A 72089-nucleotide genomic window follows, 5' to 3' on the forward strand; every position below is an offset into this window, starting at 1 on the left:
TCTACATGGTTAAATTAGCTTATCTCCACTGACTAGTCCAGCTTATGGAAAGGGGGGAAAAGGTTTAGAGCAAAGAGCTTGAACTTTAAGATGATCTGGAAATTGTACAGATTATGTTTCCTTCTAAGCCCATTGGACCAAACTTCAATGTCAAAAGCTAGCTGTAAGAAAGGCTAGGAAATCTGAATAATCATATACCCAACTAAAACATAGAGGTTGTGCTTTCAAAAGGTTGGAGAGAGAGAGAGAGACAATTGGTTGTCTCTATCATAACTACTCTGCTTCAAATCTTCTAATTTTTTTTATTATAATTACAATAAAATATAAACTCCTAACCATGACCTAGCAGGCTTTATATTTCTTCACCTCTCTCCCCTACCTCTCTGTCCTCTTTGCTACTTAGACCAATCCAAACTAACTTTCTTTCTATTCCCTCTGTCCCTATACCAATACCCTATATTGTTTTTAACTTAGGACCTTTACATGTTGTCATTTGCTATTCCTTGTACTGGTAACACTTGTGTTCATATACTCTCATGGTTGGGTCTTTCTCCTCACCCAGTTTTTAGCTCTTTAGAAACATTTTCCCTGACCACCCAAACTAAATTATACTAATTATTATTGTTGTCATTGCTCTGTTTTTTTCCCCTCCTATAGTATAACCATCAACTGTATAATTAGTGCTTTCAATACAGTCTTATTTATTTTGTTTACTTAATATTAATATTTTACCCACAAAAAGTAATCTCAGTAAGAATAGAGATCTTATATTTTTCAATAGTCCTGACGTGACGCAAACAGTACCTGGTTATTTGTTGAATGAGTAAATAAAAATGATAATGAATGTGATGGTAAAGTTTACTTGGAATCACAAAAGCACAGAGAAGGAATACTTTATTTAGGGTTGGGAGTGGGGAGGAAAGGTTTCTAGGAAGAAAAGCCCAGAGACCTACAGTAGGATTTTAAATGTGGCTAGCTGAAGGAAAGGTAAAAGAAACAACTGAAAAGTCTAAATGATGAAAAAAAAAAAAAATCATTCGAGGACCTTAAAGGAGTGTAATGGGGCTATATGATATACTGCAAGGAAGGGAATGTTAAGAAAAGTCAAGACTGGAGAGGTAAATCAGGGACAGATCATAACAAAATTATTTATAGAGTGGTTGTCACAGTGTAGAATAAATCCACCCTCATCACATGTCACATTCTTTAATTTTACTCAGACTATTAAAGGAATTGACATAGCTGCTTTTTTTTAGAAGAAGTATCTATGACAAATGTAAAAAGATAGCCTATCACAATTTTAAACTTTCAGATAACATTGCTTCACAGTGTTTTGGTACTTTGTCTTATTTTATCAACCAGTGGTCTCCTCCGGGTGTTTACAGCACAGAATTCTAGAACATTCCATATCAAACATTATGAAAGAAACAGTTTTAGCACTTTCTGCCCAAGTACAGCCATATAGGACCTAAGTATAAAATGCTCATTGCAGTAGGCGAGAAAAAAAATGTCTCTGAAAATATTACACACGGAGAAAACAGAATCCCCGTAATCCCAAAATTCCCATGGCAGACATTTAATTTGCTTTTTCAACACTAGCTTAATCTTTTAATACCTATGTTCCTTTAACAATGCATAAAGCTGCTCGAAAGTCTGGGCTGAATAGTGCCCTTGTAAAGCATCCTACAGAGAACTACTCCTAATAGCCCAGTAGTGGTGGAGGGTTTTTTTGTTTTTGTTTTCTGTTTTTTTTTCCCCCCAGGTATTCAGAGCCAAAGGCTTGAATCTGGGCAAATGGAGCTCACCTTTTATCCTTCTGATGGGAGAGCACCAAGGACTGGCTTTGCACTGGTCTTCTGAATTAGATGAAAGAACTTCATCTCTATCATGCATCCACATTTTAACTCACTTTTTTAATGCTATAGGACATTACATTAGAGAGCATATTTCCACACACATCAGGATAGGACTAAGTTCCAAAATGAAAATGTGCACCTGCCTCACTGGTCAAACTTAAATTATTTACCTTCTTTATTTCATTATTTATGATTAAAATACAGCTTAAACTTCTGATTTCAAATACAAATTTCCATCCTTTTTATATTTTTCAATTTTTTTTTTTTCAGGAATAGCGCTCCTCAGAGAGTTTATTAGTCAGTTCTGAGACAATCACATGGTGGCATGCACAGAAAGTGAGGAACGGGTTTCTCTGTTGGTATCGCTATGGCCTGCTTGTCACCTGCCATCTTGACCCACAGGAAGTCTCTGTTCTCCTTGGCAGGGACAGTTCTGCCCCCAGGAATCCCTCACAGCAGCATCTGGAGCAGGGATAAAGGAACTTCCTCTGTCTCTGAGCCAGGTGTGAGATAGGCCCTTTCCTTTAATCTCCCACAGTACAGCAGTGATACCACAGTAATTACTAATGAGTGTTACTGAAAGTTCAGGAATAATGAAAGCGAACTATAACATGGGGAATGACTTAAAACTACCCCATGGACACTTGGGGTCCACTCAGGCTTGATACTTTTCTAAATCCCAGACTCATAGACTCCTCATGTACAGTGACAGATATGATTCAGTCTCCCGCACTTTCCAAGGCAGGGCAAACTGTCTCCAAATTCATAGTTAAGAAAATATTTTTCTTATGTTGAGTTTAAAACCTTAGTTTTCTTATCCCATTATTGGTGGCTTTCCAGGGTAATTAAGAAGAGGAGGGTAATTTCCCTTCCAGAAAATCTGTTCTTCCACACGTAGGAATATTCTGTAGACTTCTGGCTCCAGCTGAATGTAGTCCAACATTAATTTTTTCTCAAAGTCTTAGTGAAGCAGGTTTAAATAAAAAGCTGCATGTAGGACATTAGCAGCTCTGTTCAGCTGCAGCTGCATCAAAACTCTAATTTTTTCACCATTTCTGCTTATTAAAAACTCTAAAAATCTTAGGGTCCAGAACCACTTGATTATGGTTAATTATTCTATTTTATACCTAATAATAATTAACAACATGACCAGTAAAACTTTTCAACAAGTCAGGTATATTGAACATGCAATGATTTAATTAATTCTCAGACTTCAATGATTTGTGTACCTTCACTAAAATTTTAAAAACAATTTCCACTTAGAGATTTACCTTTCAGTCAGCCCATTTCACCTTTTATATTTCACGTTCCTGTGATGGGGCTTTTGAATAAACATTATGATGAATACTCTGTTCTAAATAGTGTGCAAATAGAAGAATCCTTTCACTTCACATGCCCACAGACAGATAAAGACAACTTGCAGAATGCTGTATCAATGTCCATGAGGCCTTCTTTTTGCCCTCAGTCCCCTTGAAAAGAGTCAGCTAAAATGATAATTTATAAAATATTTTAAATATATAGAACGATCATTTTCACATAAAACTTTAGACCACATCACCTTTTACAAAAAGAGTAATCTCTTTCATCTTTTCCTTTAAACCTTGCAAATGAAGTTTAGGGACACAAGATCAGTATTCTCACTTAAAATAAACAGCTTATGGACCTAGTATTTCACTTGAAAAATAGAGAAAGAAGTTTTATAAAAGAAAACATACACACACACACACACACACACACACACACACACAAAGAGAGAGATTTAGATAATTATATAAAATATGAAGAAGCTTTTCTCTTTTTTGGAAATAAATTTATAGCATCACATACAGAGTGTTGTTTTTAAATCCTAATATTTAGCAATTAAATGACCCATCCAAAAAATGCTCAAAATTAAGTAAGTAAAAGTTTATGGTTTTACAAAGATTCTCAGGATTTTCACACATGAACTAGAGTATTGGCTTACATAGGTTCATGTAGGTCAAATACACATGGGTCTAGTACTGTCTCATCCTTTAAAAGTGGAACCTTCTGGTACAAAGAGTGTCACTGTGGCTTGTGGATTCTGGGGTGCTGCTTAAATAGACTGACCATAAATTATCATTGCAAACCAGGACATTTTTGAGTTACAGGATTGCTGTTTGTAATTACCGAGACAAACCAAAAATCCTATGCAGATCCCCTACCACTAACCTACACTCTTCCTTGCAAACAAGTCAGCTGTTACCATTTTTTTACTATCTCCTATCAGCCATCACTTCAGCGTAATGTTCTCTGAATGTCTCACATTTTCACAAGTCACTACACTTCTACCTCGCCCGAATATTAAACAAAATCCCACATGAAACACATGCTATTCATTATAAAGTTAACTCTTTCCTCATTCATTCAACATATAATTATTGCTGGCTCTTCCTTAAGGCTTTGAAGCAACTACCTTTCGTTGGTAAAGAAGAAAGTGTAGGATTCCTTAAGCTTCCTTATTTTTTTTTCTTTTTCCTTCCACCTTTTTATTTAAATTCCAGTTAGTTAACATATAGTGTAATATCAGTTTCAGGAATAGAATTCAGTGATTCATCACTTATATGTAACACCCTCCCTTAAGTTCTCAACTCGAAATATATGAAGGTCAACATGCTATTGTGCTCCATTGTTACAACAGTAACTTGAATACAGTCATGTAATAATTTTCAGCTAAGATTCTTCACTGTTAAACAAAAGTATTAGAGAAACTTTAAATTAATAAAATATTATAACTAAGTGTTTGAAAAAATATTACAGTAAGTGTTATGAACAATTAAAAAATAAAGCCAAAATTTCAAAAGGAACTTTCATTATAGAAGAAAACAAAAATGTGTATTATATACCAAAATGGCAGTAGAATGGGATGCATTACCTGGGTGAATGCAGTCCTAAGAGATATAAAGAAATTATTTCTCCTGAATGATACAAAAAGTCACCTATAATGAAATCTGCCTCTTGCCTATGTATATTCTTCTTTCTAGTAATAGCACTCTGATTCTCTTTTAAGAAATCATCCCTAATCCACTTTTAGGTCATGCAGTCTTAATAGGATTTACTCTCTTCCTTCCTGGTCCCATTTTCTGGCTCCAGGAATAAACCCATGACCAAGGCCAAACCAATCAACGGTGTGTATTTCCTTAGGCACATTCATTGTTTTAAGATGAGCACATGGCTCAATTCAAGCCAATGAGACCCCATCCTGGCTCCAGAAAATACAAGCACCCTCTCACTGATAAGACCATCAGTCTGCAATTTCAAAAATCCATCACAAGGATAAATCTCCTCCGAAAGTAAAATCAGTTTAGAAAAGAAGAAGGAGGAGGAGTAGAAGAATAAAAAGAAGAAGAGGAGGAAGACCAATGAGGTTTGATCTGCTAATATTGTTTCTGTAACTGTAGGCAGATGTGGCTAAAGAAACTGCTATATTTTTTAGTTGCATGAAATAATAAATTGTTATTGTTTGATTTCTTCCTCCCCATTTTTTATTTCAGATTTTTTTTCCCTAAAGCCAACAATTTTTGGTTCCAGACGAGGCTAATGCTTCATAAGAAAGGAGGTAAGATTAACTTTCAACATACACAGAAAGTTAATGATATTCCAGCCAGAGGGGAAAAATAAACAAGGGAAATGATCCAGGAAAACATGCTTAAGGTGGGGGTTTATCTGGAACACAGGAGAGGGAAAAAGGGGTTAGCATAGTGGAAAATATGCTGCAGAGTCAGTGGCAAGATTGTGCACATTCTTCAATGTCAGAACCAGAAGCTGGAATTTTATTTTGCAGGAAAAAAAATGTGTCATAGGCTATTTTAGATAGAGTAGGAGAATGACATGATCAGCTCTGAAACTTTGGAAGATTATGCTGACAGCATTATATAGAACGGTTTTAGAAGAGGAAATTCTAGAGAAAGAGTTGCAAACTCGTGTGGCTGACACAGAGGAATAAAGCACTTTGGTGAAGGAGCTGTACACAGAGGAGATAAAATAGAATGAGATGATAAAGTCTGCTTAACTTAGAACTTCCTCACTTACAAGGTCCTGCCATTCCTTTTTACTTAATGTGACATATTAAAGCATATTAAAAATGATGGTAGGTTTGAGGTCAGTGAAAACTGATATGTAAAAGCACAAAGTAGAGTATTAGAGTTTCTCTGCTCAGTTACTAGTAAACAGAAACAAAAGGCATCAGGGACCCCTCACATTTAAAATAGAGTTAATAATGGGGAGGGCTGGGTGGCTAATTGGTTAGGTGTCCAAATCCTGACTTCAGCTCAGGTCTTGATAAAAATTTTTTTAAAAACTGGAATTAGTCATGTACTAAAAATAAGTTTATCCACAGGAAAAAAAATGTGTCTGTGTGACTTGAATTTTATGGATGATAGTACTATTATAAACTTTTAAAACTCATGTATTATAGTTTGAAATGTCATTTGAAATAACACTTACCTTTCAGAAATCTCTGTTAAATCTTTGATTAGGTTTAAAAAACAAAACAAACAAAAAATCATTATGTGAAGAGTCCACTTAATTCATTTTGTTTTATTGAAATCATAACTCTCAGTACGTGATGGTAAGCACATTTAGAGAGTTATAATTGTACAAAATTCCAGGTCAAAATTAAAGTTTAAACTTGGACACTGGTAAAGGAATTAAACTTATGTGTAGGTGGATATGAGGACCATAATAGAGGTAGCATAGTCAAAATTTCAAATAATTTGCTTACATTTGAAAAATGATCATGATAACGAATTTCTGAAAGGAGATATATATTCAATTGGGTATAATGACCTTACATGTTTATGGTGCCTGGAATGACAAAGGCTCAAAGGATGAAAGGTTAGACTAATTAATATTCCATGCTATCCAGAAATGTGAACAGAAGGAAATATGATTATTTGGAAAGATTGATTAAAACTGGGGGAAGAGAAAGAAGGAATTGGGAAGAATAAAGAAGTTTTTGTAACATACATAGAATGCACCAAATTCATGTTTTGAACCAATACAACTACTAAAATAAATAAATACATAATAAAAAATATATAAAGAAATAGATACATAGAAAGTAAATCTAATAAAGTTATAAAGGAGATGAATTTGAATTCTAAAACATTTCTCAAATAGTACAAATGAGGTTAGGAAAGATGGGGTACTGGTCAAGTTTTGGGGAGTCATATGTTATACATAGATTTTCTACCACACAGAAGTTGGGGCTCCTAACCCCCATGTTGTTCAAGGGTCAACTGTGTACATATATATAGATGGACTAAACACTTCAATTAAAAGAGAATTAAAAGGGAAAAATCAAAATAAAATTATGTGTCATTAAGAGGAGATATACATTTAAAATAAAATCAAATCATATATATAATATAAATACAGGTTTTTGTATATAAATATATAGAGAGAGACAAGACAAAGACAGAGACAAAGATTTATTATAATGATTGGCTCATGGAATTATGGAGATTGACAAATCCCAAGATCTTCAGGGCCAAAGGTGGAGTTGCAGTCTGAAAGCTGGCACCCATAGCACACACGTATCATTTTGAGTCCAAAGGCAGGAAAAAATATAAATGTCTCATTTTACTTAGGGGAGTAAAGCTTCTTGTTGGGGGAGGGTCAACTTTTTGTTCTATTCAGGACTTCAAATGATGGGATGAGGCCCACGCATGCTGGGAATCTTCTTTGCACATTTAAATTTTAGTCTCATCTAAAAACTTCCCCACAGAAACAGCCAGAATAATGTTTGACTAAATATCTAAGCATCCCATGGCCCAGGTGACACATAAAATTAACCATCAAAGTAAATAAAGGAAAAACAAAACTGATGCAAATAGAAAACACATAGCAAGATGGAACACTTAATTTCAATCATATAAAAATGGTATTAAATATAGATGGACTAAATCCTTCAATTAAAGACACAAAAAACCAAAATAAAGCCATGTGACATTAAGAAGAGATAAACATTTAAAATATGATATATATATATGTATGTATATATATATATAAATTAAAAGTAAAAACATTGAAAAGAAGATGTCTATGAAAATACAAATCATAAGAAATCTGGACAATTATATTAACAGCGGACACTGTAGCCTTCAGTGTGTGTGATATTACCAGAGATAAAGAAAGGTATTTCATAGTAAGCATCATAGTAAAATCAAGTCAATAACAACAAAAAAGATGTTATTAACCCAAATATAGATGAACCTAATATCAAAACTTAAAATAATATATGAAATATAAACTAACGACTGAAAGAACCAAGAGATATACAATGACAGGAGAGTCTAATATCTCATAGACTAAATAGAAAACTGAGTAAATACATAGAAAATTTCAAGAAGACCAACAACTAACTCAAACTAAAAGAGACCAGTACAAGCAACAATTGTAGAATATAATTCTTTCTAAAGAAAGAGGAGTGGTCAGCAAGATAAACTATAAACTGAGCCATAAAACGAGTCTTAATAAATTTAAAATAATTGAAATCACACAGACTATGTTCTCTTATGTTGATAAAAGTAGTATTTGGTATTTATTTTAGATGTTAAGATTCTCCAATATACACTTTTAACCAATCTAAATTCATCTTCAAATAATATATGCCATTTCATGCATAGTACAGGTGTCCTCTAAGAGTATTCACATTTCCTCCCTCCTGTAGATTATTTCTGTCACTCATTTAATTTAGTCATACACAATAATCACCCACTCCGTTGGTAATATTGTTACTTTAAGCAAAACTGCTATCTCTAAGCTTCACAGAGTTCAGTAACCTCCCCAAGGAAACAATCGAAAAAGCTGTTGTAGAAGCAAGACACACATCCTCTTCAAGGGATTGAGTTTATCAGTGCTCAATAGCCTTCCCAAACTCCTTGCAGTGTCCAAGAGGCCATGCTTTGCTGATTAATGTTTCTGTATGCAAGACCAACATGAAGATACTTGATTTTTCATTGCCAACTTCTTGATAGTAAGAACTTCCTGATCATGAATGTTTCCTGATTATAGCACCTGCTCATGGATCTGAAACTAGCAGTTGTAGTAACAATTTTTCAATACACAGGTAATTTTATGATTGTAGAAAAGGCGGTAATGTTCTGGTGGCCCAATTCTGCAGTATCATTCTCAAAGTCCATCCTGAAAACTGAATCAATAGTGTATTTATTCAGAGTTCTTTTTGTTTTTTCTGACCATTTACATTCATTTTTTTTCTTTTTTTTTTTTTAAGATTTTATTTATTTATTTGACAGAGATAGAGACAGCCAGTGAGAGAGGGAACACAAGCAGGGGGAGTGGGAGAGAAAGAAGCAGGCTCATAGCGGAGGAGCCTGATGTGGGGCTCGATCCCGTAATGCCGGGATCACGCCCTGAGCCAAAGGCAGATGCTTAACCGCTGTGCCACCCAGGCTCCCCTCATTTTTTTTTTCTTGAACCAGTCTATTACTTAAGGTATAGCCTAAGCTACTTACAAAATGAAAGAAAAATTCCAATGGCTCAGCCATGATAGATATTTTCCTCTTTCTCTCTCACTGAACAGTCCAGAAGTAGGTAAATAGCATAAATTGCCCAGGAAAATCTGCTCTAAGTGTTCATCCAGAGAACCTGTTTCCTTCTTTCTATCGCTCTGTCCTCCCCGAAGGTATTGACCTCATTTGTATGGTTACAGGGGTTCATAAGGGCCCTATCAGCATTCCAGCTCTTGAGACTAGGAAAGCAGAAGTAGACATCAAACAACCTCCTTGTACAGAAGACATACAGAAGTTGTGCTTTCCATTCTATCCGATTCCTTTGGTAATAACCTAGTCATAAAGCCTCAACTGGTGAAAAGAAAGTTAGGAAACAGTGTCAAATGGGTAATGTGTGCTCAGGGAATTCTCTAACCACAACAAAGAATGGGAGAATTGCAATATCTGTCACAATAAGTTAAGATCAATTCTGTTTTTATTTGTATTTTATATTTTTAATATTTTATTTATTTCTTTGAGAGAGAGAGAGCATGAGCAGGGGGAGGGGCAGAGGGAGAGGGAGAAGCCGACTCCCCACTGAGCAGGGAGCCTGATGCAGGGCTCAATTCCAGGACCCTGGGATCACCACCTGAGCCGAAGGCAGATGCTTAACCAACTGAGCCATCCAGTCATCCCTAAATTCTGTTTTTAAAAGTGGAACATGAGCAATACATACTGAATTGCTGTAATTTCTACCCTAGTGTCCTCTATAATAATATAATCCATTCATTCCTTAAACAAATGTGTGTTGGTGCCTACCGTATTCTAGTTATGTAACAATAATGGTCTCAACCCACAGGATGCTTAGAGAATAGTGCTATGGACAAGCAAGTAGACAGTAAATACAACAATATAGCTAACATCTGAGTCCATATATGTGTGTCATGCTATTTCATTGTTTTATGTTTTTAAGTTTTGTAAGCTTTGAGATCAATTACTTAAGGAAGCACTTATTATTATATCTACCTTAAAGTTAAGAAATCTGAGAAACAGCTTATACGACTTGTCTAAAATCACAGCAGTATTTAAATTGGAGAACCAGAGTTTAAATTCAGATTTCCTTATTCCAGATGAATTCACGTAACCATTTTGTCATCCTGACTTTCACTATGTGTTAAGAGGACACTAAAGTACTCAGACAAAGCAACTGCAGAGATACATGTAGAAGGAAAAAACAAACCAAAGGGAAGTTCAGAAGTTGTTTGTGACTGTGGTGCATAGGCAGAAACTGTGGTACACTCATACAATGGAATACTTCTTAGAGATAAAAAGAACAGGTTACTGATACATGCTAAAGCACGTATGAATCAAAAACAAGGGTATATACTGTGTGACTCTAGTCATATAAAGTTTTAAAAGGGAGAAGACTAACAATATGAAAAATAAAATATCAGAACAGCAGTAGCCTCATCAGTTTGTTCTCTATAGTTAAGAGTGTTTCTTGGTTTGCCTCCCCCCCATTTATGTTGATTTTGTTTGTTTGTTTCTTAAGTTCCATGTATGAGTGAAATCATGTGGTATTTGTCTCTCTGACTGACCTATTTCACTTAACATAATATGTAAAATGTGAATAATGAAATAAAAAATGGTATAAGGCAAAAATAAAGAATTATTAGAGAACAGTAAAAATGAATACTAAGAATAATTCACCATAAGAAGAAAAATAAGGTAAAATAGAGTAGAAACATTACAATAAATTGACAGAAAAAAAACAAAAAAGAACAGGAGTAGCCTCTAGAAGTGTAGCTGACTATTAGGAACAAAGGAGAAGTTTCTAGGGATGATGGAAGTCTGCTATATTTGAAAGTGTTAAAGTTAGCTATACAATTAAAATTTTGCCTTTCGGTTTCACTTTTTTTTTTTTTACCTCTAATTCACATTTTTTGCATTATAGTGGAGTGAGGATTAGACATTTTGTTATATCTTTTATATATTCTACATCTGAGCAAATGAAGAAATATATTAAGGTTAAAAGATGGAAAATTATTCCCAGAGAGAGGGTATAAATTGAAAAAGAAGACAAAGAGAATCTTTTGGAGTGGGGACATTTGTGAAAAAATATGTCCCATGGAAAATCCGGATTGAATATATCCCAGAAAGCAATGATAACAACTCAAATGGAATGTCTGTGTGTGTGTGTGTGTGTGTGTGTGTGTGTGTTCCATAAAGTATTAGTTCTCAAACTTTAGCATGCCTCAGCATCACCCAACTTAGAAGGGTTTTTAAAATACAGACTTTCACAGATTGTTGGATTGTACCTCCCATATCTGCTCAGTATGTCTAAGGTAAATGGAGGTAGCATTTGCTTCTGAAATGAATTTATGTTGCTCTTGCTGATGGATCAATTTCAGAAAAATTAAACTATATGAATGATATTTTAGTGATGCTCTATTTCTGATGGATTAATCAATATCATTGCCAATTATTCAAAGTAAACAGAAGGAGGAACTTGTCATAGTAAACCTGAAAGAATAAACTAGGTAAAATGAAGAAAATTATAAGACACATATGCATGCACACATGCATATAAATATATTCATATATAGCTCCACATACAATGACATGTATTCCATTTGGGGGTATGGTCACTATTTGTTTCTACAAAGATATCACATGAACAAATTATGACTGGATTATTTTACTTTATTTCAGCTATCTTAATATTCATTATGTCACCAAAGTAATTGGCTATAATTATAACTATTATGATGCCGGGTTTTCAGCCATTTATTTTTCTAGTTACTAGTAAAAAAATTAGTAAGCCTGGAAAGAGAAAAAAATAAATACAATTAAAGATTTGGAAAGCAAAAATATTGGGAATTAGAGACAGTGACTCTTTGACAAAGACTAGGTCACAGAATTATTACTACACAAAGATGTCTACCTTAATTTTATTAAATAGTCTTTTCATATTCTGATTAACATATTGGATTCTTCCCTTTTTTTCATTAATTTGAAGACATTGAAATTATAATAAATAGAAGTTTCTTATCTTCAAATATCTTTCTACATCTTTTAGAAAATTTAGGAATAAAAATTAGTTGTAGATTCATGTAAGGATTAATTGAAAAAAGCGGGAACTGGAAACCTCGAAGAATCTAAGTAAATACTGAAGAAAAAGATTAAATGAATCTCAAATCAATAGTATAACAATAAGATATATATATATTCCTTTTGGAAGGAGCATGCATCTACCATCTTAGTTCAAAAGGCTCATATCCAACGTTGACATGTAGCACTTATAATTATGTATGTGATTACATATGCATATATGTATAGATGTATAGGCTTAGATACAGAGTTTTTTTGCAGTTTGATTCCTATTACTCAGCAATTGTTACGTTTGAGAGGAAAAGTTTAAAAGTTAAAAATTTTAAGAAGAAATGAAATCATGAAAGTCATAAGGACATTCTGAAATAATTTAAGTCATATAATGTATTTTAACCAGAAATGTAGCAATAAAAAAATGAAACAATGGCAAACAATGGGTCTTTTGCTGTTGTTTGTTTGTTGCAAGGATTTGGCATTTATACAGATGAAAATGGGTAAAGATACAATAAAAATAAATATTTTAGCTTATATACTCTAAAGTAGCCAAAATTTTACTTAGAAGATAAACATAAACATATGTATGTTAATATTTAACATAAGTTATATATTCCTTTTGAGTTCATTAAAATATCAATGTACTAAACTAGGTATTATATATAACATGTATTTTATATCATCCTTATCTGTCAAAGTCTCTTTGAAAACAATGTCTAATAAATCCTTGACTAGGTGACTACTACTTGGATTTATGGATTTACATGGAAATGGAAGTTTAAAAGGCAAGGAAACAAAAACTTTTTAACAAACATCTGCCCCTCATTGTGCTTGTTAATAAAAAACACCTTTTTAAATGAAACTTAAACCTAACTTGGTAAGGGCATGAAGGTAAAGAGGATAATATTATGTATTATTTGGAAACTCACTCTTCATCGATCATATTTTTAGGAGAAATTTTATTTTTTCTACGAACACAGGTTAGGATTATGGAGCATACAGAAGTTAATCCTTTTTTTTTTTTTTTTTTTTGAGGGAAAAGGAATCAAGGGATAAAGCCAAGGGACGTGGATTTCTCCCATGTTGCTTTAATACTCACAATGAAATGTTATATTGCTTTCTGTTTCTCTTATTAAATATTTACACTTATGTTATTTATAAATGTGATGTATTGAGAATCTATTATATACCAGGTATGATTCTAAACGAAGAGAAAAAAGAAAGAAAAAACACATAAGCTTTTCCTCCAATGCAGGTTATATTCTGAGGCTGGGGTAGATACAAAAATGAACAAATAAATAAAGCATCTACTGTATCAGATGACACGGAGAAAAATAAAGCATGGAATGTGGGAATGGGAAGGACAGTAAGAGCTGATGTTTTAAATGCGGTGATTAGGAAATGCTTCCTGAGAAGATGACATTTGAGCAAAGTAGAGGGAGATGAGGCAAGAATCAATGTGGGTATCCAGGAAAGTGGTATTCCAGGCAGAGATGGCAGGTTTAAAACCTCTAAAACAGAGATATTTTTGGTATGCTCATGTAACAGCAAATAGGTCAGCATTGCTGGAGGAAATTACATGAAGAGAAAGAGCAGGAGAAGATGGAGATAAAGAGTCAACAGCAAGAACAACTTGAAGTGGTACAGGTCCTTGCAACTCTATGCCAAGGAATCCACTGGAAGAGGGGGAGCAGAGCGTCATAACCTAATTTATGTTTAACAGGGTCATTCTAATTACTGTGTTGTTTATAGATTGAGGGCTAGGATAGGAAGAAAGAATATAGGAATGAAGACTAAGAGGCTATTGCAACAATGCAGTTGAGATATTTTGTAGCTTTATTCATGATAAGTAACAGAAGAGGTAACAAAAATTCTTCTGATTCTGGATATTTTGAAAATAGAGCCAACATGATTAATACTTGTTTGGATGTGAACAGTGACAAAAACAAAGGAAGCAGGAATCAAGGTGATACTAAGCTACTTGGCCAGAGCTACTGAAAGTTGCTGTCCACAAGAAAATGAAGATGTGATGTAGGCTACAATTAAATATTTGGTTTGGTCCATGAGTTTTATGTCATACAGTCATGTCACTAGAAGAAAAAGACAGCAACAACATAGTTACTGGAGAATTAAACATTTGAAACTGAGGGTATGGAGATAATGTAGTTACTAGAAATAAGAGGTTTAGGGAAATGCTGCACAATTAAGTTAATTTTCACTAAAATGTGGAAGACTACATGAGAAACAGGATTAATATGGAGGAAGATCAGGAGTTCTTTTCAGCATGCTAACTTTGAGTTGCCAATTACTCATGCTTAGGAGATGTCCAGTAGTCTGAAGAATATAGGACTTGTCATCAGATATATGATATTTAAAGCCATTTGTCTATATGTTAACAATTAAGGGATTACTAAAAATAAAGAAGAGAGGTTTTTCAAGGCTGACTACTTGAACAATACAGAGTGTTGATGACTAAGACATAAGAAGCAACTGTCAATGGAGAGTGAGAAAGAGAAGTGGGTGAAATAGAAAAAGAAACAGAATGTTTTGATCCAGAATCCAAATAATGCAAATCTTCCACTTGATGAACGACATCAAAAGTTGTTAATAGGCTAAGAAACATTAGAATTACAAATTGACCATTGTATTTAGCAATGTAGTAAGCAGGTGTGAGAAGAGCAGTTACTAGAAATGGTAGACTAGTAGCCAGAAGTGATTGCATATATTAAAGAATGAAAGGGGCAGAACTGGAAGACAGAAACAGTTAACATTTTTTAAGAGTGTGAAGTTTTAAAAGAAAGCAAAGAAATGAAGTCAGGGAAGGCTTTATTTGTTGCTGGTTTTATATTTGTTTATTTTAGAGGCTGATTTTTGTGTTTTTTATTTCAGTTTTTTATACTGATAGGAATATTCATTATTCTAGAGACAGAAAGATGAGAAGCACTGGAGCAATGTCTTTGATTAAGTGAGAGGAAACCGTGCATAAACAGAGGGGTGACATCATCTGGAAACATGAACAGTCATTCATATTAACACAAGAGGAGGGTAGACAGGAGAAAGAATAGTTATAAAATAGTCATCTCAGGAAGTGGCAGACTGAAAGGTTTGGAAAATGTAATAGACTTTCCAAGCAGCTTAAAGGATCCACTTGAAGTTAATAGTCATGATTATGATGTGAAGCTACTCTGCAAAAATTTGTTTGCTAGCCAATCGTGTTCAGCTGCGCAAGTCCTGCTAGAAGTCTGCATTTGTCTTTGAATTTTGCCAGCTGAGATGGACCATACTAGAGAAGAGATTAATTTGATGGTTCTTGCAAGGGTATGATTATAATGATAAATCATGGGTTATCAGGACATGAGGATATGATGTATATTATAATGAAATATTTGATGTATGTCATAGAAATCATGTTGCTAGAAGAAATAAGATAGAAACAAATTAGTAACTGGAGAGTTGGGCCTTTGAATTTTAGGGTATGGGGATGATATTGTTACTGGGAATAAGAAGGTTTAGGGAAGTTCCACCCAGTAAACATTTATATGATGATTAGAAAGTTCATATAGCCACAATAACCACTAGTAAATGTGGCTATTGAATCATTGATTTTTGGCTAGTGTAACTAAGGAATTAACTGATATTAATTAAAGACCTACATATAGCTCTTTACCAGGAATGAGGGGCAGAGGAAGAGTATGGGAAAAGCACACAGCATTAGAGAAAGGGAAAGTGAGCTAGAGATGAGAAGAATGACCAAGGTGACAACAGATGATTAGTATTTTACTCACGGGTAAGGAGTGGTATAGTCTGATGATATGAGAGTCAAACCCGGGATATTTTAGGAAAAGAAAAGAGAGACTGGTTTAGCTATTAGAACTGGCAGTGGCAGCCAGTAGAATAAGATGTTGAGAAAGCAAATGTCCATTCCTGGAAAGGGTTGCATATAGATAGATAGATAATAGATAAGAAAGGGAGGGATGGAGGGAGAGAGGAGTTTTATGGGGATGAGAATACAGGGAATGAGGAATGACCTGGGAGTCCTAGGCAGCTTATGAGAACTGCTAAAATTGGGGTAAAGAACATAATAAAGTTCTTCCTGATTTTCACAGAGCTGATAGATTTTGCTATACTCTTTTTGGACAGTTATTGTATCATCCATTTCATTCAAGAAATAATAATTAACCATCAGCTAGGTGTCAGACATGATACAAAACTCCAAGGAACAAGTGCACACCATACAATGGACATGGTTTCCACACGTATTTTCTGCCAAAAATACCTCTTAGGGTACCAGATTTCATACCTATAATTTGCTGTGTAAATGAGTACAATGTATATTGTGTATTCTTATGTTTTCAGACATTTTGCTCATGTCAATTGTCAGTATTTACCTTTCAAAGAGAATGGGTGAGTTCTTTTACTGTCTCCTGAAACGATCACTTTTGGTTTTATCCACCGAGATTGCAAATTATTTTAGTTGTCCTTTGAAAGCCACTCTCTAGTTGCATTATTATTTTAAAAAATCTTTTCAACACATTTGGAAAACAGAAAGAACGGATGTCATAACTATTTGATAGGTAAGAAGAATAAGGACAGATGGAATAAATTGAATTATTATTCCAAAGCTTACATTGAAGCGCCGTTATCAGAAAAAAAAAAAAAAAACACTTCACATTATTCTAAATGCTAATCCAGCAGTTTTACAAAATGGTTAAAAAGTGTTCTCTGTTTTATTTCCAATGTTAAAACATTCTGTTGTCTATTTGAGAGACAGAAACAACCTGGGCTTACTTCTGTAGAAAACCACAGTAGTGATTAACACCCTGCATTGGAGAGTAACCGCAGTGCGACAGACTTTCCAGAATTCCAAATCTGAGCTGTCAATGCCAATAATTAACTGATAAATGTAATAGATGTTTTCTCCCATTCTTTTCTTAGCTGACCTCTCTTTAAACTTGAAGACCTTGGCCCTTCCTCTCTGAAACTTTCTTTAAACTTTCATGACCCAATTCTCCTTGGTTTTCTCGTCATTTTTTTCCTAGTGTTTTATTTTCAATGCTTTCTTCCAAAAGTTAGTATTGACAGATTCTTTCTCTTCTAATTCCTAGGTGTTCACATTCTCTCCTACTTATTGTAACTGTTATGTGGATGACTCCAGAACCAATATTAATGATCTCATCTCTGTCTTGAATTTCACATCTCCCTAGAAGATATCTAGAGTGGGATTACCATTTCCAAACTTGAAATCAATGTATTTTCCCCTTCCAAGTACGTATGTCCTCATGTTTATTGTCTCTAGGAGGGTCACTATCTATTCAGTCTTCAGACCGGAAACCTGGAGTCTTCACTGATTTCTGTTGTTCCCTCTCCATCTATTATATGTCCCCCTGGATATTTAACTTTCTCACAGAGAATTTCCTTCTTTTAATTTCCAGCGTCTGACATCTAACAATGTTTAAAAATGTTTGCCAATTTGAATTAAATGACTGAAACTCTTAATGCCAGTCTATTATGTAGCTTTTCTTCATGCTACTCTAATTTTCAGTTGGTCTACAAAGCATTCTCTAGTTTCAAATATTTTTTTCACCTTTTTAAAATGTACTTTTTCCAGACTGTCTTTTTATATTATTTTAGCTTCCTACTTTTATAATAAATGAAGCTTCCAGGTATAGAATAATACTGAACTAAATTCATAGATGGAAAACTGCTTACCAAAATAGATGACCTACTTTGGTCAATTCACCTAACTCCTATTCAAACCTTTTCAATACATTATGACTAGATGATTTGAAGACTTTTTGAAATAAACAAAGGATATAATTTAATTACAAAGAAAATATTTACTTTAGACCATTATAATAATAATAAATTACATTGTTACCATCCATTACCAGGTTTCAATGTAAGAGTTGTTGTGTTAAAATGTGGTGAAGTCTCAAACAAATATTTCAAATTTAGTAAATTTATCAGAATTTAGGCTGTTCTATAGTCACTTATTTGTTCTTATGCTTAAATACCTACCCTTTCTCTTTTCTGAATAATTCATGAGATGAGGAATAATTTAGTTTTCATTAACCTTTGTTACTTAAAAATGTTCAGTCTGACATCTGTCCATTTGTTCTTATTCAGAGAACTAATGCAACAAAATTCAATCCCATCTCTATTACCATAGCACACTTAACCATGTGTGAAATAATACTGTACCAGCCCCCCCCCTTTTTTAAGATCTTATTTATTTTATTTGAGAGAGAGAGCGCGCATGAATGGGAGAGGGGCAGAAGGAGAGGGAGAAGCAGGCTTCCTGCTGAGCAGGGAACCCAATTCAGGCCTCGATCCCAGGACCCTGAGATCAGGGCCTGAGCCAAAGGCAGACGCTTCACCAACTGAGACACCGAGGCACCCCATACCAACTCCTTCTTACTCTGTTGAGTATAAGCCTTGCACTTTTTAGGGAGGGAGCTGTTTTCTTTCTTCCATTATTTCCCATGTAAAAATATGGGATTTTTTTTAGGTGACATCCAATTAGGTGGAGTTAAACCATTGAGAAGGGCCAACGTCTGGAAAATTCACTAGTTTTTTTCTTCCCTCTATTTTGGAATGCCATGAAGAAGTGATCCTGGTTACATGTTTCAGCTCTGCTGATATAAGCTTATGTCTGGGTGAACTCTCCTAGGTCTAGTTTGAGGTAAGGCCTGAGAATTGGTAATGGTAGGCAGTCCTTCTGTTGTTGTTGCTGTTTTGTTTTAAGTAGGCTCCACTCCCAACATGGGGGCTTGAAATCAAGACCCTGAGTTCAGGAGTCACATGCTCTACTGACTGAGCCAGCCAGGTGTCCCAGTAATGGTAGACAGTCCTTTTGGAGACACAAAAAGGCTTTATTCCTCAATGAGATTATCAAAATGAGTGACAGCTTATCAGCTTATCACCAGTTGCCTGTCTAGCATAACTTATTTAACAATTGGTTAAAAACATAGAAGGTGGAAAGCTGCACCACGTATTAAATTTCTACAATTTTAATAATAACTTAGTAATAGGATGGAATGTTGAGAGAAGAAAAAAGAAAAGGAGCAACAGTCTTCTTGGCTTTTGTTCAATGTCAAGGGTGGGGTATAAGTGGTCTTTAAGTGAGATTCAAAATCGCTTTGATGATGGCAGCTCGCTTTCAGACAAATATTCCTTGCTCACATTAGACAGTCACTTAGACAAACACAAAATGTCAGCTTTTCCTTATCCAATAGTTTATAGCGCACATTTTTTTCATTTATAGTAAACTTTGTTTTCCTTCTCTTTCAACAGCCTCAAATTTAATGGGTGTCAAATAATTATAATGATATTCAGCATTTCTAAAATACCTCTCTAATATTTCTTCATAAAGTTACCATTGATGTTTCTATGAAAAATTGTATATTAAAAAGAAGACATGATTCCACTGAAAAATCAGAACTTTATTCAACACCAGGCTCTCTTAAGAAACCTTATTTTTATAAATGCTTTTTTGTGAAATCTTTGTTATTACATGACCCATGGAGTTCATGTCATATGATAATTTACAGTACTGACTACTTTATACGATGAAATTAAACTTCCACAGATAGACTGCAAAGCCTTATTGCTAAACCCATTATATCATCACTCTCATACCTTGGGATATGGCTAGGACCCCACTATGTACTTGCAGCCATATAATAAAATGCTTAAGAGAGAGGACTTCAATGTAAGACTGCCTGCATAGCAATCCAAGTTTCAAATATTTCTAGCTCTGTGATATTAGCTGAGCTACTTAACCTTCTTAGTTCCCAGATGTTTAATCTATAAATTGAAAAGAATCACATTACCTATTTTATGGACTTTTTATAAAAAAGACAACTAGACAACTCAAGTTGAAGTCAGACACAAAATTAAGTACTCAGTAAATGCTTGCTATTATTTGAAATATCAGGTTGTGGTATAAAGGATCATAAATTATTCATTTTTACTGGCTTAAAAGCAATTCTACAGAAACCAATGCATCTAAAGTGCTAGAAACAAACAAACAAACAAACAAAAAAAAAACAAAAACAAAAAAACAAAATTAGATTACTTGCAAATTAATGTCCACACATTATTTTTACAATAAGCCGCAAGGTAAATTATCATTCAGTGTTGCCAACATAAGCCAAGTAATGCATCATTTAGATTCCAGGCAGGCAGGCAGGCAGGCAGGCAAGCAGGCAGGTATGCAATTGCATCAGGGAAGCCAGCTGCTAATTATCTGACTATAGTGGAACTTTAAATATCAAACCAGTTTCAAAAGCAATGCTCTTTTTTATGGAACAAGCATAGATGTTTAGGATAGGAGAAAACTGAAATAATATTTGGATGTCCTAAAGAGACTGAGGAACAAATAGTCTATTAAAAATAAGGTACATGCTAGTAGCAAAGATAACCTGATGGTGTCTACAAATTTCTGTTCCTGACAAGTTACAGTGGGGCTGCACCAGATAGAAAGAAATCAAATTAAAACTGACGTGAGTGCCGTGCCAGAAACGACTCTGAGCCTCTATTCATAAGGTTCCTGTGTACATAAAAATGTGACATTGAATGTTTTAGAACACTTAAATAATTGAACACCAAAATATGTGTTCAAAAGTAATTTTCAGGGTGCCTGGATGACTCAGTCTTTAGGCATCTGCCTTTGGCTGGGGTCATGATCCCAGAGTCCTGGAATCTAGCCCCAGGTCAGGCTCCCTGCTCAGCAGGGAATCTGCTTCTCCCTCCCTGCCCCTCCCCCAACTCATTCTCTCAATCTCTCTCTCACTCTCTCAAATAAATAAAATCTTTAAAAGAAGTAATTTTCATTTTTAAATTATATTTATATTAAGTTGTATAGTTGGTGGATGTTCTAAACCAGATATAAATGTACTTTAAATAAATAAAACTGGATTGAGATTTCTAGAATAGGGATCTAGATGAGGTAACAATTACTTATATAACAAGTCTATTTGTCTTTGAGATGGTGTGTCTGGTAAAGCACACTAGAAGGGATTCTGTTCATTGGAGTGACTGAGAAAATTAACAAGAAGGATTGTTTTAATATATCACTATTTATACCTACATAGTTATTTTCATTATTTTGAACAAGCATTTTAAACTGATTATTGGAAATGTGAAAATCTTCTTGCACATGATAGTTCTAGCAGCTAAAAATTTAAAAAAATTGGATTCTCAAAATGTTGACATAAATCATACATCATAGAGCAATGGGGTCAATTGGACTATTTATGGAAGAATCATTCATATAGGATCTTGAGACATGGATTGACATTGGCCAAATCAATCGATTGCTTGATTCTCATTTGCATAATTTGTGAATAGATAAATCATAAATATCAGATAAAAGCATAAATCCAGTTTGATCTAAGTTTGGAATCTATTTATATTCACTACTGATTGTGAATATTTGTGAATTAGTTAAAATTACCTGACCTTGGAAGAATCAGAGCTGAATTTGAATCTCATCTCTGTCAATTTCCAGCTTCATCCTTGAAAAAGCTATTTTCTTTTGTGAGTCACTATTTTCAATGAAATATAGTGATATTTATAATAGAAAGTGTTTGTTGAGAACTTATTACCTGGCCAACTCTAAGCACATTTTTAATGTATATTAGGTCATTTATATAGTGTCCCCAGACTCCTGTAAGTAATGGAGAATTTTGGAAATTACCATATCTGACTCAGTAAGGAAGCCAGAAAACTGAGCAGCAGACAAATTAAGAGCTTAGGTGGCAAGAAATAGGAGCTGAAATCAGACAATTAAGTATTCAATGGAATCTGAATAATTTTCTTTAATGTCTGGGAAGCTTATGGAAAAATACTGAATTCTTAAAATTAATAAGATAAAAGCAGTAAAATTAAGGAAGGAAACACCATTACAGAATAGATTTTGGTCATTTATTTTTATTAGTCTTAATTATTTATGATAATACTTCATAAGATACCAATTAATGTCCTGTAGGATAGTGTATAAAATTAACGACAGAATATAAGACTTCTAAGTAGCACAAGGCTATTAAGTCCTTTAAGAGAAGTGGGAGAGTTTACTTTTTTTGTGAGAATTTTTGGCTTGAGATTAGTGAAATTAAAATAATAGAGTTCTAACATTTTAATTAAAATATATGCATTTATTAAGAAGATACTTATAAAGTCTTATAAGAAATTAGTTTTTTTTCTAAAGAACTTACCAGATATAATATAACCACAGCAATATGGGAGTTAAATTACAGTAGATTAAAAAAGGTATCAGATTTTGGGGGGGAGGGTGTTGTGTTTATAAGTTCTTTATGTGTTTTAGATATTAACCCCTTATCTGATACATCATTAGCAAATATCTTGTGCCATGTAGTAGTTTACCTTTTTTATTGCTGTTGATGGTTTCCTTTACTGTGCAGAAGCTTTTTATTTTGATGTAGTCCCAATAGTTTATTTTTGCTTTTGTTTCTCTTGCCTTGGGAGACATAGATAAAAAAATTTTTTTGCTACATTCAGTGTGAAAGAAATTACTGCCTGTGTTCTTTTCTAGGATTCTTATGGTTTCAGGTCTCACACTTAGGTCTTTGATCTATTTTGAGTTTATTTTTGTGTGTACTGTTAGAAACTGGTCCAATTTTATTCTTTTACATGTACAGCTCATTGAAGACACTGTCTAATTGAAAAAATTGACAGGGGAACTGGATAGACATTTTTTCAAAGAAGACATAAAAATGGCAAATAGACATGTGAAAAGACACTCAACATCACTCATCATCAGGGAAATACATATCAAAACCACAATGAGATATCACCTTACACCTATCAGAATGGCTAAAATCAAAAAGATAAGAATAACAAGTGTTGACAAGGATGTGGAGAAAAAGGAACCCTCATACACTGTTGGTGGGAATGTAAATCGGTACAGGTGCTATGGTAAACAGTATGGAGGTTCCTTAGTAAATTAAAAAAGGAAATATCACATGATCCAAAAATTGGGTATTTACACAAAGAAGACAAAATATTAATTCAAAAAGAAATACACACCCTTATGTTTATTGTGGCATTATTTACAATAGTCAAGATATGGAAGCAATCCATGTGTCCATCAAAGGATGAATGGATAAAGGTGTGGTGTGTATATACATATTTTACAGAATATTACATGAAGAAAAATGAGATCCTGCCATTTGCCACAATACGGATGGCCCCAGAGGGTGTTCTGTTAAGTGAAATAATCAGAGAGGTAAATACCATATAACTCCACTCATATGTAGACTCTAAAAAACAAAACAAAACAAAACAAAAAAGACTAAACAAACAGAATAAATAAAGCAGAATCAGACCTATAAATACAGAGAACAAACTGATGGTTGCCAGAGCGGAGAGGGGTCAAGGGATAGGCAAAATGTATAAAGAGGAATGGGAGACTCAGGCTTTCAGTTATGGAATGAGTAAGTCATGGAAATAAAAGGCACAGGAACAAGAATCTAGTCAATGATATTGTAATAGTGTTGTATGTTGACAAATGACAGCTATACTTGTGGTAAGTATAGCAAAATGTATAGACTTGTTGAATTACTATGTTGTACACCTAAAACTAATGGCAACATTATAGGTCAGCTGTATTTTTTTAAAAATGGGAGGCATCAGAGAACAGCATATCAGGAATTACAAAGCAACCACATCGTCAAAATGCTGAGAAAATTAAGATCATGCTTTACTGTCTTTATCTTTTATTTTCTGCTGCTTTGAGAAAACAAATACTTATATTTCACACAAATTACCTGAAACAGAGTGTGTATTCCTAGGCAATATAGTATATACAATGCCAAATACACATTTTTCCCCCCTGGTTCTCTCTCTCTCTCTTTTTAATCTTCATTTATTTGTCAGAGAGAGAGAGAGCACAAGCAGGGAGAGTGGCAAGCAGAGGGAGAAGCAGGCTCCCGGATGATTAGGGAGCCCAATGTGGGCCTGGATCCCAGGACCCTGCGATCGTGCCCTGAGCTGGAGGCAGACGCTTAGCTGACTGAGCCACCCAGGCATCTCTCTCCTGGTTCTCTTTAAGCTACATCATGAATGGTATCAATTTGTATATGACTGCTAAAAATGTATTTATGATAACGTGTAAAATCATCCAGTAAATGGGAGACTTCGATAGATAATATTTGGAAGATATAGTTTAAATAGGTTAGAAATGGAGAAGTATGCATGAATGGAGAGTAGGTGATAGAGAATAATGGTCGATAAACAGTCACAAACACAATGTATCAAACTATTTTAAGTGTGCAGAGAAACAACAAAATATATAGATAATACGAACCAGTATAGATGATCTTAATGTCCAAAAGGCAGCATGTTTCTTCTTAGAAAGCTTTGTTGTAGCAATGTGAGTTAAAATAAGATAAAATGTTGCAATTACCTCCTGGTCGATTCTTAAGAAAATAATTCGCCTTTTCAGAGCTGCAGTAAAAGCAATACTCTTGCGAGGGAGTTATATGAAGTACAAGTGGTAGAGGAATGGTACTATGGAGTTAGAGGAGTAGGATTTATTAAGAGAGTGAATTTCACAAATTCACAATGAATTGAACATTCCAGATGGCACCGTGCAACAGAATGAAAGAGAAGTAGTGCAAAGAAACCAAAGCCAAGAGCAAAGGCAGAGCTTATAAGAGGATGCTGAACAGAGGAATTCTGTTTTAAGTTGCAGCCTAATATATCAGGAGTGATGGGGCCTAAATTTGGAAATGTGTGTCATGAATAAAGAAAATTTCAGATCACGTTACAGAGGTCCCTTGAATATAAAAGTCATGAGCCTGCTGGCTATTTGGTAGCCTTTCCTCAGAAGCAGAAGGACAAGCAGCCACAGAGGAAGAGGAAACATGAGTGATTGCCTTATAAAGGGTGCTAAGAGCATTAAATGAGATAACAACTTTGTAAATGCTTTGTAGATTAGGACAAAAAATGAATCATCCCTGGAAGGAAGCCTGGGTGGAAAGACCAGGAGTTCTACAGTCAGACAGTGAGCACTTTAAGTACCCAACCAACACATGCAATTGCAACAAGTTCAATCTTGGGAAGGTTGCTTACTTTTTTCTAAAACATGGATGAGAAATCCTGGTGCTTTTGAGACAATGAAATCAACTAATAATGACGAAACACAGATTTTCAGTAAATATCCATCCCTACAATGTGCTGTGGTACTCTCTTACGATTTCTCATATGTAACTTCTTCCTGAGCAAAATACCTCTTGACTTCAGCAACATGGTCAAATCCTACTTTCTATCCTTTAAAATCAAATTAGTGTCATCTGAAGTGTCACACATCCCATGTCCACACTTTGTCCTACCATAAATGCTTGTCCTGAATGCTAGTATAAGACTTACCATCCTCTACTGCAATTATTTGTTCGCAAAGTATATCTCACACTAAATGGTGAAATTTTTGAGGATACTGAACATATGCCATACATATCCGGAATTTTCGGTTCCTAGCAAAATATCTTAAAAATTGTGTATGCCTAAAATGTTTATTAAGTAAATGATATTTACTTATATTTACACATATTCAACAAGTCTCTATTTAATTTTGACTAACGGCACATGGTAGATTTCTAGAAAATACAATAAAACCAACACAGTAACTCAGTACATGTTGAATGATCTGATTAAGTTTATATTACGAAAAAAAGCCAAAGTGAATAGTGTTGAAACTATTGTGATTCATTCTAATAAATGTTTTAAAATCTTATAATGGCTAAAATAACTGACTGTGAACTTCAAAAGAAAGAAGATAACTAGAAATCCATCAGTTTTGTTATCAAGAGTGAATATTCCCTATTAGCGAAGTTTGATGGCACACATTTTAAATTGTACATTTCACGGCAAGAAAAATACAAATCATTTTGTACAAAATGATGTACATATGATTGTAAGAAGTTTGGAAAAAACATAATTTGCCTTGTTGTACCTAATTAGAATGAATAAAGCAATTAATCTGGAAAACAGTGAGCATTGCAATTGAGTGAAAACATAAACATGCAGTAATTGACCCAGCAACACGATTTATATTTGGAAAATTTTCCAGTTTCATCAAAAGACTCACTTCACTAAGATTTATGTTTTATTCATTCAGTGGTGCACTGAAACCCTGATGATTTGGGATACTTAATTGCGTTGGTCCACTTACAAACAGCATATGCAATTGAGCAAGTGACAGGAGACTTTTATTTATTTTAGGTTATTTTAGCACAATGCTTGTCAATGTTGTATGAGGATGAGTTGTATCTAACTATAAGATTTGGGTGATATTTTATGTGTCCCCTGAGGCTCTATCTTTGCCCAAACCATAATGAAAATGGAACACTTTCAAATACCTATATTTTAAAACCATGATGTTTTACTCAGTGGTAAATTAAAGAAAATTGATAAATGAGTAACTCTAAAATCAGTTTGAGGAACAAAGCTTTCTCAGCAAGATGCAAGAAATGTACTGATCTTCCGCTTCACGAAAACAGTTCCATTTTTTACTGTGGTCTCGCTCTTCTGGCACTGTGATAAAATATTTCCCTCGGAATTTACAAACAAGAAATATGTGTAAAGAAATATTGTTTTAAATTTCTTTACAATATTCACATTAAAATTAATCATACTCAGTAAAATAAGCCAACATATGATCATTAAGTCAAGGAAAACAACCAACCGTCATCATAATAACCAATCACGTTTTACCCTAAAAAGCATTTGTTTTTTATTATCAGTGATAACCTCATGTTAAACACTCCATTGAAATAAACCTTTTCCGGATCCATGGCTTCCACTGTGTCTGTCTTAGCTAAAAAAGTATGGTTTAATTCTTTGGGAAAATTCTCAAAAATCTTATATAACGTCATGTTTTATTTTAACTTCTAGAAAATACGATGTTATAAAAAGCAGATAAAAACTCAACATCTAACGTCATGTTTTATTTTAACTTCTACAAAATACGATGTTATAAAAAGCAGATAAAAACCCAACATTTATAGGGATGTGGTAATCTCTAGAGTTGCACTTACAATAGAAAACAATACATGCACTCTTATCGCTCAACATATGTCTGGTGTTCCCCATGTCATTACCTGCATTCTAGTTAGGCTAGAATCAGGTTTCTATCTGGGGCAAATAGACCAGGAATACAAGTGTTGTGTGTCACTGACTGGCAGAGAGGGTTTACAAAACATGACATGTTTTTCATTTTTCTCATTTATTCTTTCTACACAGTAGGACACATGTTGGGAGTGGTCATTACAAATGGAGGGAATGTAGACTATCTAGATCATTGGATGGAGATTCCTCATCAGTCACACCTGAGTTTGTTTTCAGGGTAGGTGATTCTCCATGTTTGTCAGCTGTGTTGTTCTTCCAGTAGCACAGGTTACCCAAGCTGAGGAATAGCCAAGGTTGAAATGAAAAATGAGGTCATATACCTACCTAATCACTTGTGGAGCTATTTCATGAAAGTTTGTCTTCTGAATTTAAATCCCATGCTCTTCATCTGTACACAAACTGAAAGGGATCATTGAAGACACATATGTGCTGTATCAGGGCTGAAATTGTAAATGTTGCCTTGAAATCTTTCAGCCTTCAAAGGTCTTCAAGGTCTTTTTTTTTTTTTTTTTAGTTTCAACTTTTATTTAAATTCCAGTTGGTTAACATACAGTGTAATATTAGTTTCAGGTGTAGAATTTAGTAATTTGCCACTTACATACAACACCTAGTGCTCATTACAACTGCCCTCCTTACTACCCATCACCCATTTAACCCATTCCTCGTCCCCTCCCCTCCATCAACCATCAGTTTGTTCTCTATAGTTAAGTCTGTTTTATGGTTTGTCTCTCTTCTTTTCTTCCCCTATGTTCATCTGTTTTATTTTTAAAATTCCACAAATGAGTGAAATTATATGGCGTTTGTCCTTCTCTGGCTGATTTATTTCACTTAGCATAATACTCTCTAGCTCCATCCACGTTGTTGCAAATGGCAAGATTTCATTCTTTTTGATGGCTGAGTAATATTCCTCTGTGTGTGTGTGTGTGTGTGTGTGTGTGTGTGTGTGTGTGTGTGTGTATAAAAATTTACTTACTTATTATATATAGAGAGAGTGAGCAGGAGGAGAGGCACAAGGAGAGGGAGAGAGAATCTCAAGCAGACTCCCTGCTGAACATGGAGCCTGAGGCAGGGCTCAATTTCAAGACCCTGAGATCATGACCTGAGGTGATTCAAGAGTTGAACACTTAACCGACTAATCCATCAGGTGCCCCTTCATTGTATGTGTATATATACACACATACCACATCTGCTTTTTCCATTCATCATTTGATAGACATTTGGGCACTTTTGATAATTTGGCTATTGTTGATAATGCTGCTATAAACATTGGGGTCCACGTGTCCCTTCAAGTCAGTATTTTTGTATCCTTTGGGTAAATACCTGGTAGTGCAATTGCTGGGTCATAGGGTAGCACTATTTTTAACTTTTTGAGAAACCTCCATATTGTTTTTCACAGTGGCTGCACCAGTTGGCAAGTCCCACCAACAGTGTAAGAGGGTTCCCCTTTCTCTGCATCCTCACCAACATCTGTTGTTTCCAATATTGTTAATTTTAACCGTTCTGACAGGTATGAGGTGATATCTCATCGTAGTTTTGGTTCGTAGTTCCCTGATGATGAGTGATGTTGAGCATCTTTTCATGTATCTGTTAGCCATCTGTATGTCTTCCTTGGAAAAATGTCTTTGTGTCTTCTGTTCATTTTTTAATTGGATTATTTGTTTTTTGGGTGCTGAGTTTTATAAGTTCTTTATATATTTTGGATACTAACCCTTTATCAGATATGTCATTTGCAAATATCTTCTCCCATTCCAGAGGCTGCCTTTTGGTTTTGCTGTTTCCCTAGCTGTGCAGAAGGTTTTTATTTTGATGAAGTCCCAATAGTTCATTTTTGCTTTTGTTTTCCTTGACTCAGGAGACATATCTAGTAAGAAGTTGCTATGGACTATGTCAAAAAAGTTACTGACAATGTTCACCTCTAGGATTTTTATAGTGTTCTGTCTCACATTTAGGTCTTTCATCCAAGTTGAATTTATTTTTGTGCATGGTATAAGAAACTATAATATTCACTTTCATTCTTTTGCATGTTGCTGTCCAGTTTTCCCAACTCCATTTGTTGAAGAGACTGTTTTTCATTGGATATTTTTTCCTGCTTTGTTGAAGATTAGTTGACCATATAGTTGTGGGTTGATTTCTGGGTTTTCTATTCTATTCTATTGATCTATGTGTCTATTTTTGTGCCAGTACCATACTGTGTTGATCACTACAGCTTTGAAATCTGGAATCGTGATGCCTCTAGCTTTGCTTTTCTTTTTCAAGATCACTTTGGCTGTTCAGGATCTTTTGTGGTTCCATAGATTTTAGTATTGTTGTAGTTCTGTGATAAATGCTGGCAGTATTTTGATAGAGATTGCATTCAATGTGTAGATTGCTTTGGGTAATATAGACATTTTAACAGTATGTGTTCTTCTGATCCATGAACATGAAATGTTTTCCCATTTGTTTGTCATCTTCAATTTTTTTTTCATCAGTGTTGTATAATTTTCAGAGTACAGATCCTTTACCTCTTCAGTTAGGTTTATTCCTATATATCTTATGGTTTTTGGTGCAATTGTAAATGGGATCAATTCCTTGATTTAACTTTCTGCTGCTTCATTATTGGTATCTAGAAATGCAACTGATTTCTGTACATTGATTTTGCACCCTTCAAATTTGTTGAATTCATGTGTCAGTCCTAGCAATTTTTTCATAGTCTTTCAGATTTTCTACATAGAGTGTCACATCATCTGCAAATAGTGAAACTTGACTTCCTTCTCACTGATTTGCATGCCTTTTATTTATTTTTGTTGTCTGATTGCTGAGGCTAGGACTTCCAGTACTATGTTAAATAACAGACAGTGGTGAGTGTGGACATCCCTGTCTTGTTCCTGTACATACAGAAAGAGCTCTAAGGTTTCCCCATTGAGGATGATACTAGCTGTGGGTTTTTTGTATATGGCTTTTATGATGTTGAGGTAAATTCCCTCTATCCCACTCTGTTGAATGGTTTTATCATGAATAGATGTTGTGCTTTGTCAAATGCTTTTTTCTGCATCTGTTGAGAGGATTACATGATTCTTATCCTTTCTCTTATTGATGTGATGTATCACATTGATTGATTTATGAATATAGAACCACACTTGCAACCCAGGAATAAATCCCACTTAATCTTGATGAATGGTTCTTTTAATGTACTGTTGGATTCAATTTGCTAGTATTTTGTTGAGAATTTTTGCATTTATATTCATTGGGGATATTGGCCTGTAGTTCTCTTTTTTAGTGGAGTCTTTGCCTGGTTTTGGTATCAGGGTAATGATGTCCTTGTAGAATGAGTTTGGAAGTTTTCCTTCCATTTCTGCTTTTTAAAAAATAGTTTGAAAAGTATAGGTATTAAGTCTTCTTTAAATGTTTTGTAGAATTCCCCTGGGAAACCATATGACCCTGTATTTTCTTTGGGAGATTTTTGATTACTGATTCAATTTCTTCGCTCATTATTGATCATTTCTTCCTGTTTCAGTTTTGGTGGTTTATATGTCTCTAAGAATTTATCCATTTCTTCCAGATTGTTCAATTCATTGGGATATAATTTTCATAATATTATCTTTTTTATTTTTTTATTTTTTTTAATTTTTATTTTGTTATATTAGTCACTGTACAGTACATCCCCAGTTTTTGATGCAATGTTCCATGATTCCATAATATTATCCTCTAATTGTCTGTGCATTGGTTATGATTTCTCCTCTCTTATTAGTGATTTTATTTATTTGGGTACTATCTCTTTTCTTTCTGGTAAGTCTGATTAGGGGTTTATCAATTTTATTAATTTTTTTTTCAAAGAACCAGCTCCTGGTTTCATTGATCTCTTCTACTATTTATTGTTTGTTTGTTTGTTTCTATCTTATTTATTTCTGCTCTGATCTTTATTATTTACCTTCTTCTGCTTGCTTTAGACTTCATTTGTTGTTCTTTTTCTAGCTCCTGTAGGTGTAAGGTTAGGTTGCGTAGTTGAGATTTTTCTTGCTTCTTAAGGCAGGCCTATATTGCTATGTAATTCCCTCTTATGACCACATTTGCAGCATCCCAAGGTTTTGGACCAGGGTGCTTGCATTTTCATTTGTTTCCAAGTATGTTTTTATTCTTTCTTTAATTTCCAAGTTGATCCATTCATTCTTTAGTGGGATGTTCTTTAGTCTCCATGTATTGGTGGTCTTTCCACACTTTTTCTTGTGGCTGACTTCAAGTTTCATAGTGTTGTGGTCAGAAAATATGCATGGTATGATCTCAGTCTTTTTGTACTCGTTGAGCCCTGATTTGTGACCTAGTATGTGATCTACTCTGGAAAATGTCCCATAAACACATGGGACATGTACATACAAAAGAATATGTATTCTGGTGCTTCAGGATGAAATGTTCTGAGTATATGTTAAGCCCATCTGGTCCAGTATGTCATTCAAAGCCATTGTTTCCTTGTTGATTTTCTGCTTAGATGATCTGTCCATTGATATGAGTGGGGTGTTAAAATCCCCTACAATTGTTATATTATTATCAATGAGTCCTTTATGTTTGTTGTTAATTCTTTTATATATTTGGGTGTTCCAATGTTAGGGCCATAAATATTTATAATTGTTAGATCTTGTTGGATAGACCCCTTTATTATGATATAGTGCCCTCCTTCATCACTTGTTACAGTCTTTGGTTTAAAATCTAGTTTGTCTGATATAAGTATGGCTACTCTGGCTTTCTTTTGATGCCCATTTGCATAGTAAATGATTCTCCATCCCTCACTTTCAGTCTGCAGGGGTCTTTAGGTCTAAAATGAGTCTCTTGTAGACAGCATATAGATGTGTCTTATTTTTTTCATTCATTCTGACCCTATGTCTCTTAATTGGACCACTTGGTCCATTTACATTCAGAGTACTTATAGGTAGACCTGAATTTATTGCCATCTTATTACTTGTTTTGCTGTTGTTTCTGGAGATTTTTTCTGTTCTTTTCTAGTCTTTGTCACTTTTGGTGTTTCTTTCACACTTAGAGTTGCCTTTAATATTTCTTATAGGGGTGCTAGTGATCAAGAACACCTTTAGTTTTTGTTTGGGAAACTCTCATCTCTCCTCCTATTTGAAATGATAGTCCTGCTGGATAGACTATTCTTGGCTGCAGATTTTTCCTATTCAGCATGTTGAATATATCATGCCATTCTCTTCTGGCCTGCGAAGTTTCTGTGGAGAGATCTGTTTCTATCCCTATTTGTCTTCCCCTGTAAGTTAGGGGCTTCTTTTTTCTTGCTGCTTCTAGGATTTTTTTATCTCCATATTTTGCAAATTTGACTACAATATGTCTTGGTGTTGACCTACTTTTGTTGACTTTGATGGAAGTTCTCTGTGCCTCCTGGATTTGGAAGTCTGTTTCCTACACCAGATTAGGGAAGTTTTCAGCTATAATTTCCTCAAATAAAACTTCTGTCCCCTTTTCTCTCTCTTCCTCTACTGGGATTCTTCTGATATGAATGGCATTATGTTTCATGGAGTCACTGAATTACTGAATTCTCTAAGTCTACTCCCATTATCCATTATTTTTCTTTCCCTCTTTTGTTCAGCTTCATTATTTTCCATAATTCCAACCTCTATATCACTTATTAATTCCTCTGCTTTTTCTATCCTTGAAATCACTACATCTAGTTGGTTTCGAATTTCAGATATTGCATTTTTCATTTCTGATTTATGGTTTTTTATCTCTTTTATCTCTGTGGTAAGTGTCTCCCTGATGTCTTCCAAGCTTTTCTCAAGGACAGCTAGTATCCTTATGATTGTTGCTTTAAGTTCTGGATCAGCATATTACTTATATCTGTTTTGATTAGATCTCTGGCTGTGATTTTTTTCTTGTTCTTCCTTTTGGGGTAAAATCCTGTCTTGGCATTTTATCTAGGTCTCTGTCTTCGCATGTTAGGAAAGCCTGTTATGTTTCCTGCTCCTGAGAGTAATGGCTTTATGAAGAAAAGATCATAAAATGTCCAGGGCCCAGTGCTTCAAGAATTGTCTCTGGTGCTGTGTTATAGCTGCTCTATCCCTCAGGTCAGACTCTGCAGAGTTTCTCCTTGCCTGAGGAGGGGAGTTTTGGGCCTTGGCCAGAGAATAGCAAGTTTTAACTAGGTGTGCTCTGATCTGCTTGTTAAAAGAAACCTGATGCTATTTCCACTAGAGCTGAAACTTTGCAGAACTCTATGGTCAGTAGATATGGTACATGTGGGGGGTTGTGCTGGTCTTTGGGGTGGGGAGGGGTTCGCTACATTGGTTCTTAGGCACACTTGTCAAGAAAAGCAGCACCTGCAGATCACAGGGGGTGGGGCAGATTAGGCAGCCAGTGTTGGCACTGTGCTGTTTACTGAAGTTAGTTTATTCTGAGAGACAGAGGAGGGAAGTGGTTCTAGCTAGCTCCTTTGTACCTGAAGAGGGGAGTTCCTGCTTGCTGCTGTCAGGGAAGCTTTCCTAGAAGAGGAAACAATTTCCCCTCCATGCATCCCAGGCATCCTTCAGATCACTGCCTTCACATTGTCTGTGTGGGTTGCTCGTCGGCCTGGGGCAGCACAGTGCACTTTGGCTATTTTAAAACTCCAAACTTTAGGAACCTGGTGGGGTGGGGACCTGCCTTGGGCCTCCAGGGGAGGGTCTCACCACACTGGGATTAATGCAGATTTCACCCAGAAGGGCCATCATACCAGAATACAGGAGCCTGGGCTTTGGAGCAAAGACCCAGTGTCCAGGTTAACCAACCTCAGCAGATGTTTCTGCACCTACACTGAGAGGCAGGGGAGGAAAATGGTACCCACTGGCTCCTTTGTTCCCAGAGAGGCAATGCCACCTCTCTCAGATGCACATCAAAAAGGGGGAATGGTTTCTCCCAGTACATCTCAGGGATCCTCAGATAGTGCCATCTGCCCCCGGGTTACCTGCCTGCCTTCTTGATAGGACACAGAAACACCCTCAGGGCTTCATATCTGGCACAATGTGGACCCCTAAACCACCAGTCTTTGGGCCCTGCTGGTTATAAAAACTCATGAAAATCAGCCCCTCTCATTTGCCCAGTCAATGCCTTTGGGGAAGTGTGCTCCTTGTTTGAGTCCCTGTGCTCTCCTCTCTCTCTCTCCTCTCTGTGACCAGAGCTTCCTCCCCTCTGAAACACTTGTGATCCATTTCTCCCCCAAGCCAAGTCTCTACACTTCCTACCTTCCACAATGTGGCCTTCTCTCTCCCCCTAGTTGTACCCTTTGTTCTGTTAGTCCTCAGATCAATTTCCTAGGTATTCAGAATGATTTGATATTTATCCAGGTGTGTTTGAGAGATGAGACAAGCCTAGAGTCCTCCTACTACTCTGCCATCTTAGCTTCTCCAAAGGCCACCAAGGACTTAACACGAGTTGCCCTGTTCTCACCAAATATGCTCCCCACCCAATATGAAAAGCTCCCTATCAGGCTCGTTCCTCCATTGTCCTGACCTGTTATACCTCATCAAGTCCTGCATCTAATGGGCTTTACCTCCCTGTTACTCAAACAACTCAATGAAATTCCCCCAGGGGAACCAGAGGACACCCTACAACCTTGTTACTACAAAGCTTGCCTTACACCACCCCTGCTGGTTCACTCTAATCCTGAGTACAATCCCTGTTGCCATGCAGTGTTCTTGTCCCCCAGACTATGAATATTTATAACTAAAAAACTGCAGCCAGTCTCATTCATCCAGTGTAGGGTGTTGTGTCTTAGGTCATCTCATACTATTTAGGGTGAGGAATCTTTCCAATGCCAGCATGGTAAATAAAAGATGATCAGAATGAACACACACACACACACACACACACACGCACATAGCCAATATTATACAGAATTTAACCAACACTTTTAGCAACTACAGTTACAAAGGAGAAGGGAAAAATAAAAATAAATAAAAAAGGAATAAATATATTCTATAGGAAATAAGACCAAGAGTTAAATAAAGATAAACAACTGCGAAAAGGTTGCCTGGCTACTTTGGGGGAGAGGGGGAAGTGACTGATTGCAGTAAGTGTAAAGTTATTTTGAAAAAAAATACTACGTTTTATGATATTCTCCAACAATATGTAGCAGTACTCAACAAATAAAAAGCAAAATGAATGATGAAATTTATTTATAGTTGGGTAGCATTGAAATAGTTATAACAGAAGGACACTGAAAAAGCAATTTCTTAAAATTACATTAAACACATGATAACAAACATTCTGGAATATGTCATCTATCAGGGCCACAAGACAAATATAAAAATTCATATTTTTGTTTAGATTGAGAATACACTGAGGATGTTGTTATCATTTACTACATAGTGCACAACCCACCCTGTGTATTTAAAAAGATAAACACTACCCATCTATAAATTATACATGGATTCCCAAACATGTGTTTTTGTATGATATACAATATAATTTTTTTTCAAATAAATTGGTTCCATGGAAATTTATATAAATTATAATTCCATATAGTAATAGAATTGAGTATACTTACATAAACAAGATTAAAATACTGAAGTTGGGAAAATCCAAAATTATAATAATGTTTATGATTAAGAAATAATCTAGTAGGGGCACCTGGGTGGCACAGCGGTTAAGCGTCTGCCTTCGGCTCAGGGTGTGATCCCGGCGTTATGGGATCGAGCCCCACATCAGGCTCCTCCGCTATGAGCCTGCTTCTTCCTCTCCCACTCCCCCTGCTTTTGTTCCCTCTCTCACTGGCTGTCTCTACCTCTGTCGAATAAATAAATAAAATCTTAAAAAAAAAAAAAGAAAGAATCTAGTAAAGAAAAAAATACTAAACTTACTTCTGAATGTGAGGACAATGTTATAATGAATCATGACTGTATTCATATGTATCTCTACAGATGAAATCAATACTATTCATTTTATCCATCTGATTGAACTTCATAATATAACTTCCTTCCTGGGAAATAGATGAAATTAATCTTCAAGTGATTTCTGTAGTTGTTATACTTATGTGAATGAACTTAAGTGATTCAAAGGTTATAAGTTAAATACTCATTCAATTCTTCCATGCTATTAAAGTACAAATTATAAATAAGTAATATTTACTTATTAGCAATATTAAGAAGCAAATTGAAGTCGTATCTATATGACAACTGGCAAATTCATTTATTCAATCTATTGGTCCACATGCATTTATATATAATAAAACAATAGTAAAACCTAAAAAATAGAATAGGTTTAAATCAGATGATGGGGGCACCTGGGTGACTCAGTCAGTGAAGCATCTGCCTTCAGCTCAAGTCATGATACCAGAGTTCTGGGATCAATCCCCACCTGGGGCTCCCTGCTCAGTGGAGAGCCTGCTTCTCCCTCTCTCTCTGCTCCCCACCTCCACAGCTTGTGCTCTCTCTCTCTCACTCTATCTCAAATAAATAAATAAAATCTTAAAAAAAAACGGATGATGGACTTGTATGTTACCACTGATGTCTCTGTAATATTCCTATATTTAAACACCTAAAAAACTAACCATAAAACCCTATCATGTCAGAATGGTAGGAGGTATCTTAAGTTAGTAACCTATATTAGGCAGAATTACACTAGGATATAGATTCCCCATGGGAATTTATGGTAGTCATCTAAGTTGTTGAGTACACAGACTGTTTCATGAACTTCAGGCATCCCGTAGTATTCTGGAATCATCCACAAAACCCTCAAGGCACAATATATCAATAAAATTTTACAGATGTATTTGGAATAGTTCTGGTGTCCCTAAGATGCTTATGAAGAATGTTCAAGTTCTCTTATGGATAAATATCATAATGGACTGTTACAAGCTCTTGTAGGAGTTTTTGGAAGTATTTATAAAGATTCTCCTTATAATGTCATTTACTTAATGTCCTTCAGTTTAAGTTTTAAAAAAATGAAAATAAAAGCCAATATAGAGAAGACTAAACTATTTCTTCAAAACCTCTTGCTGTATATCTGCACAGGCTGTTAAGAAAGCCCACACACCCCTCCACTGTTGTCAGCAAATACAAACCTGCAAAACCCAACCCCTGTTTGGGACAAAATATAACTTAGGTCAGTCTGTGTTCCCTGTTCTCTCAAGCCATCTTCAGACATGTTTGAAAGCCTGTGCTATTTTCCCAGAAAGCCTCATTTTATGAGTAATAAACTTTTTCATACTCTCCTGTGCATGTGTGGTATCATCAGTGTTGACACTTGATCCAAATTTTGGGTGGTGGTGTCATCCTGACTCCACAAGAGGACTACACAATGAATGAATAATAGATGTAGGAATAGCATACTAAAAAAAATGTGGTAACCAAAATAATTCATTATGACACTATTCATTGTCTCAGAAACACTGTTTCTGTCACCTACTTCTTCAAAACAAAGTTGAACATAGTTGCTTATACTAGCTTCTGCTTAGGATATAGAAATCTCAAGAATATTATGTCCATCTGAACAACAAGAAAAAAGTGGATATTCTGCCCAAGAAACAGGGCAAAAATCCACTGTTTCTGTTTTTTTATGTTTTTATCTTGCTTTGTTCTTTTCTCTAAATGAGGGCTAGAAAAAATATCTTGGACCCATGATACTATAAAAGATAGGCAACAACTGACCTGCAACTGCTAATTATCACTTTTCCTGCATTGTCATCAAAGAATGCTGTCTACGTAATTTCTGATTTAATGTTATTTATCGAATGTATTGAGTGTTTTGCTAATGTTTTATTATGAAATGTAATAGCATATTTTCTTTTCTCGAGATGCATATATTAGTATATTTTAATGAAGTCCACACTTTTAACTATGTTATCTTATGTCCTTTAGATTTTATTCATTTTAGCTTGTTTTATCTATTAAGCATCATGATAGTTGTTTTTAAATATATTAGTAATATGTTTCTGTTGCATTTTAATCTTTTTTTCATGTAATTTAAAGCTTTATAGCATGTTGCATAGATATCCTTGACTGTTCCATGCAAGTACAAATTGTTCCTCAAGTATTATTATAAAGTGCCCTTTTTAAAAAGCATTTATTATTTTTGTCCAATCTTAGGATAATGAATAATGATAGTTTTTGTTTTGTTTTGGTTTTTGGTTCTCTTCTTTATATTTCCTTACTGTACTTTTCCCTACGTTTTCAATATTTTCAGAAGAATATTATAACCAGAGAAAAACTGACACTTTGCTTTGAGATAAAAAATGGAAAGCTAACTTTTAATAGGTGGATTCAGATTACATTTGTTCACTGGTAGACATTGTTTCAATGTGTCTTAAAGGTTTATTATAATTTCCCCTTTAAAAGCTTTAAAAAATTCACAAAAATTACTTCCTTTGTGTTTCAATATTTTTATATTTATTCTTCTAAGTTGTTTGGTTTCTACTGTTTGTTTTACTAGTAGTTAACTCATAAGTCTAATTTTTCATCTTGCCTTTTAATCCTCTATTTTTTTAGATAGTATCCATCAACCTCCTGTATGAGCATTGGTACAATTAGTATATTTTATTTTCTACTGTTTTCCTATTACTTTCCTCTGGGAAAAATTCAAACTTAGTTATATTGGCTTTTTTATCTTTTACTTTAATTTTCTTCAACATAGTTGATATGCAGTATAGGGAAATTACCTTTATTTCTGGCAATATAATTGGGGAAATAATCATACTATCTCACACTTTCATTTTTCCTTTTCCTCTGAATACTTTTTAGTTAGTTTATCTTCTTATTCAATTAACACATTAACTTTTTTAAGTATAACAATATTATTAATATTGTTTAAATTCTTATTTAATACGCTATGTTTAAACTTATTTTAGGTAACCTTCAGTCTTTTTGCTTTAGTGCTCTTCTTAACAAATTAGTTGCTTAAAGTTTGAACCTTAGATATTTCTTCAAGAACACATGGGAAAGTTACATCTGCAACCACTGTATGCCAAAAATGTATATCTATTGTCTCTTACATGAATGATATAGTTTGAATGCGCACACAGTTTGGGGGTCACTTTCTTTTCTTAAGGACTTTGTAGGTTACACAGCACTGAATGATGTTATAAAAAAGAAATCTAGGGTTCCCTTAAATTATCTTCATTATAGCCTGCCTTCTTCTTTATAGTGGTCTAAGGCATTCTTTTACTATCTTTAAATTCCAAGAGTTTCTTAAGGCAGTGTCTTTGTGACAAGTATTTAGTTTCGAAATGTTATTTTCCCAACCCTTATGTTTTCAATCTTTTCTGACGTCCTTTAATAGGACCCAAATAGAATTGATTCCTACTGACTAAAGAAGGGACATTTTGATCACAAATAAGGTTTGTAAATGCAATGGATTATAGCACATTAAACATGTTAAACACATAAATTCATAATCACATACACACAGGCACACACACACACTTGCTCCTTGATAACTTTTGTAATATACTAAGAAACCAACTTATTATTTGGAAAACCAACAAATTATTGGAGAGGATAAATCATTTATCTTGTTTTTCCTTTATGAACTTTATCTAAGTGTAGCAAAGTAGTTGAAGAGAGGAAGTTTCTCTTTATAAAAATATTCCCCCTCATAACTAAAGAAAGAATTTTGTACCACATAATGGATTAATAAATTTGGACCATGATTATCAAAGGCTGCTAAGAACATAAAAATAAATATTTTATACCTTCTAATGGAAATACATAACATCTATGAAGTAATTTTGCCAAAATCTTAAACTCAGTGATCATTTCTCTGGATGGATTTTAATGCTGATTTTTAGGAAATACATCAAGAGAAAATTATGTGAAGCCATCAGATAGGGAAGCAAATCCAACTTGTGGGAAACTTTACAAGAAAAACTACGTGGCTTTTTCAATAAAAACAATAACAAAACTGCAAGGAAAAAAAAAGGAAGGGAATGTGAAGAATTAAAACAGACTCTGAGTCATAATAACTAACCCTAACATGTGCACCAAAAGTAAAATGAACAATTTGAGTAATGTGAATATTGGTAATATTGTGAAAATTGGTAATAAGGTATTATTGTTTCATGCTGATTTGTGGACAAAAACAGCATTGGGGTTATGTGTACAAAATGCAATTTTTGTTGCTTATGAATACATGACAGCCACTTTGTTGATAAAATAATAAAATTTCTGACATTCTCTTCTCAATAACATTGACAGGCTTGTGGCTGTTGGTACATGGGAAAGTATATTGTTTTGTTTTTGCTTTTGAAAGTATATACTTTGTGAATTTATAATTTCTGAAGTTTTGTAAAGGTTATATAGGTTTTATTTTACTACTCTTTTTCTTTTGTACATATGTTTTAACTTTTCCATTAAAAAGGCAAAAATAAACCGTCCCTCATTAAAGAATTTGTTCTTTTGTTTTAGAGTCACAACACAAAACCAAAGAGAATAGGCTATGCACTCTCATGAAAACAATTTCTGGATCCAAATCTACAACTTTGATTGTAATTACGTGCTGTGGATTAGAACATGAATTGAATTTACAAGAAAGAAATGACCAAAGAAGTTATCTGATACAGCATATCAGATGATTTTGTTGTTGCTGTTGGGTACTCAAATGTTCCTGACATTATTTGGACATCTTATTGATAAAGCTTTAAGAGTAAATGATGAGGGCAATCTACATAAAATTCATTAATATTTACTAATAGTTTTATATGAGAAGAGATAAAAGAGTATTTAATATTTTAAGAAAAGGAAAGTATTTTAATAAGAAAGGACTGATGTTAATTATCCTCACACCTCATGTATTTTATTTTCTCACTTAATTTCCACCAGATAGTATAATTTGCATTTCTAGGATGCCTTTCTGGGAAAACATAAGTGATTCAACAAACTCTTCTGACTAATTCTTACAGTTTTTAACATAATTTTTTGGATGCATTTAAATTTGTTTTTAGTATATATGTATCATACACTTACATCTTTTAAAATATGTTCTCTGTGACTTTCAACAAATAACAGAATGAAGTCACTTAATTATGCAAACATCTCATGGTATTAAAGGGAGAAGAGATAGTCCCAAAAGTCTTCTTCAAAGAACAGAAACAAGGGGTGTCTGGGCGGCTCAGTCAGTTAAGCGTCCCACTCTTGATTTCATCACAGGTCATGAACCCAGGATTGTGAAATTGAGCCCTTGCACTGAGTCCCCAAGGAGCCCATATGGGTGTGGAGTTGCTTAAGATTCCTTCTCTTCCTCTCCCTCTGCCCCTCCTCCATCTCTAACAACAACAACAACAACAATAAAAAAGACCAGAAACAAAATGCCTGAAGTAGTGAAAACAAGTGTCAAAGTATCCCCTTATGCAGCCAATAATTCTTTCCAGAGCATCTAGTAATTTAAGACATAATAACTTGTACTTTTTAATTCCTGGTGGACTCTATATTAATATAATAACTAATTTTTCATAGCTAATCTGACAAAGTGTTTATGGTAGCCATGATGATATTAAAATAATTTTATCGTGGCATTGTTATGTAAAAATGATTCATTATAGGGGCACCTGGGTGGCTCAGTCAGTTGAGCATCAGACTCTTGATTTTGGCTCAGGTCATGATATCAGGGTCATGATTTCAGTGTCCTGAGACTGAGCCCCATGTTGGTCTCTGCACTCAGCAGGAAGACTGCTTGAGATTCTCTCCTTCTCTCTCTGTCCCTCCCCCTAGCTTGTGTGCTTTCCTTCTTTCTCTCTTTCTCTCAAATAAATAAATCTTTAAAAAAGAAAGAATTCATTATGATTTATGGCATTAAAAGACCTTAATAATGTTCTATGATGATAACAGATTAAAATATGATGAGAATTTGAGATCAAAATATACAGAATGAATGCAAATTTTCAAGACATGAATTTATGACATTCTGATTATTTTAATTCTCCACACTCATTATTTTTAAATTAATGATCATTTAGTTATGCGGGGTATGTGTGTCTGTTTTGACAGAGGAAGGTGGGGTGAGAAAAAAGAGTGGAAATGATGATAAATTGATGTTCAACTTAGTAGCTTTCTTAAAAATCAATATTGATCAGCTATTATGGGTTGTTTTTTATTTTCAAGATATTCCATGGAATTCTGTTTTCAAGAGAAGTCAAACTGTCAAATGTTTTAAAGAACTATCTTAATTATTTTGGTAATTATTTCCTTACCAATTCTCTAACTTTATAGGCAAAAAAAAAAAAAAGAGATATCCCTTTCCTTCTATAGACAGACTCACAATCCTTCAGAAGTAGTCATCTCTGAGGCAAGCTTCAGTAAATTGTTTTGAAAATAAACATGACAACCTGTCCAACCCAAATTCATCTCAGGCTTTTGCAATATTTTTGTTCTTTGTATTCTTTTTAATATTATTATTACATATTATTGTTACATTTTAAATGTATAGCTTAGAAATTTCAGACAAAAAATAAAAAATAAATAAATCACTAGATTTTGAAATAGATGAAGCTAGAGTATATTATGCTAAATGAAAGAAGTCAGTCAAAGACAAACACCATATGATCTCACTCATATGTGGAGTTTAAGAAGCAGATGAACAGAGGGAGAAAAAAAAAAGAGAGGGAGGCAAACCATAGGAGACTCTTAACTATAGAGAACAGACTAAGGGTTGCTGGAGGGGAGGTGATGTGTATTAAGGAGGGTACTTGTTGTGATGAGCACTGGGTGTTCTATGTAAATTCTACTCCTGAAACCAATATTACACTATACGTTAACTAGCTAGAATTTAAATAAGAACTTGAAAGAAACAAACAAAAAAATAGATGCAGTTTTTAGAATCATTAGCCACTGCAATAGTAATTCTAGAACCAATTAGGTCAGCCATTATGATGTTTAATTTTTAACTTTTCATTACTAATGAAAGACCACCAATTCTTTAATAGGAAAATGCTATTTGCTCATTCACAACTTTCTTAAAACATTTCTTTATCAATAAAGTGACTTTTTTTAGTGATCACTCTTCATCAAATTTGATCCAACACAGGACAGAATTGAAAAAATGCAAACTGCCCAAAATAATTACTTATGACAAAACTTTTCTCTTTTTTTAAAAAAGAGAGAGAGAGAGAGCAAGAGGAGGGCAGGAGAGGGAGAGATAGAATCCCAAGAAGACTCTCCACTGAGTGCGGACCTGGGGATGAACATGGGGCTTGACCAGGGAACCCCAAGATCACCACCTGAGCCAAAACCAAGAGTCAGATGCTCAACCACTGAGCCACCTAGGTACCCCTACTTACAACACAAGTTTTCTACTAGGAGAGTAACATTCACATAAAAAATACATACATTAGTCTAAGAAGTAAGCACTGAGAAACTAATAATACAAGATGATACTACTCATCATTGTCTTGGCAAATCTAACCATTTTCTTATATTAACCTGATAAATGGTTATAGTTTTTTTTTTTTAAACAGGCCATTGGAATATATATGCCTTGTACCTATTTATTTTTGTTTTCTATTTGCTATCTATTTTTCTTTGTATCCTGTGAAAATAAAATGGCAAAGAGCAAAGAAAAGACTTTTAGCAGACCGGAAATAGTTTGAACATAAGATGCATTTCCATTTTCCTTGCCAGTGCCTAAAGTTGCAGTGAGCAAAACCTTTTCAGGATAAATCACATTGACAATCCCTGGTGTGGAGATGGTAACAGTTTATCACTTCAGGTTGTCAGTGTGTTTGCTTCTGGGAATGAAGGAAAAAGATCAAGTTGCCTGAGATCCCTGAAGTGCTGCATCACCGTCAGTGCACTCCCTTGAGCAAGCAGAATATTTGTTCTGGCATCAGCCTTGTTGCGCTTCTTATTTAAGTGGGTAAATTTCAACTAGCTACAAAGTGTCATCTTTATTATTCTGAATGCTAAATGTTCCCTAGAATGTTGTAAAATAAATAACTATTATGCGAAGACATTAAAACACTAAACTAATGGTTCATTTTTTAAAGCATTCCCTTATATATTTAAGCAAAATAATCAAAGTACAATAAAATAAATAGGGTAGAAAAATGAACCACATGAAAAACAAGGAATAGAAAGAGAAATACAAGCGATACTGCTATACATGATTAGAAACACAGCGGGTGTCTATGAAGCACATGGAATTGGTCATTGAGATCCTTGATTAGCTTTGCCCAATTGCTTGGGTGGTTGAGCAGAGAAATTTGATTGCTGATTGGGTTATCCAATCTGGTTGCTAGGATGACCTAATAACCAGACCAATCATTTACAGTCCAGTTATTTTGATTACCTCGTGACTTAAATTGCCCATTTCATAAAACTTATCCAGTGCTCAGATCTCAACTTGTAGGTGATTGAGGTGATCAGCCACATAGAAATGATCAGAGTACTCAATTTTAGAACACAAAATTGGTGAACGAAATGAGAAAATGGAAAGAACTCCTGTTCTCAATATCTAAAAACTGATACAATGAATAAAGTTTTCCCCTTACAATATAAATGTTTTCAGCATTGTTCTTATTTCTAAATTAAAATCTAGATAATCTTTTTGAAATTTTCTTAGCTGTCAAAAATCAGCTTATTGAGAGAAGTCAGAGAAAATTAGTTCATCGCAGTGCATATGAATGAAACGTACTGTATTATTCATGATCATTGAGTGGCATTATTTAACTGATTATAATTATACAACAAATTAGGTATTTGTTTAATTGAAATTAGCCCAAGGAAACATTTCACAAATTTCTTACAAAACTGGTTACTACTAAACTTCAATTGCCATGGAATATAAAATAACTCACCTCATATCTTAGGTATAACACCACTTCCCCCCTCCATAGCTTAAATATTTAACATTTATTAATATTTTTTCCTCTAAAGGGATATTTAGGGCAATAAGGATATCGTGGTCAAACACTGATTCTTATAAATTGTGCGGGCACAAATCTACCTTGGGTATATTTTTATCAGCATTCCAAAGTCAAATCACATGTTGTATCCCTGTATATGTTAAAGCCTTAAATTTATAGATCTTTTCCCCCTAAGCCCTGATTTTGGCAGCTTTTCCTATATAGCAGAAAACCTCAAAGTACATTCAGATATGCTGATGCACTTCAGTCTTCCTGCTTGACAATTTCTCAGGAGAATTTTTGTGAAATAACTTCACCTTAAAGACTGCGAAATAAGTCCGTCCAGTAAGGCAACGTTAAAAGTTACGAAAAATATCTCCTGTTGAATATCTTGTATTTATATCACTTTGGGTTTGTATTTAATGTTAAAAAACAAATATTTTATTGATGTAACTTGTTAAAAAATAGCCAAGAAACTGGGGCACAGGAAATAAGGTAAGAAATCTTGCATTTTGTTAAAAAGAAAAAAACAAAAAACAAAAAACACCCCACTCACTCTGAGCCTTGTCCCTGGAGTTTCCTCATCCATTTTCTGGAATCAAATGACAAGAGGATAGTTGTAGTCTCAAGCAAGCACACAATTTACTTTCCCAATATTGCCATCCTTTCGGAAGAATAGAAAACAAACATGCAGACCAAAGATCTATAATGAGCAAGTCAACAGGGACCACGTGAGAGAAACAGAAGACCAGAAAGGACAAGGCTGGAATGACTGCACCAACCCTTAGGTTACCAGTTTCCTTTTATTAAAATCTACATATTCAGAGCCTACTGCCTTTGACTGATGACTCTTACTCAAAATTACAGCTAATTTGGAGAGGTACTATCTCAGTTCATAATTTAGGAACTGTTTTAGTTTATAGACCTTCTGTTTTCACCTTAGGTCTTACACAGAGATGCTTATAAATAGAAGAAAAATTACTTAAATATACTATTATAAAATCTTCATTAATGCTGTTGGGATCTGGATTCCTCAATAAGTGTATTTTTTTAGAAATATTCTCAGAAATAACACCTGAGGGGTATGAAAAAGAAGCAAAATTGGGCAGAGAGAAAATTTAGGCTACAATGTAGTCACAATACATCAGGTGACCCCCAAGAAAACATAAGACAGCCAGCCCTTCAGAGTTATCTTAGATGGTAAGGGGGCCAAGCCTACATACCCCCACAAAGACCAGTCATATTAAGCAGGCTATCCCAAGAAGGTAAAATGACTCTGTGTAGTCAAAGGAAATGTCCAAAGAGGACTGCTACTGCAGGTTAGCAAAACCATTCCCAGAAGCTAGATGAATATTCTTTCAGTCCTGAAAAAATTTTTTTTTGCAACATACCATTCTCTTCAGTAAAAATTAATATTCACCAACACAATGTTTATTTCTGCCCAAACTAGAGATGAAATTGTTAGAAGGTAGAATAGATTAAGAAGGGATGTGCTGCAGGACGTGTATGGGTTGTTTGGGGAGTATCGGCTAAATGAGGAGAATATTGGATTGATTTAAATCTAACTCTAATGCATAGAACTTCGAAATTAACAGCTACTCTACTGAAAAATTAAGGCAGTTCTCCAAATGTTTGAAAATAAAGTTAAGATTTAAAGATTCAGGGGCGCCGGGGTGGCTCAGTCGTTAAGCGTCTGCCTTTGGCTCAGGGCATGATCCCAGAGTCCTGGGATCAATCCCCACATCAGGCTCCTCCGCTGGGAGCCTGCTTCTTCCTCTCCCACTCCCCCTGCCTGTGTTCCCTCTCTAGCTGGCTGTCTCTCTCTCTGTCGAGTAAATAAATAAATTCTTAAAAAAAAAAAAAAGATTTAAAGATTCAACTACTTCCATTTCCCTGACTCAATGAGGAAAAAAAAAAAAAGAAATCAAGAGTCAAACGTTTAACTGACTGAGCCACTCAGTCACCCCTCCCTTAGCATATTTTTATTTATTTTTATTTTTATTTATTTTTTTAATAATTTTTATTTTATTATATTAGTCACCCTTAGCGTATTTTTAAAAGCTTTCCAACTATCTCCCTTTTCCATTCCTGACATCCTAAAATCTACTTTCCATAACTCAGACACGGGGGTCTCTTAAAATATAAATTAGATCTTATAAGTTTTACCTGACTTTGGTCATCACTATATTCCTAATTTATAGACTGATTGTTAGTATATAGTATGTAGTAAATGTTCAATAAATATTTGTTGAATAAATAAATTTTATTCTGTTGCCTAAAAGACTTAGAAGGTTTTTTATCATACTTAGGCTAAAATATAGTGTAATGGTTATAATCCTGAATAGGGTATATTATATGTTTTTTTCCTATCTCTTCAGCTGTATCTTATACCACTCCTAACCCTATTCAAATTATTCATTCTCGTCTTAATACCTAAACTTTAGCAGTTCCCTCTTCATAGAACATTATACTGCGCTTTCCATACCTGACCACCCAGACCTTTGCATGGCTTCTCCCTTAAATCCTTGTGTCTAATATTTAAAATCACCTCACAGAAACTTTCCCCTGCTATCCAAAATAAATAGACCTCCAGTTACTTTAGAGCATTTCATTTTATTTTTCTTCATGGCACTTGTAATGTTCTTATTGTATGAATGTTGCTTTTTGTTATAATATAAACCCTAAAAAAGTGGAATTTCTATCAGTCTTCCTTTCCTCTCTATCCCTAGTTTCACACATGGGGGCAAACGTGTGTACACATGCATGCACGCACACACACACATTAGGTGATTTCACTGCATTCTGATTTAGTTGAAAATAAGGATTAAGTCTGCTGCACTGATCATGAGAAATGTGGGAATATCTTCCTTGTTATTTCAGCTTTCTAAAATGTAAATAGAACCATATATTTGTCTAACTCATATAAAGGCTGTGAAAATCAACTAAATTATACTAACAAAAACAATCCCAAAATGTACAAGGAAAGTGGCTTAGTCATTTGAGGCTGCTGTAACAAATTGCCATGGACTGAGTGGCTTAAACAACAGATATTTATTTATCACAGTTCCGGAGGCTGCGAATTCTGAAATCAGGGTGCCAGCATGGCTGGGTGATAGTAAGGACCCTCTTCCTGGTTTCCTCACTTGGTGGATAAAGAGATGGAAAGAAAGCAAACTCTAGTGTCTCTGCTTACGAAGGCATGTAAGCTCTTATTATGAAGGACTTCACCTTCATGAACTAATAACCTCCTAATATCATCACATTGTTGTAAGGATTTCAACACATTAGTTTTAAGGAGACACAAACACTTAGTCCATAACAGAAAGCAGACCAAGAATACCAACAACATCCTCTTCCTTAGAGGCTTGCATTAATAGGTATCACTCCAGAGAACCTAGATAGTGTATTCTATTCAAATAGATCATGCCCTGAGAATCTGATCTCCATTTTGCTTTCACAATTTTAAAGCATAATTTTACAAAGATGGAAGAAAGAAAAAACAGAGACCACTCAAAATGATTTTTAGCCTTAATATCTTATTTTACAAATTAACAAAATATCTCAAAGAAGGAGCTGAGCATGTAGGGACCCCACAGGTAGAAGGAGCTGTATTAGGAATAGGAGTCAGGTCCCTTGATGTCCCATCTATTTATCCTTACCCTAAACTACAGTGGAGTAGAAGAGCGAACAATGTGCTTTCTTAGCTCAAAGAGATCAAGACTCATGCATTCTATAACACTATGCATCTTGTTAATCTAGTGCATTAAACATTAGGCAAAATTAACAAGTTGTCTGGAAATGGAATGTTGGCTGAAAAGATTTAAAAATATATGCTCTTGAAACTATTTGGGCAAATCACTATTCATTTCCATGACCACTTAAGACCTAATATGAGATATGAGATACACATGAGGTGTAAGATAAACACTCTTAAGTCAGTAAATCGTTCAGTCCTAGCTGAATTAACAATACAGTGAATTTTATTACCTAACCAAATGTGTTTCTCCTTAAAGGATTGCCTCTGTGTTGATTTCAATACATATATAATTATATTTCATCCTATTCTACCTAATGGAGCTTCTTTGCCATTTCTATTAAAATGTTGATAATTTAAGATTGGTCTTAAATCAACATCTTTAAAAACATTTCCCTTATTGTTCCTAGACTGTCTTTCCTATAATAGAAAATTCCACAAAGAAACTCAAGTGTGACGAAAAGTATATTAGAACCAAATCAGAAAACTAAACTTTAATTCTTGACCCTTAATTTACCGATTGGGAAACAACCCCAAAAAATTCAACTAAATTTTAAAATATAATTTGAAATAATTTCAAATTTACAGAAAGTTGCAAGTGCTATTTAAAGAAAAATATTTTTTATAATTATATAATTATCATATAACTTTATTACACTATTCCCAGGTTCAACAATTCCTCAATTTTTATACTCATATATAAAATTTATTATTATATAATATAAATTGTTATTGTATATCACATATATATTATATGTAATATAATTGTATAAATATGTAATATAATTGTATAAATATATAAAATTATACATACATATAAATTATAAATGTAATTATATAATTATAAATACATACATATGTGTGTGACCATACCCACACATTTCTATATATTCATGTACATTTTTTTCTGAATTATTTGAGAGTAGAACACATATAGTAATATCCTTTATGCCATAATTTTTCAGTGGTTACTTCTTAAGAAAAAGTTTACGGTATTCATCAGGGTTTTCTAGAGGTAAACAGAAACAATAAGACAGTTTTATAATAGAAGAGATTTATTGTAGGGAAATGTCCCACGACACTATGGAGACTGAGAAGTCCCATCATCTGCCCTCTATAAGCTGAGACCCAGGAAAACCAGTAGTATAATTTCTAGAGCAAGAGGGCCAATGGTGTAAATCTCAGTAGAGAGCAGAAAAAGAGTGATATCCACAGGCAGAGAGAATGAATTCCCCCTTCCTTGGTCTTTTTGCCCTACGCAGGCCCTCAGAGAATTAGAGGATGCCTACACTGGGAAGAACATCTGCTTTACACAGGCTACCAATTCAAATGCTAAATACCATCAGGGACACACTGAGAAATAATTTTAATCTGGGCACTTCATGTCCCAGTCAAGATGACATGGAAAATTAACCATCAAAAGCCCACACCTCATCAACTTGGCACTCATGCACATCTTCTTTTTTTTTTTTTTTAAAGATTTTATTTATTTATTTGACAGAGATAGAGACAGCCAGCGAGAGAGGGAACACAAGCAGGGGGAGTGGGAGAGGAAGAAGTAGGCTCCCAGTGGGGGAGCCTGATGTGGGGCTCGATCCCAGATCGCAGGGATCACGCCCTGAGCCGAAGGCAGATACTTAATGACTGAGCCACCCAGGCGCCCCTCATACACATCTTCTTAAACCATATTTAACTCCTAAAGAAAATAACAAGGTCATAATTCCACCTACCATGATATATCTATTCTGCCTACCATCAAAAATTAGCCCCTACCCCCCAAAAAGAAAGTATTTTGACATCTTATAATTTTAATACTATGATATAAAATTAACAATACTTAAGTACTATCATAAAATCAACATATATTATGTTACATGATAAGAGAATAAAAGGAAACAAACCAAAGATATTGAATACATATACATACATACAAATGTATTAATAATAAAATAAGGAGGAAATATTCATGACAAGTACAGTCCTTATTTCTTTAACTGGTCATGGGGCTGTAGCTGGTATTTATAACTACCTTCCTCCACTAACCATTCTGTGTTCCTATTACCTTCAGTAAGCACCTCAGCTTCTCATATTTCTTTTCCTCCTGGGGTGACCCAAACTTTCATTCCTGAAAGGTCTGGGCCATTAACAGTTCTGCCTGGATTGGGTTATTATGGTTATAGTTTTCCATGGGTGTGATAACACTAAGCAAACTACAGGAGATCTCTTGTATTCCAGACATACTTTTCCTTACCTCCATCGTGGAGTAAGTTATCCAGTTCCCCCTTTGTAGTTTGGATCAATCATCCCAGCCAACACAATACCTCCCTTTTTTCTTTGCTGATTCAAAAGTATGAGAAACTCAAAGTGGCCAAGTGGCAGTCTTAACTTCCAATTCAGTGAAGTCATTTCTCTGTCTCCTGGTGGAAGTATTCCTCCCTTTGGAACTAAAACCCCTAGGCCAACAGAGCATAAGGTCATGGGAACAGGAAACAAAAATTTTGCTTGTGGGTTACCAGGGGTAATAATGAATACTGCCACTTCCATTTCCACCTTTTGATTCTTAGACCCATGAATTCTGGCTATGGGAAAAATAGTACCACGTATTAGATGCTGATTCAGAACACATACAGCCTTCTGAAGAACATTTCCCAGCCCTGCAAGGTACTGTTACCTAGCTGGCATTGTAATGGAATTTTCAAAAGTCCATTGCACTATTCTATCATACTAGCTGCTTCAGGATGATGGGAAATATGGTAAGACCAGTGATTGCATGAGCATGGATCTATTGTCTCATTTCTTTTGCTGTGAAGTGAGTTCCTAGATAAAAGCAATACAGTGTGGAGTATCGCGACAATGGATAGGGCATTCTGTAAATCATGGATGGTAATTTTGGCTGAAGCACTGTGTGCTGAAAAGTCAAATCCATAACCAGGGCTATGTGTCTGTTCCAGGGTGAAAAAATGTTGCCCTTTCCATGATAGAGACTATCCAGTGCAATCAACCTGCCATCAGGTCGCTGGCTCATCACCCCAGGGAAGGTGCCGTATCAAGGATTCGGTGTTGGTCTCTGCTGCTGGCAGATTAAGCACTCAGCAAAAAGTCACAGCCAGGTCAGTCTTTGATTAGTAGGGGTCCATACTGCAGACTCCATGCATCACCTCTACCTCTGATTCCACAGCCACTTCATTCATGAGCCCACTAGGTAATCACAGGGGTGCCTAAGAAAGATGCTGACTGGTATTCACAGAACAGGCCATCCTATGCACTTGATTATTAAAATCCTCCTCTGCTGAGATCACTTTTTGGTGAGCATTCAAATAAGACAGAAATATGTTCATACATTTTGCCATCTTTATATCTTTTTTGATGAGGTGTCTATTCACATCTTTCAGTGATTTTTAATAACACTGTTTTCCTATTCTTGATATTTAAAAGTTCTTTATGTATTTTGGATAAAATTCCTTTAACATATGTAAGTTTTGCAAATATTTTCTCCCAGTCTGTGGCTTGCTTATAGTCTCTTCACGGCATTTTTCAGAGAGCTGTCATTTTTAATTTTAATACAGTTTAATTTATTTTTTTCTCTCATAGATTATACTTTCAGTATACGTTTTTTGTATCTAAAAACTTCCCATCAAATTCAAAGTCACAAAGATTTTCTCCCACACATTTTAGAATTTTGGTTTTCACACTTAGGTCATTTTGACTTAAATTTTGTACATGGACTTCCAATTGTTCTGCCATTTATTGAGAAGACTATCTTTTCTCCTTTGAATTGTCCTTTTTCTTTGTCAAAGACCAATTGACTATATTTATGTAGGTCTATTTATAGGCTCTCTATTCCGTTCTATTACTCTATGTGTCTATTTGTTCATCAATACCATACTGCCTTTTTCACTGTAGTTTATAATAAGTCTTGAAGTTGGATGGTGTAAGTCTTTCATTTTTTTTTCTTTTTGTCCAATATTTCATTGGCTATCCTGGGTCTTCGCTTTTCTGTATAAATATTATGATCTTTCATTATCTTTAAAATAGCTTGCTGGGATTTTGATAGTGATTGTGTTCAATCTATAGATAAAATTTCGAGTAATTCTCATCTTCTTAATATTGCATATTCCAATACACATGGAATATCTCTCCATTTATTTAGATCTTTGATACATTTCATCAGAATTTTTAGTTTTCCACATATAGATTCTATACATACTTTGCTATATTTACTCCTAGATATTTCTTTTTTGGAGGGCTATTGTAAATAATTAAATTCCAAATTTTCTTTGCTACTCAATAAGAAAGCAACAGAATTTTGCATGTTAACCTTGTATCCTGAGAACTTGTCATGTTCACTTATGCTTTTTCTGATTCAATAGTTGATGATGTGATTTTTTCTTCTTTAACTTGTTTATGTGGTAAGTCACATTGTTTGATTTGTTGAATGTTGAACCAGACCCGCATACCTGGAATAAATCTTACTTGCTAGTGGCGTATAATTATTTGTGTACATTGTTGAAATTATTTTCTAATATTTTTTGAGGATTTTTGCATCTATTAATACCAGAAACATTGGCCTTTAGGTTTTTTTTCTTCTTTTCTTTTCTTTCTTTTCTTTTTTCTTTTCTTTTCTTTTCTTTCTTGTAATGGCTTTATTTGTGTTTGATATTAGGGTAATGTTGATCTCATACTTAGAAAGTATTTCTCTTACTTCCATTTCCTAGAATAGAGTTTTGAGAACTAGTATCATTTTTTCCCTAAATGTTTGATAGAATCCACCAACAAATTTTTCTGGGTCTAGTACTTTCTTTTGTGGGAGATATTTAATTATTCAATTTCTTTCACAGATAAGAGCATCTTCAGATTTTCTATATCTCCTTGGGTGCCTTTTTATAATTCGTGTCTTACAAGAATTTGTCCATCTTCTGCACATTATCAAGGAGTTATTCATAGTATATATTTATTATCCTTTTTTTGTCCATGGGATCAGCAATACAGACCCCTCAATCATTTGTGATATTGGTAATTTGTGTCTTCTTTCCTTTTTAGATTATGTTATCCTACCTAAAGTTTTATCAATTTTATTAATCTTTTTAAAAACTGTTTTGTTTTATTGATTTGCCTTTTATTATACCTTATAATCTCTTCTGAAGCTGATTGTGACATATCAAGTAACAGGAACATAGGTATATAGGCCTGTGTGAGGTTGTGTGTTAATCTAGCTGAGGTTAATTCAGCTGTGCCTGGTATTTGTTTCGCTGTAGGTGCTAAAGGCTCCAAATTCCTCTAGTGACTTTATTTTTGTCTCTTCTGTTGAATTTGCATTTTCTTACATTCTCCCTCCCATAAGAGGAAGGAATCCATTGTTATTGTACTAGATTCTTGTTAATGTGGTAAAGCTTGGGGGGAAAGGGAAGCATACTATAGTTCTATGGTGTTGCAAAGCAGTCTTATAATTAAATCTCAGTTTTTTAGTGGGACTGTCACTAGGCTGTGACCTTGACAACTGTTTCTTAGCTTACCCCCCAGCCTCCACTTAGGAGAGACAGATAGGCTAGAAATGATTGAAGAAATGCTCTTTCCACAAATGGAATAAGGCTCTGGTAAAGTTTTTTTTTTTTTTTTTTTTCTCCTTTGAAGTGTAGGCCTTTGTTATGAAGAACTCCCTAGAACTGCCAGAGCCTGGAGGGTGTCTGTCTTGGCCCTTCATCATAGTAGCCTCTTCATCTTGGAATAAGCTCATGAAGGTATGAGGACCCACTAAGACTATAACTCCAGGCATTTCTCTGTCTCTTGTCTATACTCAGCCTTCAGTAGGTTATCAAAAATACTATTAAAGTGTTCTGACAAGCCTATGGTTCCAGAAACTTCTGCTTTAAGTAAGAAAATGTTGGCTATAATCTCTAGATTCACCTGTCTCTCCATATTTCCCAACAGTGGTTTGCCCTGTAACCTCCATTCTCAGATGGGCCAAACAAAGTCATTGATTTTTAATTTGTTGAGCTTTTTTCTTATTATAAGGATATGAGTGACAATTCCAAGCTCTTTACATGTCATAATTGTATTCAATTAACTTTTGAGCTTTTCCTAATCTGCCAAAGGTTACTGTCACATGCAATTTACAATATCACTGTGAAAAAAAAAATAATTGCTGATATTTATCGATCACTATGTGTCAAGCAGGTGTGACACTTGACACAAATTAATTCATTTGCTTCTCACAACAGACTATAGGATAGTGATTACTCATATTATCTTTATGTTACAGAAATAAAAACTGTGGCCAGGGAGATTAAATAACATCAAATATTATAAGAACATAAGTGATATGTAATTGAGATTTAAACCAAGAAAGACCATGTGAACTTGCTGTGCCGTAGAAATATACACTTGCTATTTGTGATAGTTAACCTTACCATATTTAATTTCATGAAGTGCCTAGACATTTGAAAAACATTCTGAATATGTCTGTGAGAGTATTTGTGGATGAGTTTAACATCTGAATTATGGACTGAGTATTGCCTTCCCTAATACAGGTGGGCCTCATCCAATTAACTGAAAACCTGAATAAAACAAAAAGGCTAAGAGGGAACTTCTCCTCCTGACTGCTTTTTGCTGTCACAGTTCTTTTCTAACCTTTGAACTTGAACTAAAATGTTGGCTCCTCTTGGATCTTAAGCCTGCCAGCTTTCGGACTAGAACTTACATTAATTCCTTATAATCAATTTCTCTTTCTTTCTGTGTGTCTCTGTTTCTCTGTCTCTCTCTGTTTTCTCTATTGATCTGTTAGATCTGTTTCTTTGAAGAACCCTGACTAATATACTGTGCTTATCCACCTCTGTAATTATTTAATTCATTAATTTATTTAGTTATTTATTCATTTATATGATAAGCCTTAATTAGAACACTTACCTCAAAAACAATAAAGGACAATATTGATAAACTCAAGAATATCACGATTTTCCACATGATAAGATATATCAAGGTTAGAAGACAAATGGTTACCTGTGTGAGAAGATCATTCTCAGCATAAAAGTTCAGAATTCCACTATTCACAGTTTTTGTAAATCAATAATCAATAAATGAAATCCAAGAGAATACTGAAGAATAATATGTTGTAATAGGAAGATACAAATTTTAAAGGAACATAAGAAAAGATTGCTATTAGATTGTTATGTATAATAATTGCAAGATTTTGTTTTCTGAAAACAATGGTTTAAATTAAGGCAATAACAGTGGCCAAGAAGGGATACAGAGAAGGAGTGTCAAGAAAGGAATGGTCAACTCTTTCACATATTACTAAAAGTGCAAGTACATTATTAACTATAAAGTTATAAAGTTTCCTTTTGTTTCAACAATACAGATTTATTAATGACATTGGTTAGAACAATTTTATTAGTGGAATGGGACCATTTATTAGATTCAAACTAATTTGGGGCACCTGGGTGGCTCAGTCAGTTAAGCTTCTGCCTTTGGCTCAGGGCTCAGGTCATGATCCCAGGGTCCTGGGAAGGAGCCCCACATCAGGCTCCCTGCTCAGCAGAGAGTCTGCTCCCTCTCCCTCTGCCTTCCCCACCGTTCGTGCTCGCTCTCTCTCTCTCTCTCAAATAAATAAATAAAATCTTAAAAAAGAGATTCACATTGATTAAGAAATCATGGAAGTCTTTCCGTAAGCATAGACTCCTTTCTCAAGAAGTTTATCTGAAAGAGAAGAAAAATATTGTATCTAAAAGGGGCAAGTGACAAATATTTTATGTTTGGGGATGCTTTCGAAGTTTACTCACAGAAGGAATAGCATCGGGGTCAACAAGAGGCTGGCAAAGAAGGGATGTATCTCTTCTACTGAGCTGAGGGAAAAGTGAGAGTGACTTATGGATGTACATTGAAGATTAGTGATCACTGTTTGGCAATTAAAGACTTATGCCCAATGTCTTGTTTTTCTATGAGTCACAAAACAGTTTTATTTGTTCATTGCGGAGTGGGAGGAAAGGTAAGGTTGATGTCCTTTGAAAATAGAGATCCATGCATATTAATCATGTCTCCCAAATTTTTAAAGATTTTATTTATTTATTTGAGAGAGAGAGAGAGTGACAGAGAGCATGAGCAGGGAGGAGAGGGAGAAGCAGGCTCCCTGCAGCAGGCAGCCCAATGCCGGGCTTGATCCTGGGACTCCAGGATAATCATGTCTCCCTATTTAAACTGTAAGCTCTGTGAAGAAATTGACAGGGGACTGCTTCTCTGTTTCACTCATATTTGGCCTGATAAGCACAATATGGTGTTAAAAAACATGGTCGGTATATTTCCTTAATCATTCCAATCATTTAAAAGTTAAAAACAATGCATCAATGCTATCCATTCATATATGATAGAAGCTCTTTATATCCCACCTAAAAGATAAGTTTATAGAAATTATGATAAAAAGGTCCTTAAGGATTATCTAAGTCCACCAAACATCCTATCTTACAGTTCAAAATCCATCTGATATGCAAAGAAAAATCTATCTTAGCAAGATGTACTATCAAGCATTAGGCTCAGTCCTTCCTATTTAAAAATCAATAAAAAAAATCGCATTGCAGGAAATGTGATAAATGTATTTATGAAAGAATATCTTTTCATATTAAAATAACATAGGTCATCCAAAATCTATAGCTATATTGATAAATAGATGAATCCATTGTAAATGTGAAATATTATCTGCTAAAGGCAATGGCTATAATTAGTTTGCTAAGTCTATTTTAGCTTTTCTTATTTTGATCATTTTTTGTCCTTTATGTTTCGCCAGTAAAACAAGTATGACTTGTCCTCTACTGTAGTTCATATGGTGAAAATGTTATTTTCATCTTCCCTGAAGCAAATAGAGTACAATCACAGCAGAAACGAAAATGAAATAAATAAATATATAAAACAGACCAACCATAGTATACATTGGCCTCTTATCAAAAGGGAATGACGGAAGAGTAATTTTTTCCCCCACAGATATCTTTAAATTCCATTTTTTGCATGTTTTCCTAAAACTCTAAACTGTATGGGGATGTATGTTTGTTTAATTTTATGAGGTACTAGAATATATATCCCGGTATAGCACCTTGCTATAGCTTTTATTTTGTGCATCTATCATTTTCATGGACTAAAAGAAAGGCCAGACTTTACTTTCACTTCTGGTAAGATTTTAGTTTTATCAATTACCCTTATGGAATGTTTTGCTGAGAGCTTCCAGGCATAGCAATAATATCTTTTTTTGTTTACTTAGTTTTAGTATTTCAAGCAAAGGCATAGTAATAGACATAGTTTAGACTCATTATTACTATTCTCTGCTGTATTAGTCAGGGTTTTCCAGAAAAAACAAAACCAATAGGATATATAGAGATATACATAAGAGGAGATTTACTGTAAATTGGCTCCTGTGATTATGGAAACCAAGAAGTCCCATGATCTGTCATGTATAAGCTAGAAGCTTAGGAAAGCCGGTGGTATAATTCAGTCTGAGTCTGAAGGCCTGAAAACCAGGTGGGCTAATGTGGGCAGAAGATGGATTTCACAGCTCAAGCAAAGAGAGCAAATTCTCCCTTTCTCCAGCTTTTTGTTTTATTCAGGCCCTCAACAGATTACAAGATGACCACTCACATCTATCTTCTTACTTGGTCTAGATACAAATGCCAGTCTCTCCCAAGAACATCCTCATAGACACACCTAGAAATATTCTTTTACCAACTACCCGGGCATCCTTTGCCCAGTCAGGCTGACATATAAGATTAACCATAACATCTGCCAATAGGAATGATTGCCTATTTTAGGTCAGTGTTTCTTTCTGTTCTATGTTGACAAACCTACTAACTTTACCTGTCCAAGACTGATGAGAACTGGTTCTGCACAGTATATTGAAACTTAATTGCCCCCCCATACACACTATTGTAGTCCTTGGGCTAGACATTTTATATGAAATATTTTCTTTAGTCCTGAGAAATTGTAAACTTTTTAAGAAAAATATTAAAAACCAATGAATTGCATTTGAATAAGAATGAATAAATAAGATGCCAATGTTTCAACTTAAAAAATTAGCATGTAATAGTAATAATAAACAACTTAATGAAAAAATTAAAGCATGTCCAAAGTAAATTTCAAGTCCATAAATAAAATGCAGGAGAAACCTGCCAAAAACTGAGAAAGAGAGAGAGAGACAGAGACAGAGGGAGAGAGAGAGATAGAGATCTTTCAATTGTTACCAACTGCTCCAAACACACAAACAAGTTATGCTTTGAAATGTCAGAAATATTGGTGGGAATCAATGTGGGTCTGATTAATCTCAAATTAGACTGACATGGACTCTTCAGGGGAACTTGGTGAATCTTCAAATATATAAAGGGCTGGAGTTTTTCCTCTGTTTGTTTCAGTTTTAGAATTTAATTTAGTTTTTAATTCCAGGAAAAGAATTCTTATTTAAAAAAAATTTTTAGAGTTTTTATTTAAATTCCAGATGGTGGGGGAGTCTGGGTGACTCAATCAGTTAAGTGTCCAACTCTTGATCTCAGGGTTTTGAGATCCAGACTCATGTCGGGTTCAGGCTGGGCATGGACCCTACTTAAGATTCTCTCTCTCCTTCTCCCTCTGCCCCTCCCCACTCATGCACTCTCCCTCTAAAACATAAATAAATAAATAATTCCAGTTGGTTGACATACAGTATAATATTAGTTTCAGGTGTACAACATATAGTGATTCATCACTTCTATACGATACTTACTGATCATCACAAGTAAACTCCTTAATCCCCATCACCTATTTAATTTCAAAAAAGAGGGCGACTTAAAATAATATCCACCAGAAGCAAAATTGTGACCTTATTTTGAACCTGACTAAAACTAACTGAAAAAAAAAAAGAATAGAAATAAAATTATGAGAGTGATTGTTAAAACTTAACATTGATTAATTTCCTTTTATGGTATTGATGCTAATTTTTAAGATATAAGTGCTTTTGGTTATTTAATAATGCCATTATATAAAATAAGCCATGAATAAGAATTCAAATTTTGCTTCTGGTAGATATCATGTCAAGCCTTTCTCCTTCTTTTTTGAAGTTTCATTTTGAAATAATTATAGGTTCACAGGAAGTTGCAAAAAAATGGGAGGATGCATGTACTCTTCTCCAAGCTTGCCCCAGTGTTAGGCTCTTGCAAAATTACAACACAATGTCAAAACCATGAAGCTGACATTGGTATAATCCACAGAGCTTATCAGGTTCCATGTGCATGTTTTTTATGCACTACTATGTGTGTGTGTGCACACGTGCATGTGTGTCTATTTCGTAGCTCTATGAAATTTTATCACATTAGTTTTATGTAACTGTATATGTGTAATTTTCTGAGATTTTGTCACACATATTTTCATGAGATCACTACCACAAACATGAAACACAACTGTTTCATTACCGTGGTCTCCCTCATGCTATGCCACAAGCCTTCTTTTCAGTGAGTATATTTTCTGTGTTTGTATTAAACAGGCGTCAAGTGAAATATTATGTAACATTTTCATCACTGTAAGAATTGTAAATCTTTATTATGCATTTGCAAAGAAAAAGTATATACAGTCAGTATTTGCTATATAACTATGCTCCTTGTGATATTTGCTATATAACTGTGCTCCAAAATGTGTGGCTTAAGGGCATTCATTTCAATATGATAACTATAAGTAACTTCTTAGGTATTTCCAAGCCCTTTTTAGACCTCACTTGATTTCCCTTAACTTAAATTAGCTCACTGTTATGGATTGTATTTGTGACTAAAGGAAGAACAGAATGGGGACGATTGTCTAGTTGAGATCTTCTCAACTGATTTGTTTCAAAGTGGTAGCCAGAGAGTAGAAGAATGGTTATTTTATAATCACATGCACTAGTTTTTTCCTCACTGTTTTGTTGTTTGGCATCATCAATTTCCTCCTGGAGCCACTGAAAGGAGCTAGAAAAAATTTATCCAATTAAAAGTTTACATCTTTATCATTACGTCTCAAGTTAAAATGCTATCTGTAACATAATGCAAAAACTTAACTGGAACGCTGTCAATAAATGTTGCTTTTTCTCAGATTTGGAGTCATTTTAAATTCAGCTGAACCCTTGATTGGGCCCCAATCCTTCTTCTTCTCTATTCTAAATCTTGAGTGTTTTTGAAGAGCATTTTTTCATTGTATATTTCATTTCTTTTAAATAAATTTTAAATACATGGTTGTAGAGGACGATATATACTCTTACTGTAGTCAAGTCTATACTAACCTTTCACTGACACCATTTTCAGTGGCTAAAAGTAAATAAAAGTAATTCCCCAAACTTTTAGAAACTATGGAACTATGATGTTTAAGCAGATACAAATCTGCAAGCTATATTTTAAAAAATCCAACTGTAAATTCTGACTTATCACCATCCTGGAAATTAGCAATCAATTCAATCAATACTTAACTGAAGGAGTTCACATTCAGTTTCTGTCTCTCAAACTTGTGCTTTTTTTTTTCAAACAAACTTAACTCATACAGTTATTAATGATCTAAAACAGAGAAACACTTAATTTCCCTTTCTTTTGTGATTTCCAGTAACTGATTTTGAACAATAAAGGAAATTTACTCATTCTACTGTTTTCAGATAGCAGGACTTAGCATGCCCACAAACACCCACTCACACAATTGCCCAAGAACTTATTTAATTTAAAAACCTTAATACCATTGGTATTTTGATCGGGATGGCATTGAAAGTATAGATTGCTCCGGGCAGCATAGACATTTTAACAATGTTTATGTTTCCAATCCATGAGCATGGAATGTTTTTCCATCTTTTTTGTGTCTTCTTCAATTTCTTTCATAAGTGTTCTGTAGATTTTAGAGTATAGATCCATTACCTCTTTGGTTAGGTTTAATCCAAGGTATCTTATGGTTTTTGGTGCTATTGTAAATGGAATCGATTCCCTAATTTCTCTTTCTACTGTTACATTGTTAGTGTATAGAAAAGCAACTGATTTCTGTGCATTGATTTTTTTAACCTGCCACATTACTGAATTGCTGTATGAGTTCTCGTAATTTGGGGATGGAGTATTTTGGGTTTTCCACACAAAGTATCATGTCATCTGTGAAGAGAGAGAGTTTGACTTCTTCTTTGCCAATTTGGATACATTTTTTTCTTTTTGTTGTCTGATTGTTGATGCTAGGACTTCTAGTACTATGTTGAACAACAGTGGCGGGAGTGGGCATCCTTGTGTTCCTGATCTTAAAGGAAAAGCTCTTAGCTTTTCGCCATTGAGAATAATATTTGCTGTGGGCTTTTCATAGATGGTTTTTATGAAATTAAGGAATGTTCCCTCTATCCCTACACTCTGAAGAGTTTTAATCAGGAAAGGATGCTGTATTTTGTCAAATGCTTTTTCTGCATCAATTGAGAGGATCATATGGTTCTTGTCTCTTCTTTTATTAATGTGTTTTATCACATTGATTGATTTGCGAATGTTGAACCACCCTTGCATCCCAGGAATAAATCCCACCTGGTCGTGATGGATAAGACTTTTAATGTACTGATGGATCCTATTGGGTAGGATCTTGTTGAGAATTTTGGCATCCATATTCTGCTAAGTGAAATAAGTAAAGCAGAGAAAGACAATTATCGTATGGTTTCATTTATATGTGGAACATAAGGAATAGCATGGAGGACATTAGGAGAAGGAAGGAAAAAATGAAGGGGGTGAAATCAGAGGGGGAGATGAACCATGAGAGACTAAGGACTCTGGGAAACAAACTGAGGGTTTCAGAGGGGAGGGAAGTGGGGAGATGGGTTAGCCCAGTGATGGGTATTAAGGAGGGCACATTTTGCAATGAGCACTGGGTGTTATATGCAAGCAATGAATCATGGAACACTACATCAAACACTAATGAAGTACTGTATGGTGACTAACAATAAAAAATAATAGTAAAAATTAAAAAAATAACAAAGACCTTCATAATTATACATTATTGTGACTTTCAGCTAGCACAGTGGTGGGATAGAATCTAGTGTTCTTTACTATCAGTCATACTAGCAGCTTTGCTTAAATACTTTTAACGTTATTATTAATATCATACAACTACAAAGTACTTTCATCTCCTCCTACAGTTTTAGATAGCATGTCAAATGGTGTCATAGCTTTCGGAAGAAAACATAATATCCAACATTTTCTCTCACCAATTTAAATATTTTCCCCCAATCTTGGCTTTCTCATTTTTTAAATTTCTTTTTCCTTTCCCACTCAGACTACCCTGCCCTTTTCTTCTTTTGATTAAGATACTGTCTCATTAAGCATGCCATCACTGGGCCTGACACTTTATTGCCTCTCTTGCCTTATCAAACTTCCAGTATGCTATTAACCCTGACTCCAGTTCTGAGAAAACTCTCCTCCTCTCTACTGCAATTTTATCCCATCATGTTTTTAATCATTTTACCCTATCATCTTTTTAATCTGTCCCGCATAATAGCTAATTAAAAAATGGCAAAGAGGAAAGAGGGAATTCTGATGTTACAGGTACTTATTAAGAGTCCACTTAATCCTCAGACCCTGCTAGGGTCTGTGGGCATAGAGGAGACACATAAGTGTGTCCTTGGTGATGCTGACCTACATTACCGTAAGTCATACTGGAAACCCCATGTGTTCAGTGTCCATGAATCCATTCATATAATTACCACCTGTTTTGTACATAGCATTTTTACTAAGTACTTTGAAATGACAATCTAAATAGATGGGTTTATAATGACAATATAATTTTAAAAAGCATATATTATCATCAAGTGAACAATTTAAATACCCATAAAATCAGAAAGTAATTAATAAGAGGTAGTGACTTTGAACAATAGACTTTAAAAACATAATCTCAGTTAATTCTCCCAACACCTTAGAAAGTTTCCTACGGTTATAATCCACATTTATAGATGGAAACAATCAGACTGCAGATTATACATCTTTATGTGGTATTCCAGCCTTGGAACCAACTCTACCTTCAAGCCAACATCTGTGCTCATAACCAATATATCTTCCTATTTTAAGGTGAAGGGAAGCAAAATATGGCAACCTCCCACTTAATGGAAATGGTTCTACAACATAATACACTATACAATAATAAGATGTGTTTTAGATGGAGATTAGAAGGCACAAACGATAACGAGGCATATTTTACAACTGCAACCTGCACTGCATTCCAATTTGATAGTCATTTAGCCTTTGCTTCAATACTCTCTATAGTAGAAAGCTCACTTCCTTGCACTGCCCATTATTTCATTATTGGTCAGTCATGTCTGTTAATATACTCATTGATTCAAAGTTAATTTTTGAGGTACTTTTATGTGAAGGGCAACATGCCAAGTACTAAAGAGGACATAATGATGTGTTAAGACATGGCTCTGTGTTCAAGAAGTTAAAAATCTATTATAGGTTTTTAATTTCTTTTCCTAATTCGAGCAAAAATTTGCTTCCTAATTATTTTCATGTGCCAATCCTTATAATGCTTTTCAGAACAATGGCTAATGAGTTACTGCACACTTTGATATGGCGGCCCTTCAAATAAATGAAAAAGCCATCACTCCTCAGTCTTACTCTTTTAAAAGCTAATAGTTCTTGAATCCTTCAAATGCATGAACCCTCACCACCCATACTGCTCCCATTTTTATACAGTATAATTTTTAAAATGTGGATTTTCAAATTAAATATAGCAATCTAGATGTATGCTGATTCTTACCAAATATAATAGGAAATATATTTCCCATAATCTCCACATTATACTTCTATTAATGCAATTTAATTGTTATTTAATTTGTACCATTTATATCATGTTCATATCTCAAAGTAATCTTATAGCCAGCTTTAAATACAGGTATTTTTTTTCCTGGATTATTGTTAGGTTAAGTGACCTCCTGAAATTAATGCAAAATTTAGAAATTTCCATTTATGATTGTATATTATCAAGTGGCTAAAGTTTTGTACAACTTGATAATTAGTATAGTAGATAATTTTCAGTATTAATTGTATTTATTTAATATGTCTCAATGATTTTCAGATTTGTTATGAACCTCTTCGGTAACCTCATTTATATGGACATTTATACTTATGAGCAAACGTAAAATAATTTAGAATTATCTCTCTACTCCCCTTTATAATTATAATTAGAGAAATGTTAAAAAAGAATTTAAAAGTGTTGAGGGATTTTTTTCATCTTGTTTCATTTTTCTTTTAAGAAAGTCTTGAAGTATGTGATCTTTGCTATTTTTTATGGAAGTGATGAACTTGTTTGGGTGACAAAGGTAGTGTTTTGATAAAATAAGTAGCATGAAAATTGGGGCTGGGGAATGAAACTGAGGTTGGTTTACATACATTTTCCTACTTTAATGAGTCTCAAAATATTACTTAATCAACAACTCTAGCACAGGATGAAAATAATATAAAACAGAAAAACCACTCTTCCTTCTCTTTAACCTTCACTGTTTCGTGATCAGGTTTCAGGCACAGACACATCCCCGATATGTAAATGTAAAGATCCATTTTTATACATTTCTATGTATGATTTATTTTAGTGGTTTCAATGTAATCATATTTCCTCAGTAATAACTCAGCTGTTCAATGTTCTAAATCCAACTCAGTGTTTCAATCTCAAAGCTCTTCTGGGAAAATATGTGCTAATAAAAGTAAGAGAATGTAAAAACCCATGAAAAGAAACAACTTCACAGTTCCCTGTCTTTTAGTAGAGGTGGTTCCCATACCATGTTTTGTTTCACCCTCTCCCAAGACAGGTCTTCATTAAATATTTTAGTAAAATTAACAAAACTAATTCATTAAAGTTTTGTTGTTTGTTTTGTTTTGTTTTGTTTTTACACATGTGATATTTATTTTGGATATTGGGGGAAGATGCTGAAGGTGAGGGACCAAACCATATATCCTCCAACTGTCTCTTCCTTAGCTAGAATAAGAAGATTTTAATAAGGGAAAATATTAATGTCACCCAAAATCCCATACCTGCTTGAGTAAAACATTAGTTAACAGGGTCAGTCTTCGTAGGAAGGTCCAGCCCAGTTATTAGCGGTTCTCTCTCTTTCAGTTAGAGGTAAGTCTCTTGGAGCCCAGTTGGCTGTTGAAATTATGGATTTGAGGACTGAGGAGTCTAGCATTGTTCTATAACGTGCTTCAACCACCCATAGTCCTTTGGTCTAGAATGTTCAATTTCACCAAAAAGCACTATATTCTTACCATTCATATATATTTTTCTAAAACTCTAAAGATGATTTTTAACTTCTTTTAATAATAATTTTTTATTATGTTATGTTAGTCACCATACAGTATATCCTTAGTTTTCGATGTAGTGTTCCATGATTCATTATTTGCATATAACACCCAGTGCTCCATGCAATACGTGCCCTCCTTAATACCCATCACCGGCCTATCCCAACCCCCCATCCCCTCCCCTCTGAAGCCCTCAGTTTGTTTCCCAGAGTCCATAGTCTCTCATGGTTCATTCCCCCTTCTGTTTACCCCCCCTTAATTCTTCCCTTCCTTCTCCTACGATCTTCCTGCTATTTTAAAGATGATTTTTAACTTCTGCAGCATCTCTATGAACATATTTTATTCATATGTCAAATAAATGTTTATCCAGGCCCAAGTCAGACAACAACTTTGCTAGGCATTAAGTAAACCCTGCCAAACAAAAAACTCAAGGGACCTGGCCTAATGCAGCTAACAATTTAGTGAAAGCAAATATAAGTAAAAAAGTATGTAATTACATATTTTTGGTATGTGCTTTGAGGGGAAATAAAAGAGTGCCAAGTGATAATTATGGTGAGGGAAACCTTCAGCGAAGAAGTGTTATTTAAGCAGGGACACAAAGGATGAATGGGAATTAACCAGGTAGTATAGAGAAAAAGTGCTCTCGACACAAGAATCATGAGTACAAAAGTCATGAGACAAGAAAAGGTTTTTGAGTATTAGAATAATTGAATTATTATTGATGTAACTTTAAATTAAGTTTAATGGTTTATATGTTTGAAGTTATTAAAGCTATTTCTTTGGAAGGTAAAATTGAGTTACAACACTATTTAAATAATGATTTATTTCCTTCACATGTGAATCTCTTTGGTATGCCTGATTGTTTAGCTATGATTTCATAGACATAATTAGATTGAACAAAGCCAACATAGGAGAATTTTCCTAAGCTGGGCAATAATTTCGATAAAGTAATGCTCATATATAATTCACTATCTTTGTGTGGGTTTATAAGGAGTCTTTGTATGCTTTATAAGGAGTCAAGTGACTTTATTTTATGTTCCCAATAAGAGTTTCTAGTCTTATACCCCATCAGATTCTATGATGTGTTTAACCAAAATTGTCCCTTAAGCAGTTGATTACCTAAGTTTCTTCTTTCAGTGATGGCAGTTTTCATCAGCCCCTTAATTCACTTCCAGCAAACATGTCAGTAGTTCTCTGCAACTATTCCTGATTTCCCTTACTAGTTCTTTCTGCTACTCCTGACATTTCCCACAGCTGTCAGTGGCATGGCTCCCTGGGGGTCACAGATCTCAGAATCTCTTACCAGAAGTTCTTCAGCAGCTCCTCCTGTGAGTCACAGTGGGCTCTCTCTAACAGCCTATAATGATAACTATCTGCAGCATGGTCCTTTAAAAACATACATCTGAAGAAGCTTCTTCAAATTGCTTCACACTTGTGTTAGGGAAATAGAACTCTGGGTCACCAGCTGTTCCTCTTCCCATACAGTCTTTGGAAAAGTTTCAGTTCTGACAATTCTTGATACATGAAATAGAATATGGCATATCTATAAACCGCCTACTGATCATACATTCAGTAAATTTGCCAACCTTCTTTATGGAGAGTGTCTAGCTAGGAAGCCAACCAATTTGCCAACTGAATCTGAAAACCATAATAAATATTCCTATAGAATAAGTGGGAAAACAATACCAAATTCCCTGATTTCTCAAATAATGCCCCTGAGAGACCCACAACCTGTTTAATTGCTTAAAGTTAAAATCAAGATTCACCAGTGAATTATGAAGCAGGCTATATGGGTGCTATGAAGCTGCCAGAGGAAAATTGTTAAGTCTAATTCTCTCTTCCCTTTAAAAATAAAACTTTAAAGTTATTTACAGTTAACATTGGCAGAAACATAGGAAGAACTGACTTTGTGGTTTGCCTTTTGTGAATGTTCAGTACTAAGCAGGCAAAACAGAATAAAACATTAAGTGATGATAGGACAGCCCTACTATAAACCAAGGGGCTCTTCAATTTCACTCACGCAATTGCAATTTCTAGGGTCTGAGTGTTTTAAAGAACAGTGATGATAGGCCAGATTTTCTTAGTATCTAACTACCAAAACATTCCCTTGAAGCATGTTTGAAAGCTGCATTAACTCTTTCAGTGCAGCAATTTCCCCAATATTGCTCTGGTGGTCTGAAAGGCTAAGCAGCTTTCCCATATCTGACTTTCTTCAATTTGAAGGCACAAGTCCCATCAGCTTTCTAGATGCTGGAGAATTTGCTCACGTAAAATTGCTCCAGATGTTTCCCAGTTTATTGAAACTTTGCAAAAGGTCTAAAGATCTATGCACATATTTCCAGCATAATTGTTGCTCAAGAGTAGACAAGATACTCTTTAAAAAAAAATCTGATTCCCAATTAAAACTTTTAGAAGACTTCTCATTAGGATAATGCCTAACTTTCTTAACAGGTTGTGAGATCATTTGTGTAGTTTGCTGAAGACTGTCTTGATTTAAGCTTATTATGTCAACATTACCATTAATTGTGCCCCATTTACTCTTAAGATGTGTCCTTATTTGGATGAAAAGTTACATGGCATCATTACTATTGTGCCATAAAAAACCTGTGATGAACTGACCCTGCCTAATGCTTCAGACTCATCTTCTGTATCTTCTATCACTATCCCCGCCTTCCGACAACCCAACTAAACCAAACTTCTTGTTATTGCCTAAAAATAACAAAAGCACAAAGGATCACCTTGAGCAAAAGCACAAAGGATCACCTTCCTCAATGCTCTCTCTCTATGGATCACCCTACAAACCTCTCTCGTTTCTATGAGATTCTTACCAGTTTTTTGAGGAGAAGCTTCCCTGCCATGTCTCCCTGGAATCTTCTATCTATTCCCCTGGTCAGTGGTGATGTCCCTAATAGCCTCTCCTTGCGCCCTGTGTATGTTCCATATCTCTCTCATGGCATGTGTATTGATTCTATGTATCTGTGTACTGGAATGTCTCTCCAGGACATGGCAAAGTTTTTGAAGTCAGAGAAGTTTTTCTTTGTACCCTAAGGCCCTAAGTCCTGGCATATAATTAAATTTTATACATAATTTTATACATGAATAAGAAATGAATGGACAATTGTTTTAAAATTTATAACTGCACTATGCATTAATAGTAAAAAGAATAATCTGACTAGTATCTAAATCTATCTAATCTTCTGAAAATAATTGCCTTTCATCAGAATAAATCCTGGCTTGCATCACTTTATATGAGCTCAATATACAAACATCTGGATTTATGTGATGCATTGGATACTTTAAAATGTTACTATTGACTTTAAACAAATGAATTTTTTCAAAACAAACTCCCTTGTCAGAATTTAAAATATAAGCCTATTTTCAAAATGTTGACTAATACCTATTAGCAGAATACACTCACCTTAAAATGAGGCATATATCTTCAAAGATAAGTATATATTCAAGTAAATGTCAATGTTATTTTTATCCATAAAATCCACAACTCTGACCATTCATTTGTACATAAATCAAAATAATTTTTAGAGGATGTCCACATGGCCACCTAACATCATATAACCTCTGAGAGTCATTACAACTATCAATTTCCAATCAACACAGTCCATCTGTCCCCAGGAAAGCATAATGGGCAGCTTGCTAGGGTATTAGTCATTCCAATCACACCTTCCTGTACATAGACTTCCTATACACAGACTTCAGGGAGATGATTTAACAATTGTTATGTTTTAATAATAGCTTAGAATTTTCTGCCACTCTGCATATAGTCTCATTCAGTATTTTTCAGAATTCAAGCCTTTAAAAATAGCAACAATTAAGTATGAGCTGTGGAAGTCTGTGATGTGATACACCCAAGGGATACATATATCTATATATCTATATATCTATATATCTGTATCTATATCTGTACACAGAGATAGACTGGTGGATATATCTTCATCCCCTAGAACATCACATCACATCACATCACATCACATCACATCACATCACATCACATCACATCACATGTTCTCTCTCTCTTTCTATGAATATCTCCATACAAATCTATCTCTTTGTACATGTCCACATTATAGATCTGTGTATATGTCTTTCCATAGCTAATTATTTTTAAATTCTGCTATTTCGATATGTTTGTTTCCATTTTATGAAGGAAGAAATGAAAGTTAAGTGACAATAAGATATCTGTCCAAAAGCAGAATTTAAAAATAATTAAAAAACAGCTGAATTGGGATTCTAACTGTCCATCTGCATTCATGATTCTATAGTATTTTCTCTACTATGTGAAATTGTCTCTCCTATTTCTTATACACAAATCACAATCTTTTAATGAAAGTGAAGAAAAATATCCAAATCAATTATTATTAAGTCTACGATTGTCTATGAACATATAAAGAATAGAGGCCCTCATATATTATAATTATATACTCAAGGTATTAACTGCTTATCCAGAAATATAAGGATTATTTGAAAATTGCCCTGCTATTTCTTTAATGTGATTCAAGAGTCTGAACAAATTACAGCTCTGTACATTGAGTCAACATGCTTAGAAATTCCTGAAAAATTAATTAGATATTATTTGCTCACACAAACTGACAGCATGTTAGTGAAACACAAAGACAAATTAAGGAGAACTGGAAAAATCTTAGAATATACTTTAAACAATCAGGTTCATCTTCTGTTCTGGCTAGAACAATAAAACTGTATTTGAGAGTTACCCATATTAAGTGATGAATTTTTAAAAATATCTTTACCCTTAGCACAATATTTCATTTTTATCCTTGGTTTCTCTGCTTCTTACTTACTTTTCATTTGTTTTATTGTGGAACAATCTCAAAATTACCAAAAGATTGACTGCAATTCAGAGGTTTTTTTTTTTTTTCTGAACTATTTGAGAAAATTTGCTGACATGATGTTGTATCATCCTTGGTTTCTTTCATGTGAATCTCCTTAAACAAGTACATTCTCCAATGTAACCACAATTCAGCCATCAAAATAGAAAAGTATCAGTGATGCATTACTAACATCTAATCTTAAAACTCCATTCATGTCTCTCCAATTGTGCCAATAGCATCCTTTATCACAAAAATCCAGTTCTAACTAGTGTGTTGTATTTAATCGCATTTAAGCTCCATCAATCCAGAAAAGCGCTTTACTTTCCCTGACTTTAATGGCCTTGACACCTTCTGAGGATTATAAGCCAGTTATTTTGTAGAATGTCCTTCAATGTGGGTTTGTCTGATGTTTCCCAATGTTTAGATACAGGTTATACACCTTTGGCAGGAAGGAATTTCTTATTTCTTCCTATCAAGTGGCATTGCTTCAATCTTTCCGTTACTAAAGAGATCGCCTTAGATCGTTTAATTCAGTTTCTGTGAAGCTCTTCCTTCCATCATCCACTGTCCTGTATGGAAATTCTTCTCACAGCCCTCATACTGTGACACCTCACATATAGCTGACCCCATGTGAATGACCTCTTCACCTCTGTTAGGTTCAGACCCTCTCAACTGGGCTGCCTCACTGTGTGAATGACCTTATACCTCTCAGATTCTGGCTCCTGAAATGGCACCTCTCTTATGCCGTTTGCCTTTTTACCCCTTTCTGGTCTACTTCAAACACTCCAAGCTGACATTCCTACCTGCATGAGCTTAACGCCCTGCATTGATATTTTTAACAATCTTTAATAGGTTTTGACGTCTCACA

General features: G+C 34.6%; 1 long non-coding RNA gene across 1 annotated transcript; it reads left to right on the forward strand.

The window, feature by feature from the left end:
* The first annotated feature begins 5088 nt into the window (after positions 1 to 5088).
* Positions 5089 to 52232, forward strand: LOC123001559 (uncharacterized). The gene is made up of 3 exons (XR_006410570.3): positions 5089 to 5241; positions 5369 to 5433; positions 52074 to 52232. It is a non-coding gene; the product is annotated as an uncharacterized LOC123001559 (long non-coding RNA).
* The last annotated feature ends 19857 nt before the right edge of the window (positions 52233 to 72089 follow it).

This window comes from Ursus arctos, unplaced genomic scaffold (genome assembly GCF_023065955.2).
Source record: "Ursus arctos isolate Adak ecotype North America unplaced genomic scaffold, UrsArc2.0 scaffold_9, whole genome shotgun sequence".
In the NCBI taxonomy this organism is placed as follows: Eukaryota; Metazoa; Chordata; class Mammalia; order Carnivora; family Ursidae; genus Ursus; species Ursus arctos.